Source organism: Pelobates fuscus, chromosome 7 (assembly GCF_036172605.1).
Source record: "Pelobates fuscus isolate aPelFus1 chromosome 7, aPelFus1.pri, whole genome shotgun sequence".
Lineage (NCBI taxonomy): Eukaryota > Metazoa > Chordata > Amphibia > Anura > Pelobatidae > Pelobates > Pelobates fuscus.
This window is the reverse complement of record NC_086323.1, coordinates 56527504-56599592: the sequence shown is the minus strand read 5'-3', so window position 1 is coordinate 56599592 and position 72089 is coordinate 56527504. Positions and strand designations below refer to the sequence as shown.

The following is a 72089-nucleotide window of genomic DNA, read 5'->3' as shown; positions in this document are numbered from 1 at the left end:
CATCAGGCTGGAGTCCCACAGAGTCCTATAGAGTGTCGCATCCCGTCAGGCCGGCCCGAAGGTAAGTTCTTTGATCGGGGGCTTCCACTGAACCCTGTTTGCTGATGTCTCCCTTTGGGTCCCGGCTGTTTGCGGATCTGTCCTGGCGGGGATTGAGTGGGCACAGCTCAGGGCCCCGTCTGATCCAGCCTCTCCAGCCATGCTGTCAGTTTCTTGTGGGGCACTGTGGGGAGTTTGGAGTTTGCATGCCTCTTGATACGAGCGATCAAAATTGAGTTTGCCGCCATTTTGCACGCGGCTCAGGATCTCATCCGCAGTGTGATGATATTTCTGTGCCGCAGGTTCACCGCTGTTGCAGGGATCTCGGGGCTTGGGCCGGGATAACCCCCACCGGCCCTAAGGGGGGGAGACGGGACCTGTTCCATGACCTCGAGGGTGCCGGTGTGATTCAGTCGGGCGGGATAGCGGGGCAGCGGCCGTCTACCCCGCTCACCGCCTGAGTAGGCCTCATCCTATGCGGACGACATGAGTCATTCTGGGGGACTAAAACACGGAGTGCAAGCCTCTCCCCAGGTCCAGTGTCCCTGCGTGTGTCGGACCGCGTTCTCTGGTAGTCAGGAGGGTACCAGTTCAGCCCTGATTTCTTTAAATTTCGCCTGATTGCAGGAGCTGTCGTTTCATGCTGCTGTTCTGCATGGCGGTCAGGCCCCGCCCCCCGCCTGAACCCCTTTTTAACTCATTTGGTCCACCCGGACCAAGTGGGTTTCATCCCTGGCAGACAATTGTATGAAAACACTCGACGTAACATCGACCTTATCTGGCGGCAGGCGACTAGGGAGATCCCAACATTGGTTCTGTCACTTGACGCAGAGAAGGCTTTCGATAGAGTTAAATGGCCATACTTATTCGAGGTCCTGCGGCACTTTGGCCTCCCTAACACGTTTATCACTGCGATTAGGGCTCTGTATACGGACGTCCAGGCACGGGTCCGTATAGCAGGATCAAAAGCTCTACCGTTTACTTTGGGTAACGGAACCAGACAGGGCTGCCCTTTGTCGCCCTTACTCTTTGCCTTATCACAGGAACCCCTATTGCAACGAGTGCGTTGTACCAGTGAGGTTCATGGAATTTCAATTGGGGACCAGCGATATGTTGTATCCGCATTCGTGGATGACGTTCTGCTGACTCTAAGTCAATGGATGCGCTGACAACAGTCTTGGAGACATATGGCGAATTGGCCGGATACAAAGTGAATCTGCCCAAGTCGTGCGCTCTGCCTATAAGTATGAGTGACCCTGATATCGCTCACGTGGGGAATAAACACAATATTCGTATTGATAGAAACCACATCAAATATCTGGGGATCCATCTGACGGCAGATCCTGCCCAGCTCTTCCAGAAGAATTACACCCCCATGCTACGCACCCTTATCTCGGATATGGAGAACTGGCAGGATAAGCCAATTTCATGGATTGGTAGAATCCACTCAGTGAAGATGAATGTCCTCCCCAGGATTTTGCTCCTGTTCCAATCTCTCCCAGTTCGACTTACCAGGTCTGACTTGGGTGCGCTCCAGCAAGCCGCAGGGAAATTCATTTGGCAGAACAGGAAGCAAAGAGTTTCCCACAATATCCTATACAGATCAAAGTCCAGGGGGGGCCTGGGGTTGCCAAATTTTTATTTTTATTATTTGGCGGCCCAGCTTACGCAAATAGCGTTTTGGCACTCTCCTCCAGATGAAAGGAGGTGGGTTGACTTAGAGTCGTCCCTCCTGGGACCTGATATACCCCAATTCCTTATGTGGGTTCCTCGTGAACATAGACCGACGACACGCGTTTAATGCCCGGCCATAGCGAACTCGATAAAAATATGGGACACTGCTTCGGTCAAATATGGGTTATCCTCCCGGACATCCCCATTGACTCCCTATCTTAGAAACAAAGCTTTCCCCCCTGGACTAAATGCTAGGGAATTCAAAGGAATAGAGAGTACGGGCGTTCAGCGCCTATGCCAACTCTATGAAGGTGGCTCACTGCTTCAGTTTGAGGATTTAAAGGCCAGGGCAAATCTACGCCCTTCTGACTTCTTTCGCTTTCTACAAATCAGGGATTTTGCTCAGACCCCGACCAATAGGTCTTGTGCACTGAGTCAATGGATGCGCTGACAACAGTCTTGGAGACATATGGCGAATTGGCCGGATACAAAGTGAATCTGCCCAAGTCGTGCGCTCTGCCTATAAGTATGAGTGACCCTGATATCGCTCACGTGGGGAATAAACACAATATTCGTATTGATAGAAACCACATCAAATATCTGGGGATCCATCTGACGGCAGATCCTGCCCAGCTCTTCCAGAAGAATTACACCCCCATGCTACGCACCCTTATCTCGGATATGGAGAACTGGCAGGATAAGCCAATTTCATGGATTGGTAGAATCCACTCAGTGAAGATGAATGTCCTCCCCAGGATTTTGCTCCTGTTCCAATCTCTCCCAGTTCGACTTACCAGGTCTGACTTGGGTGCGCTCCAGCAAGCCGCAGGGAAATTCATTTGGCAGAACAGGAAGCAAAGAGTTTCCCACAATATCCTATACAGATCAAAGTCCAGGGGGGGCCTGGGGTTGCCAAATTTTTATTTTTATTATTTGGCGGCCCAGCTTACGCAAATAGCGTTTTGGCACTCTCCTCCAGATGAAAGGAGGTGGGTTGACTTAGAGTCGTCCCTCCTGGGACCTGATATACCCCAATTCCTTATGTGGGTTCCTCGTGAACATAGACCGACGACACGCGTTTAATGCCCGGCCATAGCGAACTCGATAAAAATATGGGACACTGCTTCGGTCAAATATGGGTTATCCTCCCGGACATCCCCATTGACTCCCTATCTTAGAAACAAAGCTTTCCCCCCTGGACTAAATGCTAGGGAATTCAAAGGAATAGAGAGTACGGGCGTTCAGCGCCTATGCCAACTCTATGAAGGTGGCTCACTGCTTCAGTTTGAGGATTTAAAGGCCAGGGCAAATCTACGCCCTTCTGACTTCTTTCGCTTTCTACAAATCAGGGATTTTGCTCAGACCCCGACCAATAGGTCTTGTGCACTGCAACCGCTTACCTTTTTCGAAGCCATGTGCCTCAAGGAACAATTCCCGAGGGGCCTTATAACAGCTTTATATGCGCATTTAAGCACATCCACGTCAGAATGGGGGGACCTTACATACATAGCAAAATGGGAGGCGGATCTTGGCGAAGAATTGGAGGGGGTGGATTGGCAGGAGATTTGGGAAGCTGCAGCGACTTCGTCTATCTGTGTTTCAATGCAGGAGCAAGCATATAAAACCATGTTTCGGTGGTATACCACCCCGGTGAAGTTGTGTAGGATGAACAGGGCATCCACGGATGTATGCTGGAGAGGCTGCGGTCATAAAGGGACCTACTTACACATGTGGTGGGAATGCCCTAGGATCAAATCGTTTTGGAAGGGGGTGGCGGACTTACTGAAGGATATCTTTGGTAGGGAAATTGAACTAGACCCATGGGTTTTCCTTCTGGCCAGACCTCTAGAGGGCTGGACCAGAACGGAACTGAAACTGTTAAATAAAGTAAACCTGGCGGCGAGGCGGGCATTGGCTCAGGCGTGGCTTCAACCTTCCTCCCCCCCATTTCACAGGGTGCTACAAAAGATTAAGGATACGTTCCTTATGGACAAACTTACAGCGAAGGTCAGAGGCACGACGGCAAAATTTGATAAAGTTTGGGAACCATGGATAGATAGTGGCGTGGGAGACTAGGCAATAAGGGAGTTGGATCCGGGCCTCCGCACTCCCTTCTTCCGTCACCTCTTAGCGAACAGGATACCTACCTGACTTGCTACCCTTGCAGAGGATATAATGGGGCTCCCATTGGGAGCCTCTAGGATACGGCTGGTCTTCAGGGATAGGTCAGGCTGTGTACAAGGAATAGTGTGACACGGCTGTGAACGAGGGCACTGCCTCATGGGCTGGTGCTGAGGACAAATGACTACTCCGTCCCTTCCTACCCTTCACACCTCCCTTCCCTCCCCCCCCCTTGACCCTCTTTTCTATGCTTTTCTCTATCCCCGCTTTTTTCTGTCTGTATTGTTACTTGTTCTCTCTTTCCTTTACTTCTTTATCATCTGAATGGCTTTAATTTCACATTTTTCTCTACCTTGGCCTGGGCCTTGTCCTATCTAGTGGGGATCGCAATTATCTAGAGATATTCTTAGGTATGCGCAACTATATCGATCAGCGTCCCCCCGGCAGGGCTGTAAAAGGGCCTTATGTAATCTATAAGATATGGGATTATGTATGCATACTTAACAACAAGATGCCTCCTGTACTGCAGCCATTCATGTTCTTTTTGAATTTTATGTAAATGAAAAATTGGAGAGATACCGTGCACACATATTGACGTTTCGTGGCTAGTGTGCTGAAGATATTGACAAAGCTACGAATAACATATGTTTTACTTTGAACAAATTGTTAATTACTCACACTGGATCATGTTAATGTCTCAACATATATGATGTGTATCTATGTATATTGTGCAAACGGTGTTTCACCTTGTTATAAATAAAGAATTTGAAAAAAAAAAAAAACTTAATTCTGAAATACTAAATTTCCTTAAAGAACACATATGTAAATTAAAACTACCCAGGATAGCACATGCACTACATTGGCTCTCACTCGAGAAAGGTGGCTTAGGCATACCAAATGTCCATACATTGAACACATCAAAATTATTCAACCTCCATTGAAAATCAGCTTTATTGTCAAAATGTACAGCCTTTTAGCTGTTTGCAATGAACAAATCAAACAAAAGCAATTGAAAGAGTTTAAACACAGCAAATGTTTCAAGTGGTTTAACCAAATTTAACTGAAACTGCAACTTATGACTTCTCCAGTCTCAAAATTATTAAACCTTTCATGGCAAGTATCTTTAGTACTTAGTAGAGCACACTTTTACTGTTATGACTTGCTACAAATAACAGGCATAGCCAGACACCAGCTTCTGTCAGCATTTCTGAGGAACGTTAGCCCATTGCTCATGAGCAATGGCCTCCAGTTCAGTAATATTCTTGGGTTTGCGTGCTCCAGCCACATTCTTCTACCTGCTCAATATTTCAACAAGTAAACTTTTACTTTTTACAATGAGTAATGAAGAGAAGGCTTCGTCAGAACATTACCTATATTGATCAAGTGTGGTGTTACTGCTTCCAATATCCACTTAGAAATAGATCAGTTCAACGAAGTATATGGTAAATAGCATGAAACAACCATGCCATAAAGTTCCTTGGAGAGCACCATATACATCTGTTCCATCTACTAACTATTTCTTCCGTTCCACCTATGTCCACTACATTGGGAAGGATTGGAAAATGGAGACCCAGAAGGACCCATTCTTTTAGCAGTGTTGTGCTAGCTTTGGGGGTGGCAATCAAATTCAGCTTGCCATTCCTTCATATCAATAGCTTGGTACGGTATCCCCATTGATAAGCTGTTTTGTGGTTCCTGAGTGTTTTCGTAATGTTGATAAACTCCCTCCTTCTTGCCATAGTAGTAGCTGACAGATCCGCAAATAGGGAAATGGAGGCTAAAGCCTTTGGCATCGCTTGACTTTTGTAACTGCCATCAGGAGTGCCTCCTTGATAGTCTTGCATTCTCACCACCATGTCATGTGCCACTTACGCAATTAGATTTTTAGGCTTTGGGCCCTATTTAGGCTATGGGCCCTATCAATCAGCAGCTGCTTTTCACCAACTATTGGTCATGTTGCAGAGTATAGCTCCCTTAGGGTAAGACAGCAGAGGTTCCATTGTGATTGATTCCGCCACCCCTGGATGTGGAGATTGTCCCGCCTTGAGCACTCTTCCAAATCTGCTAGCTTCTCTATTAGAATTCTGTTATCTTTTTTCCATTTTTTGCAGCTTATCTATTAGCTCGTTATATGCTAGACATAATTCAGATCAGCTGTGATTCAACCTCAGAGGAGTGGGCTGAGGAGTGTGCCGTTCTGTCGCTGTCTTTTATAGGTCTCAGCATGTCCTTTTTCCCCGCTTTGAAAAAGTTGTGACTTTTTGGTGCTTTATAGCGGAGTTAGGTATAGTCGGCACTAGCCATTTTTTGCCCTGTTGCCACTGTTATTTGGTTGCTTTTGGCCTCAACGGTGCAGAGCTACTCAGCCATGCGACTGCTCAGCTTCACCGGAAGTTCCGTCTCTTACATTTTTTTAAGCAGCATACAGATTGTTTTAATGTTCTGCTGAATACATTGAATATCTGACAATTCCAACCTTTTAATGCTTATTGTTACATTACATATAGAGGCTCTCCAGTATTTAACTAATCATGTAACAGCATAAGTTAGGAGTCGTATGACTGAATTAATGATCTATTTTGGGAGGGTGGAGGCCTTATGAGATCCTAACATATTGGGAAAAAAAAAATTTGTATCTAATCAACGTGTTTACTCCCACAACGTGCCTTCTATGAAAATATAAAACATACATACAAAGCCATACCTTACCCATGATATCACATTACATTCTTGTATAAAATTAAACAGTGGAAAGATAAAAGCAATAAATGATGTTCTTGTCAAGCTATCTGTGAATTCCATTGACCCAAGCTCTTGGAGGAGTTTCGATATTTTTAGAAACCCGCTCCTTAGTCTCCTCTAAATGCTGCCAGGGCAGTGTTTAAATAGAATAATTATATGCATACTTAGAAAGAAAAAAACAAAAACGAGATTATAATGACTAAGATGTCTAGCATCCAAGGGCTGCCCAAGCACTAAATAGTTCACAGTTTAACAGACAATATGTCAGAATGGGGGGGGAACCTCAATTTGCCCAAACCTGAAATATGTTTCTATTTAGTTATGTTCGGTGAATTATGTCTACAAAATGCAATCTGTAAGCTCACGAGAACTTTGTGTGAGGAGTGTTTCCTCTTTTTTTCTTTTATTTTACAAAAAGTGCAGATTTCAATAGAAATTGGCACTTTTCTAAATTAACCTTGTTACACCCCTGACATTCAAGCAGAGAACAGGTCCTGTTACTTCCTGGTTTGTTTGGCTCAGTGGAGATAGATGCCAGAGCACCTGCCTTGCAAAGACTTCTCATTGAGCTGTATTGGGAAGTCTGTGATTGGACAGCCACAGAAAGTCTGGGCGGGGTTAGAATGGGGGAGCTTGCAAAGGAAGCAGACAAGAGAGCTGCAGCTTTTGCAAACTGTATTTAGATATATTCCCAATGAAAATAAAATGCAGAATTAAATGCATGCGCACATGTTTTCATTTGGGTTACATCTACTAAACAATAATTACTTTTTTTGTCCATTTAAAGAAAATCTTTAAGTGACATTAATACCTGATGATATATATGGAATTAGAAATTTCATCCAGGGTAAAGCATTTATTTTACAGAATAAAATGTTAACATTTTACAGCAGAATAAACATACATTATTACAATGAGCTTTTTTCAGATCTGACCTGAATGCAAAAGATTTATTCTGGAACTGCGAGAATAAAAAAAAAAAAAAAAAAAAAAAAAAAAAGATTGCATAGACAATTATAAATTAAAAATATGTGACACACCGCACACAATACAAATACATTTTATGTAAAAATGCACAAATCAATTGGGTATAATTTTCAGTAGTAGAAGACTAAGTCATATTGAGGGATCTGGGCCTAAGTACCGGTATTTGATATAATATCCAATGGTATGAGACAAAGTAAGGCAACCTTCAACAGATCTTAGAACTGGAGTTACATGTCTGTCTGATGTGGGATAGTGATCCCACAAAGAACGAAGAGCTACAAAGTAGTGCTCAAGGCTAAAGATACTTTGTAAACCAAGAAAAGCTGATACCCCTGGTCGAGATGATTATTATTGGTATTTATTTAGTGCCAACCTATTCCACAGCACTTTACAATTTTATAGAAGGGGGAATTTTAACAATAAATGAAACCATTCCGGAGGGCGGAGCTTAACCGCCGACGAAGATGGCCGCGTTGTAGGAGAGCTCCGTGGCGGCAATATATATCTATCAGCGCACATTAGGGGCAATACCGCACAAAGACACCCGAAAACTGACCTCCGCGATCCCGACCCACACCGGAACACGTTAAGATGGGAGGGGGACGAAAATCCAAAACCGGAGCAGCCGTAGCGCCAATCTTCAAAGTCAGGTCAGACAAAGAGCTGCCAGACACACACAGCCTGCAGGCCTCAGATTCAGATTCTGACACCAGCGTCACTAGCCGCAAAAGGGAGCCCTCGCCCCTTACAAAGAAAGACCTAAAAGACTTACTATCTGACATGAAATCACTAGTGGCTGACGAGCTGACAAAACACCTAGCCCCACTCAAAGAGGGCCTGACTGACTTAACGAAACGCACTCACACCCTGGAAAACAAAATGGCCGACGTTACCGCCATCACCTCCAGCCATGAGGCCACACTCAAGGAAGTGCAGGGACAAATAGCATACCTAGAGGACCTACAAGAAGACCTGAACAACAGATCCAGGCGGAATAACATCCGCATAAGAGGTCTGCCGGAATCCTCCGCACCAGAAGCCCTCAACGCCATGCTTCATGAGGCCTTCAGCAGCTTGCTGCCAGACGCTCCACCGTCAGATCTTCTCCTCGACAGAGCGCACAGGGCCCTCCGCCCACCCTCCGCAAGTGCCTCACAACCACGGGACATCATAGTCCGCTGCCACTACTTCCATATTAAGGAAGCAATAATGCGCGCAACTAGAGAGACCCCACTTCAAATAGAAGGCCATGCAGTACAATTATACCAGGACCTAGCGCCTACAACCCTCCGCAAACGCAGAGAGCTGAAACCCCTAACCCAAGCACTACAGGCAAGAAGAATTCGCTATTCCTGGGGCCATCCATTCAAACTCATGGTGCGACACGACAACCGCACATACACGCTGTACAGGCCATCAGAAGCCCAGGAATTTGCCGAACAACTAGGCCTCCAGGACCTTGCCCGAGACATAACCGCAAACTCACAACAACCTGCAGCCCAACACCGAACATGGGACCAACAGCCGCAAAGGGAGCGCGACAGAAGACAGCGCCCCAGGCAGCCCCCAGCCTAAACCCACACACCGGCACGGCTGCCGCGCCTCGACCGAACCCACAACGACCCTAATTACAGCTACTTCGCACGGACCCTTCCCGCCACACTAGACCCAGCTGCATGTAAAGAAGAACCCTGATTGGTACCCGCATTGAAACTAGAGACCTGACCGCAAACCCCGGGGCCCGGCGCGAGACCCTGGTTGTCGCGCTAGCCCCACCACCGCACGAACACTTCAGCGCTCTTGAGACCCCCCCTGGGAGCTCTACACTCCAGCACCGGTCCCCGCGTTGGCGGCGCTGGGCCTCCCCGGATTGGCCCGCCTCTGCCCGCGGCCCTAGGAGACCCCAGCGGGGCCACACAACACCTCAAGGAATACAGCATAGCACCCCAGGACGTATATGCCTAAGGCCCCACTCAGCTATTGATCGCCTAAAGTACACCCCAACACCCAGCGGCTGGACACCGACCTATAAGACCAACACGATCTCCAAGAACTTTACGAACTCTGGGAATACCGTAAGAACACTATGGGGACACTCTCTGTTTTATGCCTAGGGCTGGGGTGGGGATATGGTTTCATGGGGACAGCCGCTGTCCTACACCTGGGGCTGGGGGTGGAGGCCCCGGGGCCCTGGTGGTCTTCCCCCCCCCCCCCCCTTTTGGGGGCGGGGGGGGCGGGGGACTGCGACGGCCCAGGTTCGGGGTGGGCGCGGCGCCTCCGGCGCGACCAACAAAACTCTGGGGACCCTGGGAATACCGTAGGGGCTCTATGGGGACAATCTCTGTTTTATGTTTTATGTATGATGCTGGGGTGGGGGACACGGTCTCTGGAGAAAGCTTCTGTTTTATACTTGAGACGGGTGGAGGGAGGTCCCGGTTCCCTGGTGGTCTTCCCCCCCCCCCCCCCTAGTGGGACGGGGGGGCGGCGGACTACGACGGTCCCGGCTGGGGGGGGGCACTGCATCACACGGGTTACACCTGATTCGGCCTCAGCGGTCGGGACAGCCGGCGGACGGCTGGAGATGGATACCCCTGGGCTCTGGCGGCCCTCCCCTCCCCCCCTCCCCCCCGGGGGCGGGGGGGCGGTGGGCCGCGACGGCCTGGGGGTCAAGTGCCGCCCCACGGTGCCACTTTGTCAGGGACGGGGACGGGAGGGGACACGGCCTGGGCCTTGGCGGCCTTCCCCCTCCCCCCGCCTTCGGGACGGGGGAGGCGGGGGGCCGCGACGGCCCTGAGCCTCACGGATAAGAGATACTCAGGCAGCAGTGGGGGCCCTGGGCGACCTCGGAGCCCACAGGCCCTCCACCCTAAACATGGGCCCGGGGGGACGTGACCCCTAAACCACGACATATTACCCACACAGAAGAGACCTAAGCCGTAACACACCAAACAACCCAATGTCGCATCGAGGCGCGGCAAGAAGTACACACTGCTGTAAATAGTTCCAAAAGTTACTCTCCAGGTTCCATTACACCAGGTTTTGCACTATTACCAGACTGCCCACTTACAATCGCAAATTGTTTGCCGCCCACTCCTAGACAGACGACCTCTTCCCCCCACACGACCTGATTTGTGTCGACGGTCTCTGACCACTCCAACCAGAGAGACCCCAGACACCACAGACCACCCTTGCTGGCAACTGAGATAAGACCAGCACTTATACCCCTTCCGTATACCTCACCCGTCCCGCCATACCCCCCTCCCCCTGCTGCCCTCCTGGGAATACCCAGACCCCGACACCCAATCTCTAGATCTTCCCACACCACACAGACACACCCCAGCACCTGATCAACTCAACCCCGGCCATGACACTCAAGCTACACTGTGTTTCCATCAACGCAAAGGGCCTTAACAACCCCAAAAAACGTCACGCCTTACTACGATGGGCCCACAGCCAAAAAGCAGACATTCTCTTAGTTCAGGAAACCCACTTCCCCCCTCACAAACACTTCCCACTCCGGAACAAACACTACAACCGCAGCTTCCATGCCAACTCACCAGAAGCCAAAACCAAAGGAGTAGCCGTCATACTTAAAACAACCTGCCCTCTGACCGACGTCCAAGCCTTCCCGGACAAGCAAGGTAGATACCTCACGCTCACAGGCAAAATAGGACCCTCAACCTACTCTATCACCTCCTTATACGCCCCCACAACCCCAGACCCAGCTTTCTGGCAAACATTCTCGGCCCACCTAACAACGCTCAAGGCAACCTTCACCATTGTAGGGGGCGACTGTAACGCCACACACCACCCAACCCTGGACCTGGACATCCAAATCCCAAGGAGACCCACGACCCTCACACAACGACGCCCCTTTCTCCCAATTCCTTCACACACATAACCTCCTGGATATATGGAGAGCCCAGCACCCCTCCACTCGAGATTATACGTTCTACTCCCATCCCCACAACACCTACTCCCGTATCGACTACTTCCTCATTTCCCCAAACATCACATCCAGAATCACACACACCTCCATAGGCCATATAACATGGTCGGACCATGCCGACATCTCCCTCACCCTCTCAATTCCCAACATGACACGTCCGTGGACATGGAAGCTCAACTCACAGCTCCTACAAGACAAGCTCGTAACCATGTCCCTGGCAGAAAACATAAAGGAATACTTCACCTTGAATGACCCTTCTGTGTCCTCCCCAATCACCCTTTGGGCGGCCCACAAACCGGTCATAAGAGGCAAATTAATAGCCATTGCAACGACACGCAAAAAACAACACAACAGACAACTCATGGACACCATCTCTGAAATAGGCCATCTAGAAACTCTACACAAACAAAACCCAACTCCCTCTCTCTTTGACCAGCTCTCATCAGCCAGGACCCTGCTCAAACGCCTCTCACTCTCAGCCACAGCTAAAGCACTCACATGGACCAAACAAAAATACTACGAGAAGGGTAACAAGGCAGACTCGATGCTAGCAAAACGTCTCAAGCACCTAACGGACTCGAAACGAATCTCCAAGATTCGTACATCAGACGGCACACTGAGTAGAGACCCCCACACAATCGGGAAAACATTCCAAGACTACTTTACGTCCCTCTACAACCACACCCCGAACCCCCGAACCGACCTCACCCAAACCTTAACAGACAACTTCCTCAAAACACTCTCCCTCCCCTCCCTCACAGACACAGCTAGAACGATAATCTCCGCAGACATCACCCCAGAAGAACTGCAAGCAGCTATAAAAACCTTAAAACCCAATAAAAGCCCTGGCCCTGACGGCCTGACAGCCATCTACTACAAAACATTTGGAGACATACTCACCCCACGACTATGCAAAGTATTTAATGAAATGCTCAAAGGCACCCCACTACCCCCCGACATGACCCGAGCGAACATTACTCTCCTACCCAAACCCGGTAAGACCCACGAAGACCCAGGCCACTTCCGCCCCATCTCACTCCTGAACATAGACTTAAAACTCCTGACCAAAGTGATGACGACAAGAATCAACCCCCTCTTACCAAAACTTATCAACCCAGACCAAGTAGGTTTTATCCCTCAAAGACAAGCACAAGACAATACCAGACGAGCTATAGACCTCATCTGGTATGCCAATCATAAACGCCTCCCTACCACGATACTCTCCCTTGACGCCGAGAAGGCCTTCGACCGCCTTCTCTGGCCATACCTCTTTACAGTACTCCACAAATTCGGATTCCCACAAGAATTCACCCTTTTTCTACAAGCAATGTACCACACACCGACCGCACACCTCCTAATCCCCAACAGCACCCCACCTTCCTTCCCCATACTGAATGGAACCCGTCAAGGTTGCCCCCTGTCCCCTTTACTATTCGCCATCTCCCTTGAACCCCTGCTGGAGACCATACGTAATGACCCACACATAGAAGGGCTCCGGATCAGGGACGAAACATTCACAATCGCAGCATACGCAGACGACATCCTCCTTACCCTGACTAACCCCGTCCCGACCCTAACCACCCTCCTAACAACCCTACAAAGCTACTCAAAAATCTCCGGATATCAACTCAACGCCACTAAATCAGACCTTATGCCGCTTAACCTCTCGGAATCAACTATCCACACCCTGAAACGGGACTTCCCCTTCAGACTATGCCCATCAGCGATCACCTATCTAGGGGTCCAAATCACCAACGACACCTCTACCCTATACACAGCCAACTACCCCCCACTATTCCAAAAAGCATTCCTAAACCTGGAACGCTGGAAACCGATGACCATATCCTGGCTAGGGAGAATAGCATCGGTTAAAATGAACCTCCTACCCAAATTCCTCTATGCCTTCCAAGCACTACCCATCCCCTGTAAAAAAAACAGACCTCAAACAACTGCAAACTGCCATAGACCGATTCATCTGGAACGGGAAGAAACCCCGAGTCCGTAGATCCACACTATACGTACCCAAACCCTCCGGAGGGCTAGGCCTCCCCAACCTTACACTCTACCTCCATGCGGCTCACCTCACCCAAATTCAACACTGGCACCTTCCCCCCTCACACAAACGTTGGGTAGACTTAGAACATCTCATCTTTGGTAAAGAACACCCCTCCCAATACATGTGGCTCCAAAAACAATACAGATCGCTGCCACCCCCCACCTCCCCAACAATCACCCACTCCCTAGACCTCTGGGACCACCTAAGCGACAAATTCGAGCTGTCCACGGGCCTATCACCTCTCACCCCAATCCTCCGCAACAGAATGTTTCCACCAGGCCTCACTCCACAAGACTACGCCCACTTCGAAGACCGCGACATAGTTCGACTAGGACACCTTTACCCCAATGGAAAGCCCCTGCAATACACCGACATCCCCAACCCCGAAACCCTAACCACATATGACTACTTCCGCTACCTCCAACTTCGAAGCTTCGCAGCAACAGACGCAGTCCGCTTAGCAGCAACCTCATCCCTGACCAGTTTTGAAAGGGACACCCTCCACTCACCATTCAGAAAGAGCCAAATATCAACCATATACCAGACACTAACCACACACCATACACAGGTATCCCTCCCATACATCACGGCCTGGGAGAAAGACCTGGGACCCCCCGAAGACCCCTCAGATTGGGCTGACATCTGGGCATCTACCAAATCCATTTCAATATGCGTCACCCATCAAGAGCAGGCATACAAAATGCTCTTCAGATGGTACCTCACTCCCTACCGCCTAAAAGCCATGAAACAGTGCCCCACCAACCTCTGCTGGAAATTATGTGGCGAAACAGGCACTTTCCTCCACTGCTGGTGGACGTGCCCTAAACTTACCCCCTTATGGCTAACGATAACGGCCCGCCTATCCAGACTACTGGACAAGCCAGTACCCCTCGACCCATGGGCTCTTCTACTCTCCAAACCACTGGATAGCTTCACCCGCAATGAAAATAAACTCATAGCAAGAGTGACCCTTGCCACACGCAGAGCAATTGCGGAACACTGGTCCACATCACGTATACCCACCCACCCTCAAATATACGCAAAAATCACAGATAGTATAGATATGGACAGAATGACAGCGCAGATACACGACACCCCTAAATCATTCCACAAAGTTTGGGACCCATGGCTAGAAGGCCACAGTAACCCTCCATGGTGATCTACCAGATCACGCAACCAACACCACCAACATAGAACGAATGCGAAGACACACACCTAACCAACCAACCCCACACCAATCCCACCCACCCTGGGCTCGAGGGGAATACCCAGGAGGGCAGCAGCCTCTAACCCCCTCTTCATAACCCTCTCCCCACCCTTAACAACCCCACCTACCCAACACTCCCCTTCCCCACAACACCCAACCCACCTACCAGGCCATGCCACCATCGCCACAGTCACTAAACGACCCAAAGGCCGTAATTCCCAAGACAAATGTTCCCCCTTCCCCCAACAATAGAACGACCGCCATCAAAATACCTGACCCAACAAGCCTACAACCTAACTTGTCTCTATTAATTGGCAAACTTCGGGACCGTTACCTGGTCAGAAACATCATAATCGACCTAAACCTCCGCAACAACAGCTGACCAAAGAGAACATGACCTGTAAGGTCATACACACGAACCCCCCAACTCACAAGTCCCCAAGGGAATATAATGTATGAGATACCAAACACAATGCCAGAGTTATGTGTAAATAAAACTGTGTCGTATCATTGTTACCCCCTGACTAACCAACCTCTTTTTTCTGTAAAACGTTCATCAACCTTTGTTTATGAAAAATGAAAAATGAAAAATAAAGAATCTTTAAAAAAAAAAATGAAACCATTCCAAAATGTTACAGAAACAATAGGTTACAACTTAGAGCCATGAGAATTGTCTTCTAGGATATGATTGGTTTTAACGTGATCCTGGGGATATAAAATCAAATATTACATTTAATGACTAATACACTGATTGGTGGTAGATAGGCATAATAAAACAAGACATGTAAAAATGAATCTCCAAAGCAGAGAACACATGATATTTACCTGCTTATAGTGGCTGCCAATCTCCTTCTTGTCCTGTGAGTTTGACACATGCAGTGCTCTGGGATAAACCTATCCACACTATATGCAGAGTTCCTAAAAAGAGTGACACCAGGATTCCACGAATTGGACTCTTATCTCCAAGCAGGGATACATATTAGAGCCACATAGTGAAACTTGTAGGGTTGTGTCAGAGACAAAGGTATGCATACAGTCTTAAACAAAGTTCCATAAAGATGAAAGAGATCAGCGGCTGAGGCGCATGGACAGGAAGTGCCTTACCATCAGAAGAACCTCGGAATGAACAAACATGTTGGTAAAAATATAATGAATTTTCACGTCACATCAACATTTTCTAGACAATAGCTGAAAGTATTTCCCAGACAAAATTCAAAAGACCAAAGCTTTTCTAATTTGTCTCCTTTTTTGTGTAATGATACAATACAAACTGCAAAAAGACAAAGATTGCCCCCCTTAACCCCCCCGTGCATATCCATGGCAGAAGGCGGTACATAATACGCAGTGATATATTTATTTTTGGAATTCTTTATTTGCACTCAACTCACTGGTGTGAGGTACTGAGATCATAATACAGAGACAGACATAATGCACAAATAGGACATATCCGCCACGGCAGCAGAAGAGAAGACTAAATTACAGTCTCTGGAGCGCATATTCTGTACGGTGTCAAGTCTCTAGTATTGGTACGGGTATGACCGCCAACTGATGGCGAGGAAGATAAATTAAATAAGCGTCAATAAGCGGGCTGTGATGCCTGTCTTCTAGCTAAAATCTGAGGTAAATCCTGGTCTGGAGGCTGAATGTCAAGGTATATTTACACCTCTGGGCCTCGTGAAACCACGCTGTCTACGTTTCTGTGGGAATTGAGTTTGGGAGTGAGAGAGCAAACCACTATGCCAACTCAGCTAAGCACGCAGTCCACCATATCAAAAGTAGTAAATAAAATCATAGAGCTTCCAAAAGATAAATAAAATAAAGAAACCAAACTTATAACCATGTACAGCTCTGATCATTGGTGACATGTTGGACCAAGTAAGTATCATGAAACCTCAGGTAGTGGCCACAGCCTAGCAGTCTGAAAAGACTCACTGAGAGATGAACGGGGTAACCTTCGTGGGGTCCCATCTGTGTGTTGATGTGGAGGCCTCCATGGCCCAGACTGCGGCGGTGAGTCCTGCGGAAGGTCCAGGGTCTCCAATAGAGTAGCCACTCCCTACAGATCCTGAACACGATGGGTGGAATCGCCGTGTAGGACTAGAAAAGTTCCCGGAGGAGAGTGGTGAAGGGTTGCAGTAATTTCTGCAATTGCAGTGTATCACCTGACATGTCAGCATAGAAGAATAGGGCAACATTTTCAAAGGTGTAAGAAGTGCCTAATATCTCTAATATTTTGAAAGTGCACCACCAGGTCTCTGGGCGCTGCCTCTGGGGCACTCCGTGGTTTTGGAATTCAGAAAATTCCATAGACGGTGACATTCTTGGCTTACCTCAGTGACAGTAAGGCCAACATCAATCTCTGCAGGAAATGTGGGAGCTATAGATTTATTAACCATTTAAACACGCAAGCACTAGACATTCCGAGCCTTTAAGATAAGAAATACAAACAGCGTATAATAAAATAGAAATTATTGGGCTGTAGTATAGTTGAATTGAAAAAGGAGCTGATGTTATCAATTGTTTACCTTTACCTATTTTACCTAAATATGTAATTATTCTCCGCAAATTTAGTGAGTAATTTGGTGTGAAATAAAAAAAATATTGTAAAAAAAAGTTACCCTTCTAATAAAACTAGGTTAAACACAGTCAAAATGAGTTGTTAGCTTTGTTAGTCTGTCAATATATCAAAAAGAAAAATCACATGAGCAGGCACACCAACAATATGGAGCTCCTAGAAAGGAGGGACATTGGGATAAAAGGGCAGAGGGATCTGGGCCCAATATAGGGACTGTCCCTCCTAAATAGGGTCAGTTGGGAGGTTTGGAATTTGGAATCTTCTGTGTATGGCTCATTAAAAAAAACAAACAAAAAAAAAAAAACAGACAAACTAAGAAAGGGTTAAACATGAACACAAATGTTGGCCTCTACAATTTATCTAGAGGATGTCCCCATATATCTCCTGTTCAGGAGAGTCTGTATACCGTAATTGTACTTGTCTCTTTACTGCTTCAGTATACAAAGTCACTTCTTAAATAACTAAAACCACATCCTCCTTACTCCACCAACTCTTTGTCAGAGTAGCAAACAGACCAAGGCTTTTGGTCCAAACAAAGAGTACTAATGTGACACTGAGGTCTTAACAATTCTCACTAGTAAATCATAATTAACGACTATAAAATAAAATACTTTTTTCCCCCCATTTAAAAGTCTTAAAATTGTGATTAAAACCCCAAATATATCCTTTCGATTGTAAGCTTCTATGTTCAAGGCTCTCGCTATCTCTTGTTCATTTAAGTCGGACCTTATCGAATTGTTGTTGAATTAAGTTGTGTCCTTTGTGAACCAGTTGTACAGCGCTGTGGAGAAGGCTGGTACTTTATCCAATAATATTATATCTATTTATATAATATATATTGCTTTTCTCACCTTTTATAATAGTCAAAAAAGTTTATTAAGTAAACGGTGAATTGTGCCAAGTTAGAAAACTTAGCACAACATTATCAGTAGTTCGATTTGTAGTTATTTATTTATAGCAACACGGCTATTTTAACCTATATGTCGCGTCTCAGTCAGTTATCAGGATTATTTACTAAAGCATGCATTACAGAGGCCTTAATCTGGAAATGTCAAATTATAGGCCAAAGCAGCAGAGATTAAAACATGGGTGTGATTAAAATATCAGTGCATTATAGATTTTATTTACAATTTTGGCCCTAAAATATGAATATTCTCCTGTCGGTTCCCAAAAGCCTGCTGTTCATTGCGTAATATTTATCTCTGTTTAGTGAATATGCCTCTAACATTTTCTTAGAAAAATCTGGAATTCTGTATTTTATTTTATTTATTTTTTTAGAGGTTTTCCTCTAGTATAGCGTTTCATTCCACACAATCCTGCTATTTCCTTTCCCTGGGCTGTGTGTGTATTTAGTCACTGCATAATTACTGCTCCTCTCTGTGAATTGTAACTTGGCAGCTGATTCTCCCTCCCCCCCTTCCATCTATCTTGGTATAGTAACACCCAGATCTCCATGTGTTACAGAACATGGTGCCAGCTTGCACCCCCTCTGTGCCAGGAGGACTCCAACTCCAGGCTGGCCCTCTAACACCTTTTATAGGCAGCTACCATGAGGAGAGTGTGTTTGGGAAACTGCATCAGACAACCCTTGAAAGAAAGAGGGAAGGAGGGAGAGAGAGAGAGAAAGGAGAGAGGGAGGGAGGGACTGGTTAGTTAGATATTTACTGAGACTGAGCAAAAGGAGGAGGGGAGAAGTGGGGGAGAAGAAGAGGTCACAGCCAGACTGGGGGAGAGAAGGAGAGAGTGGAGGAAGGCAGTGCAGAGAGAATAGAAGCAGTGATAAGGAAGAGAGGACTATCAGATGATGAGAGAGTTAGACAAAGTATCGCTAAACTTCCTGAAACATCTGGCACTGTGCTGAAATTCCTGGGGCAGGGGATGGAACACCGGAGCAGCCAGACAGAGAGAGCCTGAGTCCAGCACAGATACAGCACTGTCTACTCCTCACTTCCCGAGATGTGTCAGAGAGGCAGATGGAGCTGGTGGTGGCAACGTGGGCTACCGGTGCAGGACTCCAGCCAGGTGTGTGAATGGATGTCTTGGTACTAAACCTGCATTATTTCCAAGGGCCCAACACATGGAGACAAAGGGAAGCACCAGGGATACTCAGCTGCTTTCTATGCCACAGTGGGTAAGTGGAACTTTAATGTCTCCTGTCAGGGATGGCCAAAAGGTGGGTAGATCCCCAGGAACATAGTGCTTTGGCATTTTAAGTTCTTCAACAGCTGGAGATCCACCATTTGGCCACATGGGTTATTTCAAACTTGCTGAGATTGTTTCCATTTTGCAATCCTAAACTTAGGCCAGAGGGGGCAACCTGCAGCCAACTGGTACTTGGTGGGCTCTCAGCCAAGATGATGGGAGTTGGAATCCATAAAGAGTCACAGTGACAGATGTTGCCATTTGACTGTCATGCATGTTAAGTGCTGGACAGAATGGGTTAGTGGCTCATTACCAAATCTGTCAACACGTATTCATCAAACTGTGAATTGTTGGGAACTGAAAGAGCAATATTGTGCCTCAAAACTCTCTCCTGGGGTTATTTACTAACGTGAGAATTCAAAGTGAATTTAAAATTTCAAGTCCAAATAACCAAAATGGAAAAATTCTCCAAGATAACAATGTTTTCCGTTTAGATACTCTGCACTTAAATTTGAAATGTAATCTGAATTCTCACTTCAGTGAATAACCCAGTCAGAATTGTCTGTTTTTTAGGTAAACGGGCAGATTCTCATGACCACTGTATGGAACTGCCACTTTTATTTTCATGATATTTGGGCCTTCCGAATGGTGCCTTTCTTACTAGTTAGTACATTTTACAGTAGTGTAATGTCTGCACATCATAAGGGGAATTAACTGACTTTATACAACAATTCAGTATGCATGCGTATCCACAACATACCCATAATGCCATGCAAATGACCACAAACAGCATTGTCACTTTTCCAGCCTGCATTTTTATAGGTTCCCCTTAGCAACGGCCCACTGTATTATGTACGTGGTTTAGCTAATTTGAAGATGGCGCAATCAAGGGTTTAATTACGTCTCAACAATTTAGCATCTCAATGAGAAATCTGCGGTTTTATCACTTTAGAACATTGCATAACTTTGAGATGGGTTCCTTAAGGGTTAAAAGTTTGAAGGGACTGAGCACAGCGTATTTAATGCGCTTCTGAGTATGTTTATATATTGACGATAGAAAGAGTTAATCTGCTATAGTTTTTTTTTTTTCCCCCGATTTGCGTTTGTCAAATAACTCTTCTAGGGAGGTCAATGTGATATCTAAAATTCCCCGAGTCCGCTGTTTGTTTATCAGTCCTTATGTGCTTTCGTCTTATGAAGAATCACAAAAGTTTTAACTTTGAGTTTAAACACAATTTATTTTTGTGAGAGTAACGATTTTTATACTGGTCACAGTATAGATTAGAATAAGGAGGGGGGCATGTTGCCATTAGCTGTCTGGCGCCAGCATTCTGTGCGTGCTGGCGTCAGACGCCAGATTTACATCAGATTCACATTAGCCAGGCCAGAACACTAGTTCTAGGCTGTATGACACCCCAATTACGCAGCCGGAGGTGGAGTTACACATACACCTAGGACAGCAGAGAGACTAAACCCTGTATGTGTAACGTTTAATTGTGAAATTCTGCACATACAGACTCCAGGCACCATCACCACTTCATATCACCTCTAGACTGTAAGCTTGTGTGAGTAGGGTCCTCTTCATCCTATTGTTCCTGTAAGTTTTTGTAATTGTCTCATTTATTGTTAAATCTCACCCTCATATAATATTGTAAAGTGCTACAGAATTTGTTGGCGCTGTATAAATGCCAATAATAATAATAAAAACAGATCAGTGAAGTGATTATGGTGCTTGGAGTAGCCATTTAATTTAGTGTGTCCTCAATCGTTGGGGCAGGAAACCTTATATTTATTAAGCCTCAGGCAAATGGACACCGTTTTTTTCTTTTGTGATGCATACATCATTGCTTTTCCCAGTACAATAAAGACCCTCTGACACAGGGATGAACCTAACTCACTCCTTTCAGCTACAGATCAGCCCTTACTACACCACGTTTAAAACATGCAGTGTGAATAGATCTGATACAAGTTTGTTTCCTTCTACGGTAGAGTTCAGTTAGATCACCAGCCACATGGCGCTCATCTTAAAGGACACATTTGAACTTTTTGAGACTTGTATAAATTGTTAACCATGTGACCGTTTTAAAAACGAGTTTGAATTTAATTAACTTGCTATTTTTATATTTCAACAAGCAGATTATGTGCAGCACGATGGGTAAAATCTTCCATGCATTATTCTGGTAATGCCGTTTTACTCGCACTGTACAGTGTGCGGGTGCCCCTAATCTCCAGGCAAATTCATATCTTGGCCTGTCCGAGATTTGTGGGAGTTACTTGTCTGGGCAGTAGTTATTTGCTGCTGCAGCTCCTCCTTATAATACTGGCAGGACAGGAGCTGAGGAGACAGAAACATAATTCCATCTCCTCAGCTCCCAGTTTGCCATTTCATTATTATGAGAGGAGCTTAATTATTGGCTGCAACTGGCCAGGAATATAACTCCCATGAACCTTGGGTAGGCCAAGTACTAACCCTAACCTTAATTACATTAAAATATATGTATATAGAAAATTCATAATTATGGGGAAATTATGTTCTTTTTTTTTTTTTTATTCAAAAATGAATCCATTCCTTTTTAAAAAATTTTTTTTATAAACTTACCAATTCAGGCTTCGTTATAATGAGTTCAAAGAGAACTTGGTTGTGATTCATATTAAGTTAACAACTCAATTGATTCCACACAGATCCCGGTTAGTGAATTAACCCTGTACGTGTCCCTTGTCGTCAAATTTCCTTCCTGACCAACTGAGCTGGAGTGACCGAATGTAACTGTTATGTGGCTTATACTTACTTTCAAAAACCTCTCCATATAACCTTCTAAAAAAAATGTACAGTAATTACATTTAATAAGAATTAAAAAAATAAATAAATAATAAGTTGGACATTAAATCCCAGCACGCAGAAGTATTTATATTGTAACGGTGTATATTATTATTGGAATGACTAATAAACTTACCTTATCTAAACTTCCGTGTCCAGGGCTATGTGAGCGCTTGCTTGCGCTGGGCATTCCTTCAATAGTGCTGGATACGAGCAAGGAACTACTGGCGTGAATTTTTTTTTTCCATTCCTTGTCCTGGCTGTGCCTGGCCAGTTCATGTAAATTAAAATATTAAATCTACTGAGATTTAAATAATAAATAAATAAAAAGCAGACCCCGTAGCTAACTGTAAGTTTATTATAGGTTTTTGTTTTGTATTGCTGTTACACAGTAACTACGTTTAACTTGAGAGATACAATAAACATAGCATCCCTATATCAGATAAACACCGAAGACACTATAACATTGTGTAAACAGATTCTAAAACCAAATACATTTTGGAAAAAAATAAGTGTTGAAACCCAAATATTTAGTCTTCAAGTTTACATAGCAACTGAATCTGACGATGTGACCCTAAATATAACTGTCACATGGGCGCTGTCAACTGTCATATAGCACTACATTTGCAATTTGAATCAATGCAAATAAATGGAAGGTTTACTTTAGTAAATTAGAGCACCAGCCTCTGTGTATATGCTAACTGGAAGTAGCTTCTAACCAACGCTGGAGAAGCAGGAATCTATATCTCTATTCCTTAGGCCCAATTCCACAAACCAACTAAAATAAAACACTTCATTTTAACTGAGAGTGACCCATCCACCTAGGTCCCTTCTAACTATATAGCATGCACTTCCAAGGGTTTGATATCACAGTCAATCACTTCCTTTTTCCCTTCACACATTACCAGTTACTGCATTTATACTATTCATTATCTCTGCCATCACCTCCAAATTCATCCATTACTTCTTATCTCATCTCCCCATTTTAACCTTTAGATTGTAAGCTCATGGGCTATCTAGCAAGGTACTCTGTATAAAAGATCTTCAGGGGCTATAACTCCCCTCATGGGCAGGGCTTTCTTTACGATTTGTGTTGGTTTCGTTACATTGCAGTGTCTTTTCCCCAGTTGTGCAGCACTGCGAAATGTGTTGGCGCTTTATAAATGCCAGTAATAAAATAAATAAATGTGTTTAAAAATGAAATTTATACTTGCTAATTATAAAGCACCAACATATTCAGTAGCGTTGTACAATGGTGGAGCAAACGTTTGTTGTTGTAAAACATTTTGACATACAACGCTAGAGGAGGAAAACCCTGCTAGTGCATGTTTACATTTTAGTCTCATGATATTTGTTATTGTTTCTAATATGAAGCAGCCATTTTATCATGTGTTTGGTTCTTATGTATGAATTATCATATTGCACAAAGCAAAGACAAAACAACTCTCATAAGGGGAGCTGATAGAAGGGGTGAGCCAAAGGCCAAAAACACTGATATACATTTTTTTTTTGAGGCCTTTGAAGTCGTGGCTTTTAAGCCAGTCTTCTTGCCATGCCCCATTTTATGCTGCGTCCACACTGATCATCAGGAAATGTACTCCTACACAGTATAGATAGGCTATTAAATTTTTACAGGGTTATTCACTAAAGTGAGAATTCAAAGTGAATTTACCCCTTAAGGACACATGACATGGTCCTTAAGGGGTTAAATGTAAGTACAAAATAGCCGAACTGGAATATTTCTGTTTGGCTACTCTGGTCTTCAATTTGAAATTTACATTGAATTATTCACATTGAATTTTCACTTATATCAGGGCAATTGTAGTCCACAGTTAACGTTTGACTTTGACTAGACGTCATTTGATGGAGTAGTCCACAGACAGCTTGGGAAATGTAGAATAACTGTGGCCATGATAAGGATTTTGTCCTGCAGCGTTGCTAATGGAGAATGAGTTCTATTTACCCAATGCTCTCACTTAATTCTCCAGCTCCGGGTGGTTTTACTTGCTAGTAGCCACGTTACGTACTCTCAACAATGCATGTTGAAGTGGTCCTACAGGAGATAAAGTTGTCCCTACATTGTCTCATATATATATATCGTGTGATTGACATGACATAAAAAAATATATATTTATAATAATCTCTAATGTGACTCTGCTGCTCTAAAGATTTAACGTTTTTTAAGGGCAACCATCAACCTTGATTTGCTTTATCTTTAAATGGCTTTTTAAATATTTTAAACATTCCTTCTCAACTGCCCTTTCCTGCCCTAGTACTAGCAGAACGTGGTGGATTATGTTTTGTTTATGTTTTTCCCTGTTTTAACATTGCGTCATGCCATCAGAATATACTCAGGGCTTAAAGTTTGAAGTCGTATACCACTAGCCAGGCATTCAAAATTACTAACCCCTGCACCCTACTCAGAGGAGTGAATCTCTACTTATCAGGGACACATTTTCACCCAACAATGGCTAGTGGCGAGTGGACATTTTGAACCCTGTTGTATCTACATATACTTTACATTGCTACCATATTTTCTATTAAATATACAATCATTTTAAATCCATAATTTGCTTGAAAATAATTTTCTTTCCATGTTCTGGTTTGGTTTTTAGCTTTCCCTGGATTTTAGCAAAGATGGCAGCTGAAGTTAATATGAGGGAATGTCTCGCTCAAATAGACAAAGAAAAAAGGAGAACTTCTAGAGTCAACAAGAGCCCAAGGAAAGGGAAGCCTTCATCTGGGGGGAGTGGAAGCATTGAGGATGTGGGTAAATCAGGGGTGGCACAAACTGAGGTGGTCGCAAAGACATCAGTTCTTCAGGGTAAAATTAAAGCTCTAAAAGAGAAACACAAGGAGTTGAAAACCAAAGAGTGTAGCAAAGAGGAAGGAGACCTGGCAGAGGATGTCCTGGTGGTTCCCCAGCTACGTACATATCTGACAGAAGATGCACTTGGAAATAGTAGCCCCGGAAGATCCGTCAATACTGGACAGGAGAATTTGGGTTCAGAGAAAGATTGGGGTGACTGCAGGATAGATGGTGCTGAACATAAATACAATGGGCATTTGGCAATGAGCTTTTCTGATATGAATCTGAACACAAACGAGATGAACTCACAGATATGGCCTGAGGATCGACTGCCATCCTCTTTCCAGGAGAAGTTAGGTCCATCACAGTATACGAACAACCTGAGCCTGGCTGAGAGAGTGGAAAGGAACAGACAGGACCTAAGATCTAAATTCATCAAAGCCACGTGTTACGATGTAGCGGCATTGCATGGAGATGGGGATGATCAAATACACCTATCCAATGACCCCTGTGAGTAATATCCTTTACAGGGATGAATGGTGTTCAAGTGGTATTGGGGGGTGTTTTGCAATTTGTTAGAATGTGGTACAACACATTTTTGTTCTTATGGAATCTACTTCTTTGGACTGTAGGGATATTTCTTGGGAACGTGGATGGTGACTCTGGCGTGTCACTGCCGGTTTCAGAGAGCTGCAGGTAAGAAATATAAATTACCTAACTTTACCATACACTTCATCCTTTCTGGAATATTAAAGGGACACTATAGTCACCAGAATAACTACAGCTTATTGAATTTGTTCTGGTGAGTAGAATCATTGCCTTCAGGCTTTTTGCTGTAAACACTGTATTTTCAGAGAAAATGCAGTGTTTACATTACCGCCTAGTGATAACTTCACTGCCCACTCCTCAGATAGCTGTTAGAGATCCTTCCTGGGTCATGGCTGCCTAAAAAGCATCCAAACATTCAGTGTCTCCACCCTCTACATGCAGACACTGAACTTTCCTGATAGAGATTCATTGATTTAATTCATCTCTATGAGGAGATGCTGATTGGCCAGGGCTGTGTTTGAATTGTGCTGGCTCTGCCCCTGATCTGCCTCCTAGTCAGTCTCAGCCAATCCTGTGGGGAAGCATTGTGATTGGATCAAGCTACCACTTCTGATGATGTCAGCAGACAGTTTGTTTTTCTGAGGCAAACAGCATGCAGATCTACATCGTCATACTTGAGTAAGATTTTGCTTTATTTATGGAGGCATGAGGGGCTAGATGGTGGTTTTAACACTATAGGGGCAGGAATACATGTTTGTGTTCCTGACCCTATGGTGATCCTTTAAACTAATAACAGAACACATTAGAGAACTGAACTGGAGTACACAGCCTGTACCTCTCCAGCAATGTATTACTTCATTCTTCAGTGAGAACAGTGTGTCCTTATAATGCCATCAGACTTAAAGGGTTACTCCAACCACCATGGCCACTTCTGCTTTTATAAGTGGTCATTGTGATGGTAGTCTGTATGTCCAGTGTTTTCCTTCAAATGGTGCACAAACAGAAATATTTGCACTGCTGTGTTGGGGGCTTGCTACTTCTCCCCTCCCCCTTCCCCCCCCCCCCCCCCCCCGCACGCTAAATTTAGGCAGACCAGAACTGTTCCAAGCTGTCTAATGTAACTTCTGAGCAAAAAATATGTCTGTCGTCAGCGCACACAGCACACTAGTGACAGATGTAATGAGCATATACCTTGCAGGTATCGCTGGGAGTCAGCCTGAAATGGGAAGCTTTGATCTCCTCTCCTTATGTGTACTCCCCTCCACCAGCTTTGCTAAAATGCCACTTTTTTTTAAAATTATATGTTAAATCCCTTCTTCCTTTTTTAAATTTAGGATAGTAAGTTCTAAATAGCTATTCTCTACTTATATCCTTTGATTATCCATCATCCCCTTCTCACTGGTAGGAAATGTCTGGGTAATTACTGCATGGGATCACTCAATGAACTTGTGATTTCACACTGCATAAAGGGTGCTATCACACTACCTAGCTTAATTCATGTGATTTGTGAAACATTGGTTTAACCCCTTAAGGACACACGACATGTGTGACATGTCATGATTCCCTTTTATTCCAGAAGTTTGGTCCTTAAGGGGTTAAAGTCAAGGGTTCCGTCCAGACTGATTGTTCATGTACACACACTGAATAAAATCACTTGTGTTATGGCCTGACAGAGAAATAATTATCCAATTGTATTGTATGAATATAGTAAATATCACCATGGCCATCTGCTTGGTAGAGACAAGAATGACCATTTGCCCCTTAATTCGACCTGCACCAAGCTTCCAGGTGTTTAATCAACAAGAAAGTCTGTATTTATAGTATCAGACATAGTGGTTCCCCTTACACATGGCTCCAGGTATCTCTCATACACTGCTGCTAGCCTGGAACCCGGAGACACATGGGACTTTTAAATACTGTGTGTGTGTGTGTGTGTGTGTGTGTATATATATTTTACTGGTGACTGTTAACTTATCATAGTAGTAACTGAAAGCCAATTTGATGCAGGTAAAAGCTAACCCCTCTGTTTTGGTGTCTGGAATTGTAACATTCTATGAATGTAAAGCACTGCTGGCGAGAGCCTAGTCTTATGTCATAACTGTATCCACAAAACATACAGCCGGCTTGCAGCCCTATAAACAGCTTATTGAATTGTTTGTATAGATCACATCAAGTAGAGATAACGTGTTCTCTCCACCCTCACTTTCACAAAGCTTTTTAATACAGAGACAGAAGTAATCATTGCCTGTAATCTTTAAGCCTAAACCATATGTTATAAATCACAGCCAGTGTCTATCAGTTTGTGTCCTTGTCTAATCATGTCTAAAATGGGTTATGTCCTAATATCACCTCCTGGTGCATTTCGTGTTTTATTTGAATGATCCGTCAGGGGGCACTGTCAGTGTCGGTCTCCTATACCACCCTTTATTTATTTTTTTAATACGGTCTGACGTTGGCTATTACACTCAGGGAAGTGGCGTCACTGTAAAATCCACTCTAATCCTCTCCCAGGGAGCTGAGCGTCCGTCACGAGCAGGCCAAGCAGCTGTTGCACAGAGCACGAATGAAAGCTAAGGGAGCGAGTCCATTGCGAGCCTCTCACTGTGTTATATCTCATCCGAACTCGCAGCCTCCACTCAGGCGGTAAGCAGGGAAGGGGGGAGATGGACAGGGTATGTAAAGGAATTAAGAAAACCCTACGGGCTCATCAAAAACAACAGAAATAAATGAGGGAAATGGGGGAAAAGTTGATCTGATTAAGGATATGTCATGCTGTCGTATGTTTACCCATTGTTTAACTCCATCATGCATGTTTTCTATCATTTGGATTTGCAATGTCTGTTTTACTTAGATCTTTTCAGTGAAGACAAATGTACAGATTCTGCTCTAGAACAAGCACTTTAACCCTTTGAAAACCACTGACATCTAATGCCATCAATACAATCAGTGCCAGCATGGAATGGCCTGGTATCTAACCATTTGCAGCTTTATATGAATCCTATTTATATCACATGTAAATAGGACATTGCATTTGAAAAGGTTAAATTAAACCTAATTTATGCAGGGACAATACTCTGGTTTTGCATTTAATGTGATATAGTAATCACTTCCCAACTGTATGTGTTCTTCTTGAAAATACTGACATTTTAACTCTATGTAATGCCTATATATTGGAATCATTTTGTAACGAAGCCAAAGAAACCTCATATTGCCCTGTGTCTGCCCCAGATAATAACTGGACTCGATTATAGTGAGAAACTAATGGAGAGAAAAAACGGGTCGCAAGAGTATTCTGAGAACGGACAGCAACTGAAATAGCCTGCCCTTCGGTAGGTCCCCGCTCAGAACTCAAGCTGGTTTTAGCTCATCTTGTGCCATTACAGAGAGAACATATCTGAAGCATATCAGACTGGTCCCACCCATACGGTAGTCCAGATCCGAAATGCCAGCAACCCCAGACGATCGTTTCAGCCTTGTTAGGCATCATCAGTGAGGCATAGCTAAAATCTCTCTAGGCACCGTGAGCAAGGGGTCCACGTCTGGATTACCCTTTAAACTTATGGAGAGAAAAAACGGGTCGCAAGAGTATTCTGAGAACGGACAGCAACTGAAATAGCCTGCCCTTCGGTAGGTCCCCGCTCAGAACTCAAGCTGGTTTTAGCTCATCTTGTGCCATTACAGAGAGAACATATCTGAAGCATATCAGACTGGTCCCACCCATACGGTAGTCCAGATCCGAAATGCCAGCAACCCCAGACGATCGTTTCAGCCTTGTTAGGCATCATCAGTGAGGCATAGCTAAAATCTCTCTAGGCACCGTGAGCAAGGGGTCCACGTCTGGATTACCCTTTAAACTTATGGAGAGAAAAAACGGGTCGCAAGAGTATTCTGAGAACGGACAGCAACTGAAATAGCCTGCCCTTCGGTAGGTCCCCGCTCAGAACTCAAGCTGGTTTTAGCTCATCTTGTGCCATTACAGAGAGAACATATCTGAAGCATATCAGACTGGTCCCACCCATACGGTAGTCCAGATCCGAAATGCCAGCAACCCCAGACGATCGTTTCAGCCTTGTTAGGCATCATCAGTGAGGCATAGCTAAAATCTCTCTAGGCACCGTGAGCAAGGGGTCCACGTCTGGATTACCCTTTAAACTTATGGAGAGAAAAAACGGGTCGCAAGAGTATTCTGAGAACGGACAGCAACTGAAATAGCCTGCCCTTCGGTAGGTCCCCGCTCAGAACTCAAGCTGGTTTTAGCTCATCTTGTGCCATTACAGAGAGAACATATCTGAAGCATATCAGACTGGTCCCACCCATACGGTAGTCCAGATCCGAAATGCCAGCAACCCCAGACGATCGTTTCAGCCTTGTTAGGCATCATCAGTGAGGCATAGCTAAAATCTCTCTAGGCACCGTGAGCAAGGGGTCCACGTCTGGATTACCCTTTAAACTTATGGAGAGAAAAAACGGGTCGCAAGAGTATTCTGAGAACGGACAGCAACTGAAATAGCCTGCCCTTCGGTAGGTCCCCGCTCAGAACTCAAGCTGGTTTTAGCTCATCTTGTGCCATTACAGAGAGAACATATCTGAAGCATATCAGACTGGTCCCACCCATACGGTAGTCCAGATCCGAAATGCCAGCAACCCCAGACGATCGTTTCAGCCTTGTTAGGCATCATCAGTGAGGCATAGCTAAAATCTCTCTAGGCACCGTGAGCAAGGGGTCCACGTCTGGATTACCCTTTAAACTTATGGAGAGAAAAAACGGGTCGCAAGAGTATTCTGAGAACGGACAGCAACTGAAATAGCCTGCCCTTCGGTAGGTCCCCGCTCAGAACTCAAGCTGGTTTTAGCTCATCTTGTGCCATTACAGAGAGAACATATCTGAAGCATATCAGACTGGTCCCACCCATACGGTAGTCCAGATCCGAAATGCCAGCAACCCCAGACGATCGTTTCAGCCTTGTTAGGCATCATCAGTGAGGCATAGCTAAAATCTCTCTAGGCACCGTGAGCAAGGGGTCCACGTCTGGATTACCCTTTAAACTTATGGAGAGAAAAAACGGGTCGCAAGAGTATTCTGAGAACGGACAGCAACTGAAATAGCCTGCCCTTCGGTAGGTCCCCGCTCAGAACTCAAGCTGGTTTTAGCTCATCTTGTGCCATTACAGAGAGAACATATCTGAAGCATATCAGACTGGTCCCACCCATACGGTAGTCCAGATCCGAAATGCCAGCAACCCCAGACGATCGTTTCAGCCTTGTTAGGCATCATCAGTGAGGCATAGCTAAAATCTCTCTAGGCACCGTGAGCAAGGGGTCCACGTCTGGATTACCCTTTAAACTTATGGAGAGAAAAAACGGGTCGCAAGAGTATTCTGAGAACGGACAGCAACTGAAATAGCCTGCCCTTCGGTAGGTCCCCGCTCAGAACTCAAGCTGGTTTTAGCTCATCTTGTGCCATTACAGAGAGAACATATCTGAAGCATATCAGACTGGTCCCACCCATACGGTAGTCCAGATCCGAAATGCCAGCAACCCCAGACGATCGTTTCAGCCTTGTTAGGCATCATCAGTGAGGCATAGCTAAAATCTCTCTAGGCACCGTGAGCAAGGGGTCCACGTCTGGATTACCCTTTAAACTTATGGAGAGAAAAAACGGGTCGCAAGAGTATTCTGAGAACGGACAGCAACTGAAATAGCCTGCCCTTCGGTAGGTCCCCGCTCAGAACTCAAGCTGGTTTTAGCTCATCTTGTGCCATTACAGAGAGAACATATCTGAAGCATATCAGACTGGTCCCACCCATACGGTAGTCCAGATCCGAAATGCCAGCAACCCCAGACGATCGTTTCAGCCTTGTTAGGCATCATCAGTGAGGCATAGCTAAAATCTCTCTAGGCACCGTGAGCAAGGGGTCCACGTCTGGATTACCCTTTAAACTTATGGAGAGAAAAAACGGGTCGCAAGAGTATTCTGAGAACGGACAGCAACTGAAATAGCCTGCCCTTCGGTAGGTCCCCGCTCAGAACTCAAGCTGGTTTTAGCTCATCTTGTGCCATTACAGAGAGAACATATCTGAAGCATATCAGACTGGTCCCACCCATACGGTAGTCCAGATCCGAAATGCCAGCAACCCCAGACGATCGTTTCAGCCTTGTTAGGCATCATCAGTGAGGCATAGCTAAAATCTCTCTAGGCACCGTGAGCAAGGGGTCCACGTCTGGATTACCCTTTAAACTTATGGAGAGAAAAAACGGGTCGCAAGAGTATTCTGAGAACGGACAGCAACTGAAATAGCCTGCCCTTCGGTAGGTCCCCGCTCAGAACTCAAGCTGGTTTTAGCTCATCTTGTGCCATTACAGAGAGAACATATCTGAAGCATATCAGACTGGTCCCACCCATACGGTAGTCCAGATCCGAAATGCCAGCAACCCCAGACGATCGTTTCAGCCTTGTTAGGCATCATCAGTGAGGCATAGCTAAAATCTCTCTAGGCACCGTGAGCAAGGGGTCCACGTCTGGATTACCCTTTAAACTTATGGAGAGAAAAAACGGGTCGCAAGAGTATTCTGAGAACGGACAGCAACTGAAATAGCCTGCCCTTCGGTAGGTCCCCGCTCAGAACTCAAGCTGGTTTTAGCTCATCTTGTGCCATTACAGAGAGAACATATCTGAAGCATATCAGACTGGTCCCACCCATACGGTAGTCCAGATCCGAAATGCCAGCAACCCCAGACGATCGTTTCAGCCTTGTTAGGCATCATCAGTGAGGCATAGCTAAAATCTCTCTAGGCACCGTGAGCAAGGGGTCCACGTCTGGATTACCCTTTAAACTTATGGAGAGAAAAAACGGGTCGCAAGAGTATTCTGAGAACGGACAGCAACTGAAATAGCCTGCCCTTCGGTAGGTCCCCGCTCAGAACTCAAGCTGGTTTTAGCTCATCTTGTGCCATTACAGAGAGAACATATCTGAAGCATATCAGACTGGTCCCACCCATACGGTAGTCCAGATCCGAAATGCCAGCAACCCCAGACGATCGTTTCAGCCTTGTTAGGCATCATCAGTGAGGCATAGCTAAAATCTCTCTAGGCACCGTGAGCAAGGGGTCCACGTCTGGATTACCCTTTAAACTTATGGAGAGAAAAAACGGGTCGCAAGAGTATTCTGAGAACGGACAGCAACTGAAATAGCCTGCCCTTCGGTAGGTCCCCGCTCAGAACTCAAGCTGGTTTTAGCTCATCTTGTGCCATTACAGAGAGAACATATCTGAAGCATATCAGACTGGTCCCACCCATACGGTAGTCCAGATCCGAAATGCCAGCAACCCCAGACGATCGTTTCAGCCTTGTTAGGCATCATCAGTGAGGCATAGCTAAAATCTCTCTAGGCACCGTGAGCAAGGGGTCCACGTCTGGATTACCCTTTAAACTTATGGAGAGAAAAAACGGGTCGCAAGAGTATTCTGAGAACGGACAGCAACTGAAATAGCCTGCCCTTCGGTAGGTCCCCGCTCAGAACTCAAGCTGGTTTTAGCTCATCTTGTGCCATTACAGAGAGAACATATCTGAAGCATATCAGACTGGTCCCACCCATACGGTAGTCCAGATCCGAAATGCCAGCAACCCCAGACGATCGTTTCAGCCTTGTTAGGCATCATCAGTGAGGCATAGCTAAAATCTCTCTAGGCACCGTGAGCAAGGGGTCCACGTCTGGATTACCCTTTAAACTTATGGAGAGAAAAAACGGGTCGCAAGAGTATTCTGAGAACGGACAGCAACTGAAATAGCCTGCCCTTCGGTAGGTCCCCGCTCAGAACTCAAGCTGGTTTTAGCTCATCTTGTGCCATTACAGAGAGAACATATCTGAAGCATATCAGACTGGTCCCACCCATACGGTAGTCCAGATCCGAAATGCCAGCAACCCCAGACGATCGTTTCAGCCTTGTTAGGCATCATCAGTGAGGCATAGCTAAAATCTCTCTAGGCACCGTGAGCAAGGGGTCCACGTCTGGATTACCCTTTAAACTTATGGAGAGAAAAAACGGGTCGCAAGAGTATTCTGAGAACGGACAGCAACTGAAATAGCCTGCCCTTCGGTAGGTCCCCGCTCAGAACTCAAGCTGGTTTTAGCTCATAGTGAGAAACTAACAGATTTTTACCAAACCCAGATACCAGACCGTCAATAGCCCTCACAGATTAAATGTATACTGATTCACAGCTTGAGAACACACTAATTAATCGTAGAAGTTCTGACCCCAAAAATGAATGTGACTCCTGCGGGTAATAGACAAACAAAAAGGTGCAACCAGTCTGGAACAAAGTTCTGGCCATGCCTCTAGATATTAAAAATAAACATTACGATGACATTACATTTGTCACTCTCACTATGGGGTAAGCAGTTTATTCCACGCACATGCCATTGGTTGTGTCAGGCTTAGTAGTGTCATGTTGATTGGTCTAAAGTAAATAATTTTAAGTTAATCTAAAATATATCATATACTGCCGAACCTCTTGGCAATCAGTACAGTGGATGCCATTGTTGGCTGGTTCTGTATTAGCTGAGGTCTGTTCAGTATCAGAGTCCATACTGCCGAAACTTTGTTGTAACAGCATCCATTATCTGTGGATTCTGTCATAACCTTTAACACGATATCCGTAAAAACATGTCTCAAATAATATTAAAGAAAAAACACTTATAAAGGTGGATAAACAAACCTTTTTCTGAAGGAGCTATTTACAAAGAATAATCCATACTGATCGGTATGATGCATTATTGATGTCCTATTTGTTTGATGTCCCGAGAGAGTTCAACAATGGGATCTTAGTTAAAGATTTCCAACAAGTAACAGTCCAACTACTGTAAAACTGCCTCTCCGTGGGGCTTTTACACCAAGTGGGTAAAATGAAGCCTCATTGGAGAGTTAGCAGATGGTTAGAGCAGTGGTAATGTCACTTAGAAGTGGGAAACCCAGGTCCAGATCCTGGTCAGACCTTCTCACCAGTAATTGTCCCTTGTTGGTGTTTGCGCAGGGCCTTCTTCACCTTTAATTATCCTCTTACTTTAATTGCGCAGTGGAATATGTTGGCGCTAATAATAATAATAAAAGGTAGTTTCACGGCAGCTGGAGCACTGCTGGCTTTTTTACCTTTGGTGTAGCTTATCTATAGGGAAGAAAGAACAATTTTTCGAATTAGCATATACTGAATTAAGTAAAACCCAGACTGTGCTGCTCTCTTTCCAACATATCTAGTGAGAGACAGGGCCGGTGCAAGGATTTTTGCCACCCTAGGCGAAAAAATTTTTGCCACCCCATTCGTTCCACCCACTCATGCAGACTTACATACACTGACCCATACACACACACACAAACACGCTGACCCATACAGACACACACACACGCTGACCCATACAGACACACACAATGACCCACACACATACGCTCACACAGGGACTCATAAAGACACACTCGCTGACCCATACACACTCAGAGACCCATACACGCAAACACACTGACCCATGCAGACACACGCTGACCCATACACAGACCGGTACATACCCATACATATACACACACATATACTGACCCATACACACACACACCCATACATATACAAACAAACAGACCCATTCATACACACACACACACACGCTGACCCATACGGACACACACAATGACCCACACGCATACGCTCACACTGACCCATACACACATGGACTCATAATGACACACACGCTGACCCATACACACTCAGAGACCCATACACGCAAACACACTGACCCATGCAGACACATGCTGACCCATACACAAACCGGTACATACCCATACATATACACACACACATATACTGACCCATACACACACACACCCATACATATACAAACAAACAGACCCATTCATACACACACACACAGACCCATAAATACTCATACATACACACACACACACAGACAGACCCATACATACACACACAGTCCCAAGCAGACTGACATACACAAACATACTGACTGAAACATACTGACACACATTCTATGAAACACACTGTGCATTCTCTCTTACCTTTATTGCACTTTGCTCTTCATTCCTGTCTTCTTTACGGCACACGGACTGCACTGCCGACACTTTTTTCCCAAGCCCCGTTTCCTGTTATTCTCCCGCCCCCTTGTCCCCACGTACAGGGCAAGGGGTGGGAGCGAGTGAATGACACATCCTTGCAATGCCGCGGTGCTTGACTGGGAGAAGGGTCCTGACTTAGCAGGCTGTGGTGAATGCCGGACCAATGTTCTACTGGGCGCTAGTCTACAAGTAAGTGCTCCCTAGCGCCCGGTAACGAGGCAGACAAGCAGCAAAGCCACTGCTGGCGCCCCCCTTAAGTAGGCGCCCTCGGCGGCTGCCTACCTAGCCTATAGAATGCGCCGGCCCTGCCTAAAATGGATAAAGCCTGCCTACTGGCAAATCTAGCCCTGATAACCACATAATAATGTTGACTATCAGTCCATATCCTTCAGATGTTGCATCTGGATTGGCAGATTGTATACAACTTTATTAAAGCTATTTTCTGCTTTATTTGTGACATATAGGTAGAAACATATGATAGGAAAGAGAACTTTTAAAGCAGGACAGTAAATCAAACTCTGGGAATTAAAGAGATCCTATAGGTGTTATAACCAATTCATCTCATTAAAGTAGTTGCATTGCCTGGAGTCCCTGGGTGCCATTCCACTGTTCAGTTTAAAATTGACCATGGGACAAATCCAGGGGTTCCAGACATTGTAACCATTTCAATGAGATTACGTGGCTATGGTGCCTGTAGTTTCCCTTTAAATAAAAATGTATAACTATTCTTTAGTTATGGAACAGTTGTCATTAAGGCATTTGTCACTAAAGACAGAAGATTTTATCTGAAGCTAAGTGCCCAGTCTTCGTAGTGCGCTTCTATCTAAGTATGAAAAAAAAATACAATGTCTGCAAAACTGGGTGACAGATATTTTAAAGGCATATCCGCCATTATTAAAACTTGTTTTTACATTTATGAAGATGCTCTGTTTTAGCCAATATTACCTGCGGCTGCAAGCATCTGAGAAAATGGCCTGAAAAGTTTGCTATATCATTCATGCTTGCCTGAAGAGATCCTTTCCAGTTTCTCTTGACTTTCATCTGTTTTCTTTTATTGCAGGACCGCTTGTATTTCTTGTACTACTACAGATGGGGGTTCACTAAGTGATAGCTCCAGCAGTGACTATTGTTCGTGGCAACGAGGCTCCCGGGGAAGCTCACCATCTCATGTTCGTTTCCAAGATGAGTCTGAATGGGATGCAGAGGAGCGCTACCGTGAACGACAGCAACAAAGTCCACAAGCACTGTGTGTGAACACCACTCCACCAGTTAAACGACACTCCAATGGCCATGGTTCCTGGACACAGAACCTGGTACCATCTGTGAATGAACAATGTGGAGCATGTGGTTCTTATCCAAATGGATCAGGAGTTAGTCATATTGCTGGAGGGACCTGCCATGGTTCCACTCCTCGGAATGTTCAGCTGGGTCCTAGAATAACTCAGGAAGGTCCTCTCAGCAGCATCACAGGGACCCGACCATCTCCTCATTGGATTCTCCCATCCCAGCCATGGCGAATACATTCAGAGCTAATCCGGGAGACACACATTGGAGGGGATTCCACTGCAGACTCATCAGGGGAAGACGAGGGAAGCCGTAGCCAGAGTAAAAATAGTCCTAGCTGTACCATCAGACAAAACTTCAGAAACAAACCACACAATTTATTACCTAAGCCAGGAACCACGACAAACTCCTCCAATCCAGAAATTGAAACAAGCAGTAATGTGCCTGGTGCTAAGATACCAAGTGAAAGTAAGCCTAGCCTGCAGAAATCTATAATAGACCCTAGAGCAAAACATTACCCACCACCTATAAATCCAAACTCAAAAGCCAAAATTCCAGAATCAAATCTAGAAACACAATCTATACCCAGAGCATGTCAGCTGGATGCAGTAATAAAATCCAGGAATCAGCCAGTGCCACGTAATGTGAATACTAAAACAGCAATGAGGACTGTAGAACTCAGGAAAGAACTCAATCCTGATATTGGTACTGGAGATATTTTGCTCAATTTAGAGATCAGAGAAGGTACGAAGAAACTCAGTCCAACTGATGGAAAACCCCAGACTGCCTCTACAGTACCTTGTATGAAGCAGATAATACCTCCATTAGATGTAGATTCTGTTGAGGGTAGCCGCTCATTCTCTGGCCATGTGCCTGTGCCACCAGCAGGGAGAGCCCCCATGACTGTGCCATCCAGAAATACCAGGTTTACAATGCGTCCAGAAGAAACCGTTCCACGGGAAGCAAGTTTGGTGGAAATGCACAATAAAAATAATGTTAAACATAATCCACTGCCAAAATCCCTTCGAAAAAATGTGGATGCTCTAGGGGACGACCAGCCAGTCTCACAAACTGGTACCAAAACCAAGGATAGTAAGACTAGAGAAAGATCTCATAAGTCTAGGAAGCAAGTAGACAATGAAAAGTCTAACAGTGTCAAAGAGCACAGGATCCATAATAGAAATCATGTGCCAACTGAACTGGCAGAAAGGGAACAAACTCACATAACTAAGAGACAAAGTGACAGAGAGCGACCTCAAATAATCAGAGAACAAGCTGATGTCAAAGATGACACGAACAGAACAATGGTCGGCTCATCCAGGCAACAACAGATCAGCGACAGGCATCATACAACCAGAGAAGAGAAGTGTACTGAAAGCAGGGGGACTGTTAAACAACACAGTGTCAACAATACAAACAAAGGTAAGCCTTCATCAACCTATACAAATGGGGAAGCTATTAATGGAATAAAAAACTGGACAATTTCTGTGCATGCATATTCAGGCTTAGGATAAATATACTTGCGTGGCAAGCTGAAATTTGTCCAGATCTTGTAAATAAATAAATTACATAATTCAAACAAAGTTCGAGTAACCTTCAACTTCTATTTGATTTCACTGCAAGCTGTCTCAGCTCCAATGCACATTCCTCAATTCTTAATACTGGAAGCAAGAAGGGGGGGGGGAGCCAGCAAGATGCATATTTTGCAGAATTCATATTTTCAGATAAATTAAAGGGGCACTGTCATCGTTTGGGGACTTTGCCAAATTCCTTTTGTCCCGCCTCCTCTCCCCTCCGATGGTGATTCGTCACTGGGGGTACAATGGCCGAGGAGGGGGGGAGGTAAAGGTAGGATTTACTTACCTGATTCTGTCCCTGGCGGACGTGGCCATTTTCATGGACGGGTCCTTTTCAGAGCTGACCTCACTGCTTCACTCTTGCACATGCATGAGACTACAGCATTGAGGTCTATGGAGGATCCTGTGAGACGCTGCATAGACACAGCCAATTCCGTCCAGCTGTTGGGATTTACTCATAGACTCCGCCATAAGTCTAAGAAAGAGAGGCGGAGGAGAAATACAGAGATAAAGTAGTCCCTACTTTGTCATCGTATATCTCTTGACTGGGTTGGAATTCAGTGAAATTCCAACACAGTCAAAATGAATATTTCATAAAGATTTTATCTTAATTATATCTTTAGGAAATATGTCTTGGGTGGGGTGGAGGTGAAAGTGCCGCTTTAAAAAGACACTCTTGGCATCCGAGCCACTATAGCTTAATGTAGTGGTTCTAGGGCAAAGAGCCGGTCTCTGCAGACTGAGCAGTGTATATTCTGAAAAAATGACATTTTTGCACTGCTGCTTAATGCCACCTCTACTGGCTGTCACTTAGAAAGCCACTGGAGGGACGTGCTGCATGCGGTCTTGCAAAGATTGAGTCAATGCATGTCTATAAGAAGATGCAGATTTACACAGCGCAGTGATTGCTGTGCACGCGCACTTGCCTCCCAATGCTTCCCAATGAGGTGTGGTGACGGCAAGACCAGTGCATTGAGGGAAATAAGGTAAGCACAATTATTTTACATTTTTTTGGGCGGACCCAATAATCTACACAGTTAAAATAAAACTGTACCAATAAGACCTGTTTGTATTCAGAATGCTTGAGCTTTCTTAAAGCATTTTCTTTTTGTTTTTCATTTTACATATTACCTACCTTATGCTTTAAAATACAAATTGTGGGCAAGTTCAAAGTGGGAGTATACTGTTAAAATGCTTCAGCCACCTACAATGACTCTTAGCATTAAACCCACTCAGTATAGTAGAGGGCTGTTTAAATGATTGTGAATGGGAAATTGTGACTTCAGAAGATGCTTGTTCTGTTGCATGTGGTCCCTATCAGCAGTCCAGGGTTTGTCTACCTTCCTACATCCTGGCCTGTTGGTGTGGATTGTGGACTTGGGAACTACTGGCCTACAATATTGATTGAGCCATTCCACTGATTATATTTTGACTCAATAAAAAGTTGTACTAAGTCGACAACCAAGATGCTCAATTAGGGGCAAAGAATAACAGAGAGAAATGTCAACTTGGAGAATAATTTTTCCAACTCTACTAGTTTTGTCTAAATTTACAATCTGTGTTGTGAAATCACTGTTTAGTGAATAAATCCCTTTTTAAATATCCGTGCCTACCATGCAAACAGCAAATGATGGCAAAACCAGTTGTGGCATTTGTTCATTTCTTTTTTTTTTTTTTTTTGTAAATCTTTATTTTTCAGTGCAAGTTTAAGGTAACAGACATTGTATTGGGTTGCCACAACAGCATATGCATAAAATATAGCAGTAGTCTGAGCATCTCGTGGTTGGAGCAAGGGTGATCAGTGCACATTTTAATTATTTGGGACTGGTTGGTTATATCGAGTTGGTTGCCTGTGTCTTAAAGGTTTGTGGTAGGCGTTATTGTGGTACATTGCACCAAAGGCGATTTGGGTCTGATACAGGGATTACGCTGGTAAGCTCCCTTTCCCTTTTCGACTAAGAGGTGTATGTAGAGTTGAGTAGCAGTAAAAGGGCTAGGGGTTAAATTGTCGTCTATGTGTAGTGGAGTCGGGTTATAGAGGTATCGGTGTCATCGTTAGACTGAGCTCTTGAGGTTGTGGAGGGAGATTGTGTGTCAGAGATGTGAGATCGTTTGCGAATGTGTGCTCCAACAATGGCTATGTCCCTGGACCCCGGGGCATTAGGGGGAGGGGGAGCCAGAGCGGTGTGTTGCTTTGTTGTCTTAAGGTTACAAGGACATGCAGTCCTTTATCGTGGAGGGGGTAAGTGAACTTGGTATAGTGAGGGAAATATGTATCTTACTTCGTAAGACAGAACAATAATAATAGAAACAAAGAAAAAGAAAAGACAAAGTCCTGGTAGGGAACATGAACGAAATGTCTATTGTATAGTCCCGGGTTCACGTCTCAGGTCCAGGATGCGGAGTGTCTGCTCCTAAGCCGTTGACAGGAAGCCCCAGCGTAGTCAGCAAGGCCGGTCCGTCTTCTGCGTTGGTGATTTTGTAGTGTTGGTCGTCTTTCGTTACCCATAGCGTTCTGGGGGTTGCCCACCTATAGACGAGGCCTGCTGCCTGTAGGGCAACGGTCACTTGTTGCAAGCTCTTGCGCCATGTTAGTGTGTCCCTGCATAAGTCCTGGAAGAAGGTGATTTGCTGCGATTCGAAGTGGTATGGAGCCTTCCCTCTCATAGCAGTTATTAAGGCTATTTTATCCGTTAAGGTTTGGCAGCGCAGGATTACGTCACGCGGGGCTGATTTGGGTGCCCGTTGCGGCTTGGCTATGCGGTATACGCCATCAAATATAAAGTGTTTTGCCTGCCTGTTGGGGATGAGGGAGGCCACCAGGCGCCTGATAAAATGGGGCAGTTCCTCCAGTGGCACTGACTCCGATATCCCCCTGATCTTGACATTTTTCCTCCGCCCCCGGTCGTCTAGGATGTTTACTTGCCTGGAGATGGTGGCCTGCGTTGTTTGCAGCTGGGCTACTGTATCTGTTAGTGAGATTAGGTCTCGGCGCAGGTCTGTAGTTTCTCGTTCAGTGGCCTGAGTACGGGCCGATACCGCCTGTACTTCTGCCTCTAGCCCTTTTAGATCTGTTTGCCACATCTTCTGTAGGTTACCCTGGAGTCCCACCAGCATGGCCTGGATGTCTTGTTTCGTCGCTGGTGTCAGACCATCAGTAGTCTGCAGTTTTGCATTGCCTGTGATGGATGTAGCAGTGCTGAGTACTGAGTCCCCATCTTCAGACCTTTCTGGTGAGGCCTCCGTGTGGGCCCGGTTCTGTGCAGATGGAGGGGTGTGCAGCAAGCTGCTTACGTCCCTGTGTGGAGTGGGAGCACTTGTGGCCGGTTTGTGAGACCGACGTCCCATTGCTTCTGACGTGTGAGAGTCTGCTTCTGTGTGTTGCGAGCTCCGATCAAGCCACGCTGTCAGCTCCCTGGTGAGGTACTGGTCGCGTGTGCGGTAGGCCCCCGTTCCCTTAGTGCGGCTTTTTGTGCCCATTTTTTGGAAAAAAGGCATCTGTGTGTTCAGCCTGGTGTCAGGGGGTCGTATCGGTCGTTGGTTTTATTCGATGGGCTGCGGGTGTGCAGATATTTCTTATAGTTTGCGCTGGCCGTGTGGAGCTCTAGTAAATGGCGTCTGCTCCGTTTCATCGTTGGCTCCGCCCCCCCCCATTTCTAATATCCCATTAGGCAATGTAGTAACGTGGCACCTTAGAGGGCACAGGGTTTCTGGCAATCATAATATTCTCATATATTTCCATCACAGAATCTCCGTTCTAAGGTGCCACAGTCTCCAACCCATCTTATCTTTAAATTCTCTACATCTTATCTTTTCCAGCTGTTGCAGTAAGCTCTGAACACAACAGAAAGCCTATTAAGGTTTTCAATGTTCTGTTGAGTGCAGCCTGGACTTTTCCAATAAATCCTCGACCCAGCAGGAGTTTAAGGAATATGTAGTTCAGCTCTTGACAGTAATTCCATTCATCCTATAGGACAAATAGAGCGTATGGCCAAGCTGATAGCAGCTGTGATTCACGCACTCTCTGAGTTCATGATTTATTGTGGCTTCCTGCAGAGGTGTTGATGCTGTTCATGTTATTGATTGTGTCTGTCTGTTTCTCTGTCTGTCCATCCATACATACATCCAGCCAGATGCTCTAGTACAGTAATATAAACTCCCCCGTAGCCATATTCATTGAGGCAATCACTGCTTCCAATTTGGGCAATTAGCCTGCTATAACTATTATCTTGGTAAATATGACACAGCTCCTGGTATGTTACCCTTTGCTCCGTCATGGAATAACATGTAACCAGGGATTCCCTTACTGTCTGTCATTGTCATGCTTTGTTAATCCGTATTGATGGCATGTGCTGATTGTTTGATTTTCTGTCCCAAGGAGACAACATCTTCCGGTCCACAAGTCAAGATGATTTCACTCATGAAAAGCAATTGGTACATGAGCCAGGGAATGAGCGGTGAGTTATTATTATTATTATTATTATTGCCATTAAAATAGCACCAACACCCCCCCCCCCCCCACCCCGCCACTTGGCTCCGATCCCCCACTCCCCACACCTCCCTCCCTCCAAACAAAGGGAGAGTGGATCATGACAACAAAAACTTCTTATAAAAATCCTTAGAGCACAAACACGCCAATATGAAAGATCCACATAGACGGCAGACGAAAAGGTAGTACCATACCAAAAAGCTGGTATCGAGAATTATAAGAGAGGCACTACGACCACCCCAAGACCACGACCCGACACTAGGGTCTATTTAGTCTATTTATGATAATCCCCACAGCCAGAAGAAAGAACCCGACAGGGCACCACAACCCGCGACCAAAACGACTTCCTGAACAGGGTGGTACATAGGACGGGTAGACACTAGACGCAACTGCCAGGAACAAACCTACACGACTTTAAAGACCACTATGGCATGCCTCCAACTCACACACAGCATCGGACATAGAAGGCAGCCAACAGCACAAACGTCCGAACTGCTTCGCGCAGGAACACTGACCGATGTGACAACTGTGAACCTGTTGGATAGTGACTTGATTTGCATTCTGTAGTCTTATAGTTTAATGTATTTTACTGTATTGTTGTGTTCTTTTTATTTTATGAGTGGGCAAGATATGCCCTCCAAAGTTTAAAAAAGCGACACTGAGCGGCAAACCACAAATGTCATATAATCTGAAAAACCAATTATCTATTGTTAAACACAATGTAAAATTTATTGGTAATCGGCCCCTGCGTGAGCCAATGTATATCGCTATGCCGCACTCCGTGTTGACACAAAAATAAAGAATGTAAAAAAATAAATAGCGCCAACAGATTCCGTAGCGCTTTACAATATTATGAGAGGGGGGATGTAACTATAAATAGGACAATTACAAGAAAACTTACAGGAACGATAGGTTGAAGAGGACCCTGCTCAAACGAGCTTATAGTCTATAGCAGGTGGGTTATAAAACACATTAGGACAGGAAATAGCAATTAAATAAGGTGGGAGTGAAGCAGAGCTGGAGGCGAGAGTAAAGTGCTGCTCTATAGGAGAGAGCAAGAGACAGGTAGGTAAGGTAGAGGTTACTCTGGGAGGCCATAAGCTTTCCTAAAGAGGTTTTAAGGCACTTCTTAAAGGATTGAAGACTAGGGGAGAGTCTGATGGGGGAGCTGCACGTGAGAAGTCCTGCAAGCGCGAGTTGGCCGTACGGGTGGGAGCAGTGGCCAGGAGGTGGTCATGGGCAGAGCTGAGAGACCGAGAAGAGGCATACCCATGGATCTGTGAAGAGATACAAGAGGGGCTAGAATTGTTCAGTGCTTTATAGGTATGGGTTAGCACTTTGAATTGACTCATATAGGATACAGGGAGCCAATGTAAGGACTGGCAGAGAGGAGAGGTGTGAGAGGACCTACTAGAGAGGAAAATCAGTATGGTGGCAGCATTCATTACAGACTGTAGCGGGGACATACGGCTTTTGGGGAGACCAATCAGGAGAGGGTTACAATAATCCATGCAGGAAATTACTAGAGCATGGAAAAGCTCCTTGGTAGCATCTTTTGTAAGAAAGGGGCAAATGCGGGCTATGTTTTTTTTTTTTTTAAATTCTTTATTTTTGTTGCGCAGGTGGGTACAGAAATATTGGCGAACGCCACAACAGCGTATATGTGCATAACAACGAGTTAAACAGTGGCAGCGAGACATGCGCATTTTTTAGATTTTTAGGTACAGGCTTATCCTTGCGCCATAGTTGCGGTCCCAGATGCGTATACATGCTTAGTATTGGCGTGAGGATATATACATTTTAAAACATTTTAAAGCATAGACTAACTAGACATTTTCGCGTTAAACCAAACTAGTGGGTTGTTACGTTGCTATAGAGTACGGTCGTATAGTGGTAATAACCGTTGTGCGGCTATCATATCATGAGGATAAACAAGTGAACAAGACTTTATGCTAGACTCTGACACATGTTTAGTGCAGGCAGGGTGGTGTCCTGTGGCGTCAGTGTACTTATATTCTGTGCTGAAGGCAGCTGGGCAATCTTGTTAAGTAGTAAGAGCCCTGTGGCCAATGCATTGCAGTTAAGGGAAACAGGTGTGTTAGACGTGTTGAACGAGTAAGCTAACTTGTATGGTGCTTTGAGTCCTATATGTTAAGAGTGGTGAAATTAGTCTAAAATAAAGCAAAACATACTAACCAAAGATAAAAATTAAACACGCCTAGATCATGAGCCGTAAGACTTTTGGAGTTATAGTTATAGACATGCCTATATATGTTAGTCTAGCGACACATTGCTGTTTACAATGCAACATTTATCATAGCTACAACGCGGTATATAAGACAGAGTTAGTAACTCAGAATACAACAAATAGCATATTAAACTGGCTATGAGGCTTTAAAACATATCTATGAATGAGTCCCACAGGCTAGGTCTAGAGAACATTATGCGAGGTTCACGTAGGGAGACCTGTGCTTGTTGGGGAGTCCCCAGAGTATTTTAGTCCTGCAGCGCCGTCAGTATTTGTGCCAGGAGACTGTCCAGGGTCTTTGCTTATTCAGCCGATGCCCAGTCTGTCATGTGGGCGATGGTCGCTCTGTGCTGGGCTTGTGTCCCGCCGGTATGTACCTTTGGCTCGGATGTGAGGCAGTATTGTGCCTGAGTACCTCGTGGTGCTTCTGAGCGCAATTCCGCCATCTTGTGGGGTTGCTTGTATCTGTGACCCGGTGGCTGTGCTCTTGCCTCTGCGGATGCATGTGTGAGTACCTGGGTCTGCGTGGTCGGTTTCCCTTCTTCTCTTGTGCCTAGTCGGAGGTGGCTTGACGGCTGCTCTGAGGGCCACTAGCGGAGCTCCATAATGGCGACGGCGGGTCACCGGGCGGATCCACGTGGCCTCCGTCCGAGCCGCTTGAGGGTAGGGCAGTCCCCTGGAGTGTAGTATCTCGCAGAAGGTCGAGCAGAGCCAGTCCAGGGCAACCAAGGGGTGGGGGTGTCTTAGCTGCCCCTCGTTCTTTCCGTGCGGCATTCGTTGAGCGGCCATCTTAGGTATGGTTGACTTGCTATCTGGCCGCTAGACAATCGTCGCATTTGGTTTCTGCCTCAGCTTGCCCGTCTAGTGGGGACCGGGATGTCCCCCCCGGTCCAGAGGGGAGGGGGGAGGAGGCCTGCAGCGCTTTTCAGGGGCTCAGGTGTCGAGGAGAGCGGCCGCCTCTCCCCGGCTCCAACTCCCGTAGGCCTCAGGTTGTGGTGCGGACTATATACCCCGATGTGCACAAAAAGGGTATCCACCGGTTCCCCGAAGCACACCCGTCGTGGGTGTCGCACCCTGGATGGGTTTTGGGCAATATAGCCGCTGATTTTGCCCCGCTTAGAGCTCGCTCGGCAGGAGCTCTGTCCCCATGCGTCCAGTCGACTTGGCGGTCAGGCTCTGCCCCCGCGGGCTATGTTTTTAAGTTGGAATCTAAAGGATTTGGCAACAAACTGTATGTGAAGCTCAAAGGTGGGGCCAGAGTCAAGTATGACGCCAAGACAGCGTGCTTGCATGGATGGACTTATGTGGATATCACTGACTTGAAGGGAGAGCGAGAGAGGAGGATCAGTATTAGGAGGAGGAAAGACAAGGAGCTCAGTTTTAGAGCGATTGAGTTTCAGAAAGCGGGAGGACATCCAGTCAGGGATGGAAGAAAGGCAGGCAGTGACACGTTGCAGGACAGCAGGGGAGAGGTCCGGGGAGGAGAGATATATTTGGGTGTCATCAGCATACAGGTAGTAGTGGAATCCAAATGAGGTAATAAGTTTTCCAAGAGAGGCAGTATAAAGAGAAAATAGGAACAAGGACAGAGCCTTGGGGAACTCCAACCAAGATAGGATGATGGCAGGAGGTATCCTTGGAAAAGGAGACACTGAGTTAATGGCAGCATGGCAAAGATACAAGAATGCTTAGCTGAAAACACCCGTCTACAAATATAATACCACGTGTACACTGCCATAACTATAGGAGTAACGTATACACTGTCAAAGCTATAAGAACAACGTGTACACTGCCATAACTATAGGAGTAACATGAACACTGTCATAACTACAACAGCAACACGTACACTGCCATAGCTAGAACAGCAACATGTACACTGTCATAACTATAACAGCAACGTGTACACTGCCATAACTACAACAACAACACGTACACTGCCATAGCTAGAACAGCAACATGTACACTGTCATAACTATAACAGCAACGTGTACACTGCCATTACTATAACAGCAACATGTATACTGCCCTTACTATAACAGCAACGTGTACACTGCTATAACTATAACAGCAATGTGTACACTGCCATTACTATAACAGCAACATGTATACTGCCCTTACTATAACAGCAACGTGTACACTGCTATAACTATAACAGCAACGTTTACACTGCCATTACTATAACAGCAACATGTACACTGCCATAACTACAACAGCAACACGTACACTGCCATAGCTAGAACAGCAACATGTACACTGCCATAACTATAACAGCAACGTGTACACTGCCATAACTATAACAGCAACGTGTACACTGCCATTACTATAACAGCAACGTGTACACTGCCCTTACTATAACAGCAACGTGTACACTGCCATAACTATAACAGCAACGTGTACACTGCCATTACTATAACAGCAACGTGTACACTGCCCTTACTATAACAGCAACGTGTACACTGCCATTACTATAACAGCAACGTGTACACTGCCATTACTATAACAGCAACACGTACACTGCCATAGCTAGAACTGCAACATGTACACTGCCATAACTATAACAGCAACGTGTTTACTGCGATTACTATAACAGCAACGTGTACACTGCCATAACTATAACAGCAACGTGTACAATGTCATAACTATAACAGCAACGTGTACACTGTCCTTACTATAACAGCAACTTGTACACTGCCATTACTATAACAGCAACATGTACATTGCCATAACTATAACAGCAACACGTACACTGCCATAGCTAGAACAGCAACATGTACACTGCCATAACTATAACAGCAACGTGTACACTGCCATAACTACAACAGCAACACGTACACTGCCATAGCTAGAACAGCAACATGTACACTACCATAACTATAACAGCAACGTGTACACTGCCATAACTACAACAGCAACGTGTACACTGCCATAACTACAACAGCAACGTGTACACTGCCATTACTATAACAGCAACGTGTACACTGCCATTACTATAACAGCAACGTGTACACTGCCATTACTATAACAGCAACATGTACATTGCCATAACTATAACAGCAACACGTACACTGCCATAGCTAGAACTGCAACATGTACACTGCCATAACTATAACAGCAACGTGTACACTGCCATAACTACAACAGCAAAGTGTACACTGCCATAACTATAACAGCAACGTGTTTACTGCCATTACTATAACAGCAACGTGTACACTGCCATAACTATAACAGCAACGTGTACAATGTCATAACTATAACAGCAACGTGTACACTGTCCTTACTATAACAGCAACTTGTACACTGCCATTACTATAACAGCAACATGTACATTGCCATAACTATAACAGCAACATGTACACTGCCATAACTATAACAGCAACATGTACATTGCCATAACTATAACAGCAACACGTACACTGCCATAGCTAGAACAGCAACATGTACACTGCCATAACTATAACAGCAACGTGTACACTGCCATAACTACAACAGCAACACGTACACTGCCATAGCTAGAACAGCAACATGTACACTACCATAACTATAACAGCAACGTGTACCCTGCCATAACTACAACAGCAACGTGTACACTGCCATAACTACAACAGCAACGTGTACACTGCCATTACTATAACAGCAACGTGTACACTGCCATTACTATAACAGCAACGTGTACACTGCCATTACTATAACAGCAACCTGTACACTGCCATAACTATAACAGCAACCTGTACACTGCCATAACTATAACAGCAACCTGTACACTGCCATAACTATAACAGCAACATGTACAATGTCATAACTATAACAGCAACGTGTACACTGCCCTTACTATAACAGCAACTTGTACACTGCCATAACTATAACAGCAACATGTACACTGCCATTACTATAACAGCAACATGTACACTGCCATTACTATAACAGCAACGTGTACACTGCCATAACTATAACAGCAACGTGTACACTGCCATTACTATAACAGCAACGTGTACACACTGCCATAACTATAACAGCAACATGTACACTGCCATAACTATAACAGCAATGTGTACACTGCCATAACTATAACAGCAACGTGTACACTGCCCTTAACTATAACAGCAACGTGTACACTGCCATTACTATAACAGCAACGTGTACACTGCCCTTACTATAACAGCAACGTGTACACTGCCCTTACTATAACAGCAACGTGTACACTGCCATTACTATAACAGCAACGTGTACACTGCCATTACTATAACAGCAACGTGTACAATGTCATAACTATAACAGCAACGTGTACACTGCCATTACTATAACAGCAACATGTACACTGCCATTACTATAACAGCAACGTGTACACTGCCATAACTATAACAGCAACGTGTACACTGCCATTACTATAACAGCAACGTGTACACTGCCATAACTATAACAGCAACCTGTACACTGCCATAACTATAACAGCAACGTGTACATTGCCATTACTATAACAGCAACGTGTACACTGCCCTTACTATAACAGCAACGTGTACACTGCCCTTACTATAACAGCAACGTGTACACTGCCATTACTATAACAGCAACGTGTACAATGTCATTACTATAACAGCAACGTGTACAATGTCATTACTATAACAGCAACGTGTACAATGTCATTACTATAACAGCAACGTGCACACTGCCATTACTATAACAGCAACGTGTACACTGCCATTACTATAACAGCAACGTGTACAATGTCATTACTATAACAGCAACGTGTACACTGCCATAACTATAACAGCAACATGTACACTGCCATTACTATAACAGCAACGTGTACACTGCCATAACTATAACAGCAACGTGTACACTGCCATTACTATAACAGCAACGTGTACACTGCCATAACTATAACAGCAATGTGTACACTGCCATAACTTTAACAGCAACGTGCACACTGCCATTACTATAACAGCAACGTGTACACTGCCATAACTTTAACAGCAACGTGTACACTGCCATTACTATAACAGCAACGTGTACACTGCCATAACTGTAAGAACCCCCTCCCCCAGTTTGAGGCACCACAGGATCGATCCCTTGTTTTGTTTAGTGAGTGCAGTCCCTTCCTGGATTTTGATCTTATCCCACAAACTGCTCTCCAGCATAGATTTATGGGATATGTAGTTCATCAGATCTTCTGTGTGGAACTGCAGTATTGTCAGGGCAGTGCACAGTGTTCTCTTATTGTGTCTTTGATTGTGTATGATCACAGTTGTGGTTAGGAGCTTTGTAGTGATGTGTGAACACTGTTTGCACATTATGGGTGGCAAAAGAACACAAAAACAAAGTTATCCCCTTAAGGACACATGACATGTGTGACAAGTCATGATTCTCTTTTATTCCAGAAGTTTGGTCCTTAAGGGGTTAAACTTCATCCTTTGACATCAGGCACAGAACGGGAATTGTTTTAGGTGCAGTTATAAGACATTGTTTGCAATGACGAGGTGACACACATTGAGCAGAGCTTGTTATGGCGCTTAGTGAGACCTTTTAACAAAGAGTAATAATCTGAATGTAGCCTAGAATCCTGATATGTTTTATTCTGACCATTAAATCTGAGGGTTTAATAAGCTAAGTCCCATCAAAGGGCAGATGACGTCTTTTCTGACATGAGTTCTAACAGATATATTTGTTTGAATTTTAAATAAAAAAAGTGACTGGGAGGAATCAGTCATAAATTCTACTCTGCAACACGGTGTTGCTGTATTCTGTAACAATTTTAGGATATTAATATCAGTGTCCATTATATAAGGTGTATAGGATACTTTACGTAATATTTAAAAAAAAAAAAAAAACAGGAACACGCCGATTTCTGTTGGTTTATTTATGTTAAATACAAATGAATTACATGGGATTATTACATAATCCAGGGACTGATCACAGAGCAGTAAAATGCTTAGAGGAAGGAACTTCCTTTACAGATTAGGATGCTAGAAGAATAACTGCTTGTCTTAAAGGGACTCTGCAAGCAGCTCAATGAAGTGGGCTGGGTGCCTGTCCCCGTCTTCCCCCCTATTTTAACACTGCAGCTGGAAATATTGCCATTGTGCAGAAACATTGTCGTTGCAGGGTTAAGCTGCCTCTACTGGGTGTCATACTGAGCCACTAGAGATGCTGCTGCTAAAATAATTGAGATAATAAAGTAAAGTTCCACTTTAATCGTCTCATAGAGACCATCTGATTGGTGCAGCCTTATGTTCTGCCACGCTTGCGCACTAGCCTAGGTAAAACACTGGATTGGTTGAGATCATAGATCTCAATGATGTCAGCCAAAGAGTGGGAGCTGCACGGTTCTGCTAGGGAAAGGAGGTAAGTAAACTCACATTTCTAACCCTGGCAACGGGCATTTTAGCGAATACACATTTGTATTTCTAACACGATAGTGTTTCTAACACGATAGTTTTCCTTTAATCATGCTTTACACTGAACATTTACCAAGAGTCAGTGAAGAGCTTTGAACTGTAACCATACGGGATTTGCTTGTCCCCAGTCCTGTAGAAGATAAGTTGTTTACAGTAACGCCGTCTCCTCACTCAGTGTATGTAGATGCCCGTGATACTGGGAAGAGTTGAACTGTTTTGTAATATTTATTTTACCGTTTACGCTTGCTGCGTCCATACTGTTTGAAGTTGCTCTGTTGATGTTTAAGGTGTTTGAACAGACGTACAGATGTAAGAGCTATTTTTAGCACGACTCCTCTTACCTGGAGCAGCAGCGTAGGCCAAGACGTAAAACCTTATTCAGTGTTTTTGAACAAAAAAACACACAGGAATTTGTATTACCCGTAGAAAGCCTAGTGGGTAAAGCATAAACAAGCAAACATTAAACTCCATTAAATGAGTCTGTGGTGTCTGATCTTATCCCATAAAGCCCTATTCAGCAGAGACTAGTTGGATAAGAGGGTTAGACCCAAGAGCAGTTCCTCTTATCACAAATAATGAGAGTAAATTCTGTATAAACTGACAGCAGCCATAGCCCAGCTGCATGGAGTTTACAAACAGTCCAGTTCGCTGTTAAGTAATTCATGCTGTGTGCAGGGATTGGTCGATTCACAACTTGCTCATGAGCAGTCCACAAGCTCTTTCACTGGACAGGAAAGGGAGCTTCGTCATGGACAGTGAGTGGGACAATAGCCTTGGCCATTGGTACACAGTTTGTGGGCAGCAGCCTCACAATATTTTTCTGCAGATTGTTATAGCAGGAGGCACATTGGGTTGTCTAATATAGATAAAAGTGTGCAGCGCTAATAATGAATATCACAGAGTGGAATACAGTATTTACACTGTGGTGGTGTATATATCAAATAAAAAACACACATACATATACCCCGAGTATATACAGGATCAGAGGGTAGCCAGCAATCAAATATAGTAAAATTCTGTGGTACATCCCATCTCTGAAACTCTGTATTGGGTGATGGTGTTAGTAGATGATAGTCCCAGATATGTTCCTTTGTTTGAAGCTTGTTCCTCAGAGTAAATAGTGTAGAACAGGCACACCAATTAGGTATTCAATATACACATTTATTAGTAAAAAAAATATAAGAATCTTACATTCAAGTAATATTGATGCCGTTCACAGGTAAATGCCCAAAGCACAACGCGTTTCGACGAACTAGGTCGTCTTCCTCAGGTGCAGGCTGCAACAAGCTTCAAACAAAGGAACATATCTGGGACTATCATCTACTAACACCATCACCCAATACAGAGTTTCAGAGATGGGATGTACCACAGAATTTTACTATATTTGATTGCTGGCTACCCTCTGATCCTGTATATACTCGGGGTATATGTATGTGTGTTTTTTATTTGATATATACACCACCACAGTGTAAATACTGTATTCCACTCTGTGATATTCATTATTAGCGCTGCACACTTTTATCTATATTCGTTTACTGTTGTACTGTGGGATTTAGTGGTTATTCCCATTAAGTGTGTTCTAGCTGCTGCTGATAGCGCCACGGTTTATACTGCTTTCCACATTGGGTTGTCTGTTGGCACCGTATGGGAGGACCGAGGCCCTCCCCTGAGCTCAGTCCAAGTTGTGAGAGCCCCATTCCTACACAGCAAACACAAGATGGCATTAGCATAGACAGCTTGGAAGTGTAGTATATAACGGCAGCAATTTATTCTAAAACCATGTGAGTACAGGGCAGTGTCTGCACCGTTAACTTTGCGATACTGTAATATTGATACGGTGCTTAGAGTGACCTTTTAAATGAGTCCACTATCTGATTCTAACGATCATCCGAAAATTTTCACTTACTGTAATTTTTTTTCCTTTCTCAAAACCTCCCCGAAAAACCACAGACTTAGGCGTATCTTATTTCCTTTGTAGTGTGTATCATGAGTCCTAAAAAGATGCTGTGCTCATCTGGCATGAATGCATCAGACTATGGGCAGAACAAGTTGTGTAGGATTAGAATTGTGGGGGGATTTTGTGGTGGTCCGTTTTTACTCACTGGTACTTTCTAGAATGTACAGTGCCTGAACACTTATTTAACCCCTTAAGGACACATGACATGTGTGACATGTCATGATTCCCTATTATTCCAGAAGTTTGGTCCTTAAGGGGATAAAAATAATACTGCAATTAATTAACCATTGCAAAATGATACTAATGTACATCTAATAGTTACGTATTATTATTTTAAGGTCTTTTTTCCCCCCCTTCTTCCATTTGTCCTGTTTTTAGAATTAACCTGCAATTATATTGCAATTCCATTATTTGGGGACTATGGGAATCATACATCTTAAAGTCAATATTAATTAAAAAAAATAATAATTGCATTTACATCAAGTAGATGTCCGTTTTTACTCTTTGAAAAACAAAGTCTATCAGTCAAATGAACTTGTCTTATACTGAACACTAATGATTGGGCAACATTATTACCCTAACATACCATGATTACAGGAGACGTAAAGTAATAATAATACAATGTTGACATACTGTATATTCAAAGATAGTTCTTACCAAAGTGAAACATCACAAAATGAGGCATATTGGAGGAGAAAAAATGAAAGGGTAAAAATGTCAGCTCATTTAGTTTGTTACTGATTATTTAATGTGAAACCTGGAGTGGTCGAGGCTTATTAATATAATTTTTTTGTATAATGTGTTTATATTTTAGTGGGCCAAATGTTCCTGTTATGCCTCTCAACCCATTGCCATCTCCGGTAAAGAAAAGTGACATCCGCAGTGGGATGAGGAAGCTCTTCTCTACGTTTGGGTTGACCTCTCGTCCCAGACTGGATCGATTCCAGTCATCCAGTTTAGAGCAGATCTCTCATGCAGCTGTCCACAACAGAGATGGTGACGGAGATGGGGAAAGCGAGACGGGTAGTGTAGCAATGAAACCAAGCAGAATTAAGAAGAGCCCATCGCTGCAGTCACTGAAACTGGTGAGTAGAGCAACAAAGTAGTCTAATGAATCCCTGCAGCATGTACCAGGTGAACACAGGCTGAGAGCTGATAAAGGGTCCCTTGGAGCTCTTAGAGCCTTTCAAGCCCTTATCTAACTTCGACACCTGCCTTATCGGTGCATATGTATTGTAGAGATAGCTGTGACACTTGTTCTGTGCCATCTGTAATGAGTTGAAAATGAGATCACAGCCATTAAATGCAGTGCTGCGCTGATTCACTGCTGCAGGAACTGGATATCTATTTCAAAGGTTTGCAGCAGTTTACGGATTACAGAGAATGGAAGAGAATTGTATGACGCTTCTACAAATTCTGACAGATCATTAGCAACATGGCAGAAATAGATGGAACCCTATTAACAAACTATTTTCAAGGTATTATACCATTTTGTTTTGTTTTGTATAAACATAGCTTCTTCTTTCCCAGTTAGTGTTCCCAAACCTTCAGGTACCTCAGTGGGGATATTGGGGGTGCATAAACACTGGATGAGTGGAGACAGAATGAAAATTATTCTACTATTAGACAGAGAGGATGGGCCTCAGTCTAATAGAGAGAGAATCAGTTCATGGTTTTATATCTTGAATGTTTATCCCCTTAAGGACACATGACGGAAATATTCCGTCATGATACCCTTTTATTCCAGAAATTGTGTCCTGAAGGGGGTTAAGAAATAGGCAAAGGGGTCAGAGGCCATGTGGCGGACCGCCTGGCACCCCCACTGGGTACCTCTGCCAATCACGCTTCCTAGTGCTCACCAAGTACGCACTGCACCGGACACCATAACCACTGAAGTCCCCTTAGCCGCCACAGCTTAGCTGGGGTCTCGCTGTCCCTTTCCACCCTGGAATAAAGGCCTGGATCCAGCTCTCAGTGGGAAGACCTCTCCTCCAAGAGAGTATCGCTATAAAGCCAATAAAACAGCAAGTGATATAGCAGTATAGCTGTTCCCCCCACACATGAGCTAAGGCTTAATGGTGGGAGTCATATGGTTTATTGGAGGCCACACATGACATTTTATGCAAAAGCCCCTTTAAGGGGTTTCCAATAAAAGAATAGGGAAATCCCTCCCATGATCCTTTGTGCCTGAGAGATAGTTTTCTGAGAAGCAAACATCTGTCAAGTACCACAAACATACAATTTATAAACATCCCAAAAGTACCCCCAAAATCCATAGAAACCCCACAAATGTTATATTCACGTATAGTTCCGATCTGGGTAACCAACATATCCAAAAATCATCCAGATCGGTTCAGTGGTTTGGTTTTTCCATGGAAGTCAATTATTTATATAGAACCGAACGCAGGCAATTATGGAAGTCCATCGGTGTTCGGGAGTTTCAGTGTCCGCTTTCAGTTCCATGAACTCGACGACCAAACACCGCTGCCTGCGTTTATGCGAACGAGATGGCCGCCACCTTGTGGTCGTTCAAACGAATTCCAGCCACCCAGACGAGCAATTAGAACACTGCGGTGGAACTCGTTACAAGGTGTGTGCCAATTGGGCTTAACAAGCACACGGGTGGTCTCTGGTTCATGCGGTTGTTCGGTTCCCGAACAATATAATCCCAAATCACACAAACAGAGCCTTTTAAAGTGTATTTTGCACGGCCCGTAATCATGAGGCAGAGGGCTGGCAAGCAGGCTCTTCCAAGAGCCCGTGGCGAGGTTATGCTCGCGGCGAGGTTATGCTCGCCACAGTCCAGTAGGTCATTTCCAGACCTCTATGTCACGTGTCTGAGTCAGGATGGGGAAAATTGGTAGCATATGGTAATCCCACCCAGTTTTAGGCCAGAAATAACCCCTTCAGACTAAGACCTTAATTTTGTTCACGTAGAGGAAGAAGATAAGTAAAATCACTTGTGTAGAGAACCATGAACGTTGAAAACATGAAGATTTTGTTTGCTTGGAAGTCCTTTGGAAAGAACAAACGGCTTCGGCACAAATTTCATGATTGAAAAGGTTTTTCTCTAGACGAGAGATTGTTTGATTTGTTTGATTTGCACATATCAGCTGTGTTTGACATTCTGTGTTTGTGTGTGCTGGAACGAGCTAGCTTGGTCTTGTTTTGTACCAGTAACCAGACTGCCACTGATAAAACCTTAAGAAATGGAGAAGAGTAGATTAAAAAATATAAAAACACAGAAAGTGAGGAGTTGTGATAGAAGATATATATATATTTTACGATGAGATAGTACTTACATTCCAGAAGTCAGTTAGCCTATCTTGGCACAGAACATCCTCTGTAGGTGGAGACCACTACATATTAGGTCCCTGATGGAAAAAATGTTTGAGTTACTGATTTAAATAATAAAAAAAGAATATAGACAATTAGTGTTTTTAAGTTTAATTGTGTTGAAGGGATGTAAAAGCTGCTGAAAAATTTGAAAGGAGGGTTAAATAGGATGTAGCCAATGTCTCGAGTGTACAGGTCAGTGGTGACTACCTCGAGATATACATTTCCAATGATGCATGGCCAGCTCAGCCAATTCAGCACCATGGGACTATAGTGTCACTCAACAAACATCTGGAGTGCCAAGATTATACATGGGTCAGGTTTTGAAAGTATATCATTCACCAATATCTTCACTGAGCCATGCATCGCTAAGAGCAAAGTTTAGAAACTGGTGGCCTTCCAGCTGTGAAATGGACTCCTTGATCATGGAGCTATGAATCCAGCAGATAACCTTTTAATTGGAATATGTTTTGGACCCTCTAGTCCTGGTACATGATGAGTCACATAACTGTTATTATTATGATTTATATATTCCCAATATATTCCACAAGTAATTACAATATTAATGTTGGAATACAGCCATCAATAAGAGACAAACAATTACAAACGTTAACAGAAAACAAGGTTATTGAGGTCCCTGTTAGCATGAATCCTAAAGGATCCATTAACCCAAAGGATTGGCATAGGGGAGAGGTATAAACACCTTTTGGGAAGCTATAATATAGGTGCTTATATAATTATTATTATTATTTATAAAGCGCCAACAAACTCCGAAGCGCTGTACAATGGCTTTTGAGATGTAATTCAGCTTGTCACATCTTCTTATAGAATGGCAATCCACTTAAATAAAATGGGATACAGGTTCTTGATATGTAGCAGTTTGTGTATCACAGGGTGCATCACTGAAGACTTACAAAGGAGGGACACAGTCTTCTCAGTGAGATAGTGAACACACCCAGTTTGTTCAAATATTAAAGGACCACTATAGGCACCCAGACCACTTCAGCTCAATGAAGTGGTCTGGGTGCCAGGTCCCCTTAGTTTTTAACCCTGCAGCTGTAAACATAGCAGTTTCAGAGAAACTGCTCTGTTTACATTGATGGTTAATACAGCCTCTGGCTGTCTCCCTGATTTTCCCTGGAGGGGGCCCTGAGGGAAGGGGGGAACCTAATAACTATATAGTACCAGGAAAACAAGTTTGTTTTCCTGGCACTATAGTGCTCCTTTAACCTCTTAAGGACACATGACATGTGTGACAGGTCATGATTCCCTTTTATTCCAGAAGTTTGGTCCTTAAGGGGTTAACACAATATGCATCATGCAGTGCAATATATCTGTAGCTCACAGGCTGTCTAACTAAGCACTTTTGTATTGGCTTGTGTATATTGTACAATTTTTGCCCCAATTCTAAAGCGCTGCTGAATACCTAGGCACTTTACAAATGCCAGTAATAAATAAATAATAATATGACTTTTAAAACAGCGAGGCACTCTAGTGCATTTGATTGTATCTTTTAATAAATCATATTAGGAAAACTGCTTAGTTTCAATAAGTAAAAATTAGTATAGGACAATCTTATGCTTTTCAAAGTCAATGAATACTTAAATGTAGTACTCCTCCTTTTCCACCAGATGTCACCATTTCACTTGCCACGAAAATCATCCTCTGTTCAAAACTTGTTGGGAAAATCAGACAGATCCATAGTGTATGTGACTGGAGATGGCAACACAGCACCAAGGTACAGTGTCAATGCAGTATTATATACGGTTACACATACAGCATTATATATCCCCTGGTTACACACATAGCATTATATACACCCCCTGGTTACACCTACAGCATTATATACTCCCCCTGATTACACACACAGCATTATATACACCCCCCTGGTTGCACACACAGCATTATATACACACCTTGGTTACACCTACAGCATTACATACTCCCCCTGGTTACCCACACAGCATTATATACTCCCCCCTGGTTACACACATAGCATTATATACCCCCCCTGGTTACACATAGCATTATATACCCCCCCTGGTTACACATAGCATTATATACTCCCCCTGGTTACACATAGCATTATATACTATCCCTGGTTACACACATAGCATTATATACTCCCCCTGATTACACACACAGCATTATATACACCCCCCTGGTTGCACACATAGCATTATATACACACCTTGGTTACACCTACAGCATTACATACTCCCCCTGGTTACCCACACAGCATTATATACTCCCCCCCTGGTTACACACATAGCATTATATATTCCCCCCTGGTTACACACATAGCATTATATACTCCCCCTGGTTACACACACAGCATTATATACTCCCCTGGTTACACACATAGCATTATATACCCCCCCCCTGTCACACATAGCATTATATACTATCACTGGTTACACACACAGCATTATACACACCCCCTGGTTACACACACAGCATTATATACACACCCCTGGTTGCACACATAGCATTATATACTCCCCCTGGTTACACCTGCAGCATTATACACACCCCCTGGTTACAACTGCAGCATTATATACTCCCCCTGGTTACACACACAGCATTATATACACACCCCTGGTTACACAAATAGCATTATATACTCCCCCTGGTTACACACACAGCATTATATACTCCCCCTGGTTACACACACAGCATTATATACACATGCTGGTTACATACACAGCATTATATACACACGCTGGTTACACTCGGTATTATACACACACCTTGGTTACACACTCAGCATTGTATACTCTTCATGGTTACACACAGCGTTATATACCCTCATACTGTACAGGAGTACACCTATAGCATTATAGGTGACCTCTGGTTACACATACGTCAGAGTTCACTCACCTTGGTTACACATACACAGCTAACGTATTACCTGTTTTTAACAAGTTTTGTTTGTTATTGATTGTGGACAGACATGATAACAAAGAGGAAATTGAAAACTTACCCATCTACATACTAACTAGAGGGACCCGCCGCCGCCACGCTTACCACCCAAGTTAATTTCTAATATATTATGCCATACAACCCAAACTGACTGGTTAAAGTGTCATAAGAGAATGATATGTATCACTTATGCTGTTACTTATGGGATCCTTCTGTGTTCATGCTGGTGCTTAGTGGACATACCTCATGGACATACATGTGTATTAATTCTGTATTGCAGGCGTGCTCTCAGTGTGGAAGATATTGGATCCCCAGATATGCCCCGGGCAGTTGGCAGAGTGTCAGAGGTTTACCCTGATGGTACCCGTCTTTTAGAACTGCAGCGCCCCCCACAGGGTAGTTTTGGGTTCACAATCTCATCTGGCAATGGCAGACCAGACTCAGGTGAGTAAAAGCACACTAGCAGATACTTCTTAAATGAATAAAAACATTGGACATTATTCACGAATATCACTGTGAAACATCTTCACACGTTTAACTGACAGCCAGAAATATAAATTTTCATCATGCCGGAGGTAAAAATTATTATTACCGTATTTATTCGAGTATAACGCGCATTTTTTTAAACCGATTTTTAATTTAAAATTAAGGGTGCGCGTTATACTCGAATAAATATACCTTCCAGGACCGCCGGGCTCATTACAAGCCCGGCGGTCCTGGGGGGGTGTGCAGCAAGCATTTACTCACCTCCGTGCAGCTCCTCCAGCTTCCCAGTGTACATCTCGCGAGACCCGCGGCCAGCTCTGACGCTCTGACGTCGTCAGAGCTGGCCGCGGGTCTTGCGAGATGTACACTGGGAAGCTGGAGGAGCTGCACGGAGGTGAGTAAATGCTTGCTGCACACCCCCCCAGGACCGCCGGGCTTGTAATGAGCCCGGCGGTCGGTATTATCAAGCACCCACTCGAATATTTATTCGAGTATAACAAGCACCCTAATTTTAGATTAAAAATCGGTATAAAATTTTATACCGATTTTTAATCGAAAATTAGGGGTGCGCGTTATACACGTGTGCGCGTTATACTCGAATAAATACGGTATTTTTGGATTAAAATGTGAAATTCACTTTAAATGTTTTAAGATTTCACACATTATGCCAATACACCTTTAGAATTACTGTAACATTAATCTGAAATTTGGTATATACACTGCTCAAAAAAATAAAGGGAACACTTAAACAACACAATGTAACTCCAAGTCAATCACACGTCTGTGAAATCAAACGGTTCACTTAGGAAGCAACACTGAGTGACAATCAATTTCACATGCTGTTGTGCAAATGGGAGAGACAACAGGTGGAAATTATAGGCAATTAGCAAGACACCCACAATAAAGGAGTGGTTCTGCAGGTGGTGACCACAGACCACTTCTCAGTTCCTATGCTTCCTGGCTGATGTTTTGGTCACTTTTGAATGCTGGCGGTGCTTTCACTCTAGTGGTAGCATGAGACGGAGTCTACAACCCACACAAGTGGCTCAGATAGTGCAGCTCATCCAGGATGGCACATCAATGCAAGCTGTGGCAAGAACGTTTGCTGTGTCTGTCAGCGTAGTGTCCAGAGCATGGAGGCGCTACCAGGAGACATGCCAGTACATCAGGAGACGCGGAGGAGGCCGTAGGAGGGCAACAACCCAGCAGCAGGACCGCTACCTCCGCCTTTGTGCAAGGAGGAACAGGAGGAGCACTGCCAGAGCCCTGCAAAATGACCTCCAGCAGGCCACAAATGTGCATGTGTCTGCTCAAACGGTCAGAAACAGACACCATGAGGGTGGTATGAGGGCCCGACGTCCACAGGTGGGGGTTATGCTTACAGCCCAACACCGTGCAGGACGTTTGGCATTTGCCAGAGAACACCAAGATTGGCAAATTCGCCACTGGCGCACTGTGCTCTTCACAGATGAAAGCAGGTTCACACTGAGCACATGTGACAGACGTGACAGAGTCGGGAGATGCCGTGGAGAACGTTCTGCTGCCTGCAACATCCTCCAGCATGACCGGTTTGGCAGTGGGTCAGTAATGGTGTGGGGTGGCATTTCTTTGGGGGGGCTGCACAGCCCTCCATGTGCTCGCCAGAGGTAGCCTGACTGCCATTAGGTACCGAGATGAGATCCTCAGACCCCTTATGAGACCATATGCTGGTGCGGTTGGCCCTGGGTTCCTCCTAATGCAAGACAATGCTAGACCTCATGTGGCTGGAGTGTGTCAGCAGTTCCTGCAACACGAAGGCATTGATGCTATGGATTGGCCCACCCGTTCCCCAGACGTGAATCCAATTGAGCACATCTGGGACAGCATGTCTCGCTCCATCCACCACTGTCACATTGCACCACAGACTGTCCAGGAGTTGGCAGATGCTTTAATCCAGGTCTGGGAGGAGATCCCTTAGGAGACCATCCGCCACCTCATCAGGAGCATGCACAGGCGTTGTAGGGAGGTCATACAGGCATGTGGAGGCCACACACACTGCTGAGCCTCATTTTGACTTGTTTTAACCCCTTAAGGACCAAACTTCTGGAATAAAAAGGAATCATGACGTGTCACACACGTCATGTGTCCTTAAGGGGTTAAGGACATTACATCAAAGTTTGATCAGCCAGTAGTGTGTTTTTCCACTTTAATTTTGAGTGTGACTCCAAATCCAAACCTCCACGGGTTGAAAAATTTGATTTCCATTTTTTTTATTTTTGTGTGATTTTGTTGTCAGCACATTCAACTTTGTAAAGTATTTCAGAAGAATATTTAATTCATTCAGATCTAGGATGTGTTATTTGTGTGTTCCCTTGAAATGCTCATTTATGATGCTCCATATTGTAGGTTGTAATGTTAAAATGCATCAATTTCTTTCCATAACACATGCCACTCAATTCTTCACAGAGAAGTAGGTTAGGTCTCATGCACCTTCTTTAAGTCTAGTGCTTCCTAAGTTTCAAAACTAAAATCCTTTTAACATTATTTACATTGAATGAACGATTACTCTGAGAAAAAGCATTTGGACTTTAAAAGATGGTTTACTTAGGTTCAGATATGATTAATATATTATTTATGGCCTTTCACATTTATTTTAGAATCCTTATGAAGCTTATGACAAGTCCCAATATTCAATATTAGAAGTGGCTGATAAATCTAAATAGTTCAATTAGGTAATAGCTGAATAACTGGAAAAAGGATCCTAAAAGATGGATATTAACCTAGATTTTGTATAACATTATTACCTGATACTAAGCTATTTTTAAGCTGTAACTCTCTCGTTCATAGGTATTTATGTTCAGGAGATGATTGATGCCAACACAGCCAAACTGTACTCGGGTCTACTGCGAGTGGGAGATGAGATCTTGGAGTTAAACGGTACAAAAGTTTCAACTCTTGGACATGCCCGATTGAATGAGATCATGGGCCGCGAGCCCATCTTGTCTCTTCGTGTCCTGCACCAGAGACGGACCAAGTGCTGAATACTCGAAAGTTCTAAACCCTTCTACAGTAAAGATCTTGCAAACAGTCTAGATTCTACGTGGCGTGGCTCTCAGCATTTTTATACAGAGGGTAAAATATTTATTTGTTTTTCTTAATCCGGGACAATATTTTTATCTGTTGACATTTTTAAGTGTTTTTAAAGACTGTTGTTCCTCATGTATTTCAGACTTCAGTTCTATGTGTATCGTGTTTTTAAAGCGTCTGTTTACCAAACAATTTTGCACTGTCTTCTGCCACCATATTTTATTTGTCCAATAAGACAGGTGTGAAACACAGAAGAAAGCTTGTTCCATTGTCTGTTTACACGTGAAATGTGCTTCCATGTAAACAATGGTCATTAAACGTATCAGTATTAACCTGGTAGGGCCCATGAAGGAATGGACCTTTAATTCTCTGTAATGGTTTGTAGCACAGATCACACATCCACTTATCCTTGTGTATTTATGAGTCCGTTGTTGGCTCCTCACTGCCAATATTTTATTATAATATATTAAATATTTCTCTTAATAATTGTTTGTTAGCCTGTGTCCTTTTGTGGTTGTAGTCATGCCCGATGCAGATGAGTAGAATTTTTATTTTTAACGAATTGGGAGCATGGTTTGTGTTCAGCTTCACCCATCATCTGACATACAAGGCAACCACTGATCCCTGCCAAATCTTCAGGGGGTGGTATTGCAGAGTGATCACGTAGGAGCTATCCCTCACACATCTGTGGCTGAGTGATTGGAATATGAAACAGAAGAATCCAGATATCAAAGGGATTCATCTTTCCTACATCAGAACAGTAATATCAGCCATGAGAAGCTGTGCTTTTGTGCAATTTTTGTCTCCTCTTAAGATGGTTTTCGAGAAACCCTAGCTGCAGCTCTGTTTCAAAATTCTGAAAATGCTGTCAACGGATATAAAGGTGCTAGCTCAGTTTCTATTCAAATGGGCCAAATTCCGATTCAACAATTCCTATATACCTGGGATTAACCTACAAATATGAACAAGCTGCACGGAACACTGATTCTAGATCATCCTTGGGGGTTACTCACTAAACCAGGGATTGTGAATAATTAACAAGGGGATTTCAAATTTTACAAAATAGCTGCTTAGAGAATGTATCCCATTTGCAATTCTTGTGTCAATTCTCCACAGCTGTGAGTTAAGTGAATGACACTCTTTATCGTAAACTCTAGAATACAGAGGGATGTATTCACTAAACACTTAACTGTACTTAATGGGAAAAATGAGGTTAAAATGGTCAAGTTGTGATTCAGTTTTCAATTTACTACAATTCAGAGTTTAATGAAGGGATTATACATGACATAATGTGTTCTCATTTAATAGCAGCTCTAAAGCACACTGTGGTTTGAAGAAATACCAGCTTGATTGTTTATTGTTATTTTTCAAAGTATTAACCAGTTCAGCAGAACATAATGCCATCAAGTAAGAGATTTCTGTTGGGTAACGTGGTCATAGAATGGAAGGTGTGTTTAAAAGGTGGGGGCACTACAATAGCCATGTAGCAGACTGTGTGCTGTAAAATAAGGTTTGTGCCAAGTGTATATAGCAATCAGACCGTACAGTATTAGGAAGGGACAGATGCATTGTACATGTGGTTTCTTTAATTAGGGACATGTATAAAAGGAACATCCCTTACTTCAGGAAATCAATAATTTGCATACAGTGTACATTGTCTATAATTATTATAAAGGAATGCAGTGAATGGATTTGGGTCTTCATTGGAAAGCAATGAAGGCAAAACAAAATCTAAAAAAAAAAAATTTTTATTCCATTATAAAATACAAACCATGGTACAATTGTGGGGGTTCAAGTGTTGGAGTGGAAAAATAAATCACAAAAACACATCCAGAATTCCACGCTTAGTCTACCTTAATCATAGACATTATGGTTTACCCACTACAATCACTGAGATTGTACCATATTACACATTATTATATTCCCCTACCTTCTACTCAATACCATACCTTATGGGTTGCTCTGTACCTTATGTATGATGGTGCTCTGGCTCAGCCATGCACCCGCAAAACTTTGGAGTTCCTAGAAAAGGGGGAATGAGCGATTTGGGTGAAAATAGGAGCCATTCTCTTATATAAGGACACTTGGGAGGTGTGTATCTGTATACCAGGAACAATGTATGCATTCAATTGTAGCCTTCAGAATATAACCAAATATTGTATTTTAACCCCTTAAGGACACATGACGTGTGTGACACGTCATGATTCCCTTTTATTCCAGAAGTTTGGTCCTTAAGGGGTTAAAGGACCACTATAGGGTCTTTAGGTCCCCCCCACCTTCAGGGTCCCACTCCCACCGGGCTGGAGTGGGAGGAAGGGGTTAAATTCTTACCTTTCTTCGGCGCTGGGGACTCTCCTCCCTCTTCCGACGTCATACGCCAAATGCGCATGAGCAGAAAAAGCCTTGCCCGCATTCAATCAGTCCATTTCTCAATGCTTTCCTATGGACGGCAGCATCTTCTCACTGTGATTTTCACAGTGAGACAGCCACTAGAGGCTGGATTAACCCTCTGAAACTGCTATGTTTACAGCTGCAGGGTTAACCCTAGATGGACCTGGCACCCAAACCACTTCATTGAGCTGAAGTGGTCTGGGTGCCTATAGTGGTCCTTTAATGCTTGTCTCTGGAACAGACAATGTTCCCGTAAGGATATTTATTTACCTTTAGCGTTAGAGCACTTTACAATGAGAAGGCCCAAAATCGGTCACATTATGTGTTTAGGAATGGTATCATCTAAATTGTATTGCAAAAACCAAGAGCACACCCAAGTTAATCTTGCACATAATAAAGATTTTATTAAGTAGAAATTTGATAAAAGAAGTAAAACTAAAGTGCAAATAGTATATAAGACATGCAAACGAAGAATGACATACCTATTGTACATATCAAATTCAAAGATAAGTGCTCAATGAAATAACCCACATACCCATAATAACATAAGGATACTAACACAGAGCAGGAGATACAGCAACCCCTACGTTTCGGCAATAGCCTTCCTCAAGGCTTGAGGAGTTATTATGGGTATATGAGTCATTTCATTGAGCATTTATCTTTCAATTTGATATGTACAATATGTATGTCATTCTTCAATTTCATGCCTTATATACTGTTTGCCCTTTACTTGTACTTCTTATATCAAATTTCTACTTAATAAAATCCTTTTTTTTTTTGCTACATTAATTTGGTGTGCTCTTGGTTTTTTCAATATTATATGCATGAATCTGGTGGTGAAACAGATTTTTCCATATAGCACCCAATCTCTTTCTATCATACCACTACCCTTATTAAGGTGAGCGCTCACTATAAAATTCTATATGCAAATATCATTTGAATTATAGGCAGGTCTTGTTTGCTTATATAGACCTTGCCAGGTATGACCAACTGTTGACACACTAACTGCTGTGGACTGCAATGTAAGAGACAGAACTTGCCAGTAAATGAATGCATTATACAGAATAATATACGCTTAGATAAAACAAAGGTGTGCATGTGAAATATGTGATCATGAAAATCTCTGACATTTTGAAATGGGTTAATAATTGTGTGATTCCATATTTTTGGCAGGCACACGGATACACATGGAGTCTTTTTTTCCCCCCTGCTATAGTTTTTATTCACAATGCCCTCATCCCCCACCTCCTATGGAACCTTCTGTCTAGTGTCCCTGCCGGGAATTTGTGTTGCTAATGAGCCCAGGTGGCCATTACATACTTGTCTAGGGACAGAACATATTACGTCCTTCTCTGAGTAGGGAAGGAGACAGACTGAGCTCAGCTGTGCATACAGAGAGAAGGAGGACAGTTAGTGTGATATACCCCCCTCCTCTCCATCCTCACTCCCAATGTCACTTACCTTCCCAGGCTCATTTAGCATCATCTCATAGCATCCTTTGGCTTCAAAAGCTAGCGCTGTGTCGCTCCAAGGCTTCACAATGCAGATTTGCTGGCTGCATCCAGACATTATGGATAGAATTTGAGGGATATAAACCTAGACAGACTGCTAGCTGTAAATCTGATATGCAGCATGACAAGGGCTGAATGCTGATTCTGTGCAGGTTTGTTACCGAAGCCTAATAAAATGATATGAGTAGCTCTGTAAGCAATAATTTCAAATTGTAGAGGCAAGGAGTAGGGTATTGCTGCATATCTCATGTGTCCTATGTTCGATGTGTATCGATTTATCACAGAACTCCATAGAGTAAAAAAACACTGTAATTCATCTACAAAAATACATCTAATCACAAATGAGTTTAAACAAAAATACTTTTTTACCTTTCCAAAAATCTTATCCAGCTAAATAAACAGCTTTTAGACAGGTCATCATCTAAACTCTAAATTTTAGCAAATAAAACATGGCCTGTAACTCTGAGGCACAAAAAAAAAAGTCTAGCTTGTGACGAAGAATTTTAAAAATTGGCCATTTTAGCCTTATTCAAATTGAATTTACTAAATTTCAGAGCTTAGTGAATAACCCTGTAGGTCATCGAGTCAGCTACAAAATACAAGAAGTAGCCTTGCACTCCTGGTCACTTGCCCCAAATAAATAAAATAAATGGCGATCAGCTATTTTGGCGTAAATTTAGAGTTTGAATCTCAGTTTGTTACCATTCAGATATTGTAGAATCACACGGACACGTTCTCTTCTAACCATTTCACATTGTGGAAAATCTTCACCACCAATTGACAAATGTGTTTAATATATTATTTTATTAATTAAAGTACTGTGTATTGAATGGATTGCCTAATTAAATGAATAGCTGTATACGAAGAGATTCCGGAATCTCCTAAGAGACTACGTATGACCCCCTGATATATTTTACTTGGGTCTCTGAAACCTAGATCTCTCCATTCAAAACATCTATAGAGGTAGAACACGACAACCAATATAAGTGTTTCTCGTCACAGGTAAAATTGGCACATCGTGTATTTTTGGAAGATGCATGAATTCTCTATCAACCCTCTATATTATAAGATTGTTTGAACATGTTCCCATAAATCTATTGTTCTTGTTAAAATTCTAGGTAGTTTTTTTTTTTTTTTCATTTGTTTTGATAAATTATTGATAATATTGTAAATCGCTGCAGAATACATTTTTGCTACCGTATATAAATGCCAATAATAATAATAATTCAGCATCCTTTCATACAGGCCTTGAAAGTACTGGCTGGCAGTATGTGGAATTCATGGGTTACAGATGTGAAATGAATCCTAACAGCTAGGATCCCAGCTGTCATTCATTATTTTCACATCAGGGGCAAAGAATTTCATAAACTGGGGCACATAGCTTTCAAACCCTGCTCAACAGAACGCAGAATTCTAGTGTGTCTTCAGGTTTAGCAGCAAAGGAATGTGTACATTGTATGTGTGTGTTGATACTGCAAGCCTAAATCCTGAGAGGACATAGCTAGCAGCACTAGTTAATATATTGAAGATGTGTGAGCAGGGATGTACCCAGCATGCTGATTTCAGATGTGAATTAAGTTGCTGGACTCGTGACAGAAAAGGTGTTTTGAGCATCGAGGCTGTGCAGATAATGGATTCGCGAATGCGGTGAAAGGAAGGATTTAGCAATAGTCTGAAGGTCTGCTGCACTTTCAATGATTACTTGGAAGGAATGCTCCAGTAATCTACAGCTATGAACAATGAAACTGTATCCCGTTGCATCCTTACTGTGTTCCTAGAGACGATTATCCCCATATATTACTGAGAACGGCTGAGATTTAAATGTATTTCAGGATCCAAACCTGGTCCGTTTTTGGAAACCTAGATTGTCAGGTTATTCAGTAAATCAGGAATAGAACAGATTATTTTACGCAAAAAAAAAAATGTAAAAAAATATGGCTTTATTTTTAACCTAAAATTTTAAATTCCCTGATCAATTCTCAGTTTAGTGAAAAATCCAGGAGTTTGCTTTGTAAAATTGTCCAAATTGACTATGTTTTACAATTTGGTTTTCAAATCAGTACCGTTCATAACGTCTCATTATGACTTTAACAGAACAAGCTAGTTCAAAATGTATAAAGTCATTGAGCCTTTATAGAAATATAGAATGTGACGGCAGATTAGAACCATCCGGCCCATCTAGTCTGCTCAATTTTCTAAATACTTTCATTAGTCCCTGGCCTTATCTTATAGTTAGGATAGCCTTATGCCTATCCCATGCATGCTTAAACTCCTTCACTGTGTTATCTCCCACGTCAGCTGGAAGGCTATTCCATGCATCCACTACCCTCTCAGTAAAGTAATATTATCAGAGGTGTATGCGGTATACAAAAGTAGTACCCCATAATCATTAAAAGGGTTTGAGAAAACAGCTGCATACCCCTAGCCCTTGTGGAGCTGTGGAATATCTAAAATTATGGGAGTTACAGCTCTTGGCAATGTAAGTGCGCATGTAACCCTCTATAAGAAACAGGGATAGTTCACTAATTGGACAAACCCGCAAACTGAGCTATGAAAAGGGTCATTCTGAATGCTGCTATAGTGATACAGTGCGCTCATACATTATTGTTGTTGTTTTAACAGTTCGATGGTAGTTAATAGATACCCTGCAAAGTAAGTAAACACCTTACCTCCTCCTCCTCCTCCCTGTGCTACCTATATTTTCAATGATTACACAGGTGGGAGACCTTTCTTTGACCCACTTCCTTCTTGTCTAATGTGGTAAATAAGAGACATGGAGGAACAATCTACTAATGATTCCCAGAACAGTGTTTAGTGGATTGGAAACACTCCCAGCTGAGAGGAATTTCCCTTCAGTAAACAACACATTTTGATGAATTGAAATCCCAACTGGAAAATTCGACAGCTCAGCGATGTTCTCTTCTATAGTTAGTCAATTTTAGTCTAAATTGTTTAACTTCTGTTTTGATGTGATACTCAACAGCATGGTTGGTGATTGCTGGTGACCGGTACAATAACCCTCAGTCAGATTCAGGTAGCTGGTTAAGTAAATGTAAAATAAGCCACACTGTGGGTGTTCCAGTTTTCCAACGTCTGGGAATACAGAGTGTGTAACCATGTGTAACTTCCCAAGTAAAACTGCTACAACCTAAGCTCATTGAGCAGGGCCCTCAACCCCTCTGTTCCTATGTGTCCAACTTGTCTGGTTACAACTACATGTTTGTTCGCCCACCTACTGTAAAGTGCTGCAGAATTTGTTGGCGCTATATAAATAACATAACCTGTCTGCGTGTTCCCCTTGAGTATATATATCCTATTTTAAAAATTAGTCCCTTTCAGTTGATGTTTTCCCACAGCTATACCTAATGTTAATTCCCCACCTCCCCCAAGGAAAAAATAAATAAAAAAGTAGGAATGAACAGGTTCTGTTTGTAGAAGGCATGTAAACAGTTGGACTATTTATAACTCACAGCTTGATACTATCACTTCGTTTACCACTAGTAAACACTGAGAATCCTGCACACAGTTATAAATACACCCTACTGCATATAAACACAACACACATTGATATCTGACCATCTAAAGTCCTTAACCAACAAGGATTTCTGAATGCCAAGTTACCCTGCTCAAACAAACAAACAAACAAAGTGATAATTGCTATTTTAAAAGTCTGTTTTTGTTGACTTTTCAGTGGAGACTCATGGAACCAAAGATCCCTAACAAAAATAGAGGCTGTTTTCTTACTGCATCTGAATGGTTATACTTTCAGGAATTGCGACTGTACAAGAGACATCCTGGGGCTTACTCATCAGGAGATATTCATTACACAGTGAATTGTGGTCAATTCTAAACAAAATCAAACCAGATCTAAAACATTGAAGCTGTAAAAAGTTTACTTTGATTTATTTTCAATTTACCTTAATTTGCACAGTCCGCTTTCTTTATTTGGCTAAATATTAAATGGAAACAAAATAAAGGAATATCCTTTGTCTGCTGAAGGCAAGTCGGTCACCATGGGTTTCTGCTCAGGAGTCCTAGATAAGCCCAGTTCAACCTGCTTATCACAGAAGCATGATTAAAGGGACACTCCAGGCACCCAGACCACTTCTGCCCATTGGAGTGGTCTGGGTGCCAACTCCCACTACTCCTAACCCTGCAAGTGTAATTATTGCAGGTTTTTATAAACTGCAATAATTACCTTGCAGGGTTAACTCCTCCTCTAGTGGCTGTCTCCTCGGCCGGTGGGCAGGATCAGTCTCGCCCACCGGCCGACGGAATCAGAAGGAGGAGCGTCGCGGAGGAGGAGACAGCAACGAGGGACATCGCCGCTGCCTCAGGTAAGTGACTAAAGGGGTTTTCACCCCTTCAGTAACCGGGGATTGGGGGGTGGGAGGGAGAGGGTACCTTCAGTGCCAGGAAAACGGATTGTTTTCCTGGCACTGGAGTTTCCCTTTAAGTACTGTCATGAAAGGTACACAGAGCATACTGGCCAAGTGCTCCTATGTAGGAGTGACAGTCCCTATTTTGGTCTCCTATCCTTAATGTCCCGCTTTTCTGGGAGCTCCATATTGTTGGTGCGCCTGACTGTATAACAGAGCTCCACAGTAATCATTAGCGCTGTAATGTGTCTTTAAACTACAATAACT

At 43.7% G+C, this 72089-nt stretch overlaps 1 protein-coding gene across 2 annotated transcripts; it reads left to right on the top strand.

Moving 5' to 3' along the window:
* The first annotated feature begins 19063 nt into the window (after positions 1-19063).
* Positions 19064-63983, top strand: KIAA1614 (KIAA1614 ortholog). Of its 2 annotated transcripts, none has more exons than XM_063428309.1 (10): positions 19064-19372; positions 24926-25629; positions 25752-25815; positions 28180-28311; positions 36845-38490; positions 43024-43102; positions 54546-54816; positions 58699-58805; positions 60270-60433; positions 63302-63983. In XM_063428309.1, the coding sequence occupies exons 2-10, from the start codon at positions 24948-24950 to the stop codon at positions 63493-63495; spliced, it is 3339 nt and encodes a 1112-aa protein (XP_063284379.1). In that variant the 5' UTR covers positions 19064-19372; positions 24926-24947; the 3' UTR covers positions 63496-63983. The 2 variants fall into 2 exon arrangements, with proteins under 2 accessions (XP_063284379.1, XP_063284378.1); XM_063428308.1 differs by having other exon boundaries at positions 19064-19481.
* Positions 63984-72089: the final 8106 nt, after the last annotated feature.

What these genes read in the sequence shown, in the direction of transcription:
- KIAA1614 (XM_063428308.1), top strand. Translation starts at nt 19,381, where the DNA reads ATGGATGTCTTGGTACTAAACCTGCATTATTTCCAAGGGCCCAACACA. An exon ending in TCGCAGCCTCCACTCAGGCG is followed by an intron (nt 28,312 to 36,844) that starts GTAAGCAGGGAA and finishes CTTTTATTGCAG; the next exon opens with GACCGCTTGTATTTCTTGTA. An exon ending in CATGAGCCAGGGAATGAGCG is followed by an intron (nt 43,103 to 54,545) that starts GTGAGTTATTAT and finishes TTTATATTTTAG; the next exon opens with TGGGCCAAATGTTCCTGTTA.